General features: G+C 45.8%; 1 long non-coding RNA gene across 1 annotated transcript; it reads left to right on the top strand.

Moving 5' to 3' along the window:
- Positions 1–20,080: 20,080 nt before the first annotated feature.
- LOC122802102 lies at positions 20,081–35,732 on the top strand. Its single transcript, XR_006364889.1, has 4 exons — positions 20,081–20,166; positions 24,913–24,916; positions 32,173–32,176; positions 35,721–35,732. It is a non-coding gene; the product is annotated as an uncharacterized LOC122802102 (long non-coding RNA).
- Positions 35,733–71,900: the final 36,168 nt, after the last annotated feature.

Raw genomic sequence — 71,900 nt, forward strand, 5'->3', positions numbered from 1 at the left:
GCGCAGTAGATAAGCCAAAAGGCAGTGCAGAGAATTGGTAGTGCATTGAACCAGCTATGAATCCGAGGTATCTTCTGCAGTTTTGTCCGATAGGGACATGCAGGTATGCCTCCTTGAGGTCCAAAGTTACTAGCCAAGCTTTCTTATCCAGCATGGGAAGAAGCTGCTGTAGTGTCAACATTTTGACTTTTGGAACATCCAGATAAGTGTTTAGAGAAGAAAGATCCAGAATGGGCCTCCAGGCTTTGTCCTTTCTGGGAACCAGAAAGAGTCTGCAGTAAAATCCTTGCCCTTGCTCCTGTGTTGGTACCTTTTGAATAGCTCTCATGTCCATGAGTGCTGTAATTTGTCTTTGAGCCTCTGCCCATTGATTTGGTGGCAGATTTGGCATTCCTTTTAACCTTGGCAGAGTGTAAAAGTGGAACCTGTAACCTTGAGATACAATGCTGAGAACCCATTTGCCTTTGGTGATCATATGCCAATTGTGACAGAAAAGTGCAAGTTTTCCTCCCAAAGGGGCTGCCAAGAGCGAACTGTTTGGCAGCTGTAGTGGGAAGTCATTGGGACTTTTTTTTGTAAGGTTGAGGCCGGTTTCCCCTTCTTTCTGGGTTGATGCACCCCATTGTAGAGGCCTGTAAAGACCTTGTGGTTGACCTCTACCTCTTGGGCGTCTATCTGCCCCTTTGAGGTCTGTCTGTAACTGGAAAGGACCAATTCTTTGTTGGCCAATTTCTGTTAAATCGAGGAGGCTGAACCTGTAAGAAATCCTTCACCGTTTGCATAGATTTTGCCTTGTCCTCCACTTTCTTTAATACCTCTTCTGCCTCATCTCCAAATAAAACATCCTGCTTCAAAGGTGCATCCAATCATTTTGCTTTAACATGATCTGGTAACATCTGTTCTTTTAACCAAGCATGTCTTCTAATGACAGATCCTGTAACTGCTGCCCTACAGGAGGCCTCTAAGGAATCAAAACCACATTGCAAAGTGTGTTTTCCCACTTGTTCAACTGCATGCAATAAATCCTGCATTTCTTTATAATTAGGAGGATCTGAGTTTGGAAGCATTTTTTGTTTCAACTGAGACATCACATATTGTTGATATTTTAGCATGTGAAACTGGCAATTTAAGGCCCTCATTGCTAAAGTTGCAGATGTATATATACTTTCTTCCCCCATCTGTCTAATGCTCTGGAATCTCTGTCAGAGGGGACTGGATTCTTTGCTGAGGAGGCCTTTACCCCTTTGGGGCCCTGAGAAATAGTTTCAGGGTCAGCAGCAGGGCTTTTATAAAAACATTTGTGAGAGTCAGGGACTCTGTAGTATCCGTCAGCCTTAACTGGAGCAGGAGGTAAAGAATCAGGATTTAAACTGGATTCAGTATACACATCATCCACAATGTTTAACACTGGCGGAATAGCAAGGGGTCTGTGTTGAGGTAATAAAAGGAAATCTGAGCCTTTTCTTGAATTCTGAATAATCTTGGCCCTCCCAATGGAAATGCTCCCTCATGGTATGTAAGGTTTCCCCAAAGGAGTAGTCCTCTGGCTGAGAGGCTGAAGGAATTTATTCCTCAGCATCAGAATCCTCATAAGGGGGTAAAGAGTATCCTAGATCTGAGGATGAATCTGAAGAGATGGATACCTGATCGGATGAGTCAGTCTGCATCCTGTCCAGGCCTTTTATCAGGAGGGGGATGGGACCCCCTGATCAGAGTGATTAAGTCTTCGGCCATTTTGAGCATTTGTTTCTTAGGCATGGAGGCCTGTCCTGGTAAATGTTGAATTTGTTTCTTTGTTTTTAAAGGAATTTTAGACTTGGCAGAAGATTTAATGGTTAACAGAGTAGGTCTGAAAACACCCTCTGAAGCTACGGGTTTGTTCAGGTACTCCGGATCCCTCTGAAGGGTTAGTCTCGGTAGGCTGTAAATCTGGTGCATCCGAAGGCCCAGCCATCTCCACATGGGAGTCAGAGGCGGCTTGAGGTTCTAAAGATGCGGACGTCCGGGGCTGCGAAGGCGCCTCGTTGAGAAGAGGAGAACCGGCGACTGGCCTAGAAGAGGCTTAGTCAGTTTTGGGCCTCGGATGCCTGTCCTTGTCTTTGCCCTTTTTGTGTATTCCGGTCGTCTGTAGTTCCGACGGCATGGTATAATTGAATTTTCTGCCAAAATAATGTCGGGCAAAATCAAACAGACATTTAACAGTGCGTTTGTTAAACATAGCACAAAACAGACAACCTGTGACCTCGTGGTCTGGGCCTAGGCTTGGGATACAATAGGAATGGAAATCCTTATGAGGTATTTGCTTCCCACAAGAAATACAGTTATTAACTTTTACTGACATCAGTCTGAGGCAAGAAAAAGTTTCCCCAACGGGGTACTTCGCTTTGTAGAAGACTTCGGTTCTGGATTCGGAATGAAAATCTCAGTAGTCGGCCGACCGGCACTTGAACTGCTATTGCTTCGGGCACCGCGCGGCAAGAAAGACTGAAGAAAATGGTGTCGGCTGCATCTTATATACCCCTGTCGCACTGACATCAGGGTAGAAGCGACAGCAACCAACGCCGGACCAAGACTTTGGAACTCAGGCCGACTGCGGGACCGCCTGACGGCAGGATAACCCAAGTGTAATGACTGCAGCAGTGTAACACGAACATCCACATTGCAAAGTATGTTTACCAGCTTGTTCAGCAAAATGCATTAAATCCTGTAATTCTTTATTTTCAGCATAGTCAGGAATCAACATAATTTTCTGTTTAAGTAATCCAATAATATGCCGCTGATACTGTAACATATGAAACTGGCGGTTTAAGGCCCTAATGGCCAAAGTAGCATAAGTGTATACCTTCTTACCCCATCTGTCCAGGGCCCTGGAATCTGTCAGAGGGGGTAGGGCTTTTGGTAGTAGCCTTAACGCCTTTGGGTCCCTGTGAAATGGTCTCTGGATCCGCAGTAGGATTCTTAAAGAGGAACTTGCGAGAGTCAGGTACTCAAATACCTGTCAGGTTTCCTGGGAACCGGAGGTACTCAAATACCAGTCAGGTTTCCTGGGAGCCGGAGGTAAAGTGTCTGGGACCAGACTAAATTCCATGAAGGCATCTACAATGTCCAGTACAGGAGGGATAGCTAAAGGCCTGTGTTGAGGTAGAAGTAATAATTCCCTAAGCCACTTTTTGGAATCAGAGTAATCCTGGCTTTCCCAGAGGAAATGCTCACTAAGAGTAGGCAAAGTTTCACCAAAAGAGAAATCTGCTGGAGGGGAAGCAGAGGGAATTGAGTCCTCTGCATCAGAATCCTCACAGGTAGATAAGGTCAAATCCTGGTCATCAGAAGTAACAGAAATTTCAGAATCCTGATCTGAAGAATCAAAAGGAAAATCAGTTCTAGGTCTCTTAGAGGGAGAAGGGGGACTTCCCCCGATTAGAGTATTAAGGTCTTCAGCAATTCTTATCATTTGTTTTTTTTAGGCATAGGGGCTTGACCATGAGGTCTGGGTGTCTATTTTCTCAGCGTGGATAATTTTAGGCCTTGAAGAAGAAGATAGCATTGATTTGTTATGCAAGTCAGTAGGCCTGAATACACCCTCAACAGCGGCTCCGGACCCATCCAAGGTAGAGACATCCGCAGGTTCCATAGTCGAAGCAGCATTTCATGGCATACCGGACTCCGAATGGGTCTCAGTAGAGGCCTGCTAATCTGAAGTAGCGGGCATCAGGGGCTGTGAAAGAGCCTCACTGAGTACCGGTGAACTGGTGACTAGCTTAACGGAAGCGTCGTTGGCAGCTTTTGACCTATGCGATCTGTCTCGGTCTTTATCTTTACTTTTTTTGGAATGTCAGTCGGGTGGCTTACTGAAGCCATTTCTGGATAATTAGACAGAGTACCAAAATAGTTAGACGCAAAAATGAACAGACGACGAATAGTTCAAGGGTTGATGAAGGCACAAAACAGACAGCGACGGACGTCATGGTCTGGGCCTAAGCAAGGAATGCAGTATGAATGAAAATCTTTTAGTTATGTACTCACCATAACTTCAGATGTTTGGGATCCATCTCGCCTACATTCTGAATGATGGGTTCGGAGCCGATCCCTCGGCTCCGACTCGGCACGCTTATGCCAAAGAGCGAAGTCTCTTACTGGCTGAGCTTACCATATCCCAGGATGCACCACTACCAGTCCCCCAGATCTAGTTTGTCCGCATACATGCACACATGCATACCCTGCTTATATAACATCGTCAGATGAAACAAGATAAAGCAGTAGAACTCAAAACCGTTCAATCTCTTCTGATCTCCAAGGCAGGGGCAAGGAGGGTGGGTATTAGGAATGTAGGCGAGATGGATCCCAAACATCTGAAGTTATGGTGAGTACATAACTAAAAGATGTTATGTGATCCTATCTCGCCTACATTCTGAATGATGGGACAGCGTCCCTAGCACCTGAATCCTGGGTGGCTCACTGGAAAACACTCCTGAGTACCGTGGAACCAAATGAAGCTCGTCCTCTAGATGCCACATCCAATTTGTAGTGGGAAATGAAAGTGTGCGGATTGGACCAAGTAGCCGCAGCACAGATTTCGATATAGCGAGCTTGGAATGAAAAGCTATAGAAGTAGCCATAGCTCTGGTAGAATGAGCCTTGATAGATGTTGTAAGTTGCTTATTCGAAGAATAAGTCTGAGTTATGCAATCTCTGATCCATTTTGAGATAGTAGCTTTTGTGATGGTTTGGCCCAGTTTATTATCTGAGAAGGACACAAACAACTGGTCTGACTTACGAAGTTGCTGAGTCCTGTCTAAATAGAAGCGTAACTGCCTGTGAACATCCAATTTATGAAGAGTGTATTCTGCTTCATTGGAGAATTTTGGGAAGAAAACCGGTAGCTCTAGAGATTGTTGTAGGCAGAAACTAGAACAGACCTTTGGGACAAAGGATGGATTAGGCCTAAGTGATACTCTATCCTTGTGGAAAATCAAGCACGGTGGCTTAATAGACAGGGCTTGAAGCTCTGAAACTCTTCTTGTCAAGTAATTGCAACTAAGAAGGCAGTTTTCCAAGACAGATATTTTAACTCGCATGTAGCAGCCGGTTCGAAAGGGGGAGATGTTAATGCGTGAAGCACCAAATCAAGATCCCACGGAGGTGCAGGATGAAAAATTGGTGGTCTTAATAGGTTCGCACCTTTAATGAAAGTTTTGCATAGTCTGCTGCTCATCAAAGGAGGATCCATGGATTCGTGGAATTTAGAAATAGCCGCTAGTTGGACTTTAATAGTTGAGACGGAAGATCCCTGATTAAACAAGGATGTTAAAAATTTCAAGACCTCTGGGACAGGAGCAGTGATAGGGTCTAAGCCCTTGAGTTGAGCCCAGATAGCAAACCTCTTCCACTTACTAAGGTACAATTTGTTAGTGGTGGGTTTGTGGGCGAAGATAAAATGTGAACCACTTCCGGTCTAGAGTGTGCCTTCTAACTAAAGTCGGAAGTGGAGGAGCCAAGCTGTCAATTTCAAAGATTGAAGGGACTGATGTCAAGTCCCGACTGATGGATTAGCAAGTCCGGAATCAGGTCTAAAGTCCACGGATCGTCCACTGCATGCTTCTTCAGGTAGGGAAACCACACCTGACGAGGCCAGTACGGGCAATCAGAATCATTGAAGACCCCAGTTGAGAGGCTTTTGAATAACTCTGGGAAGAAGCGGAATGGGAGGAAAGGCATAAAGTAGCCCTGTTGGCCAAGGTTGTGCTAGAGCATCCATGGCTGGTACTCCCTGATGTGGGATCAAGGAGAAGAACCTTTGGCACTTGGTGTTTAATGGAGTTGCAAATAGGTCGCAGCACGGCATCCCCGATCTCCTGAAAACCTGAGCTGCTACGGTGTGGTTTAGAGACCACTCGTGAGGAGAGAGAATTGTCCTGCTCAATTTGTCTGCCAATATATTTGACTTTCCCGGGATGTGGGTCGCTACCAAGAAGCGGTTGGTAGCTACAGCCCATTCCCACACTCTCATGGCCTCTCTGCAAAGGGGTAAGATCTGGTCCCTCCTTGTTTGTTCAGATACCAAACCACCGACATGTTGTCTGTGTGGATGGCGATGATGCCCTGAGGAAGAAACTTGTGTAAGGCTTGTAGGGATAGAAGTACAGCCCTCATCTCCAACACATTGATGTGGAGAAGAGCTTGTCTGGAAGCCAGGAGCCCTGAACTAGCCTGCCCAGACAATGCCCCCACCCTATCTGGGAGGCATCTGTCGTCAGGGTAACCACTGGAGAGGGAAGAACAAAGGGGTTTCCTTGATCCAAATTGGATGTCTGAAGCCACCAGCGAAGGTCCCTTTGCATATATCCGTAATCATGATGTGATGATTGAGGGAAGATCCTGAAAGGACCATTGCTGACAATAGCCACTGAAGAATCCTCATGTGCAATCTTGCCAGAGGGACTAAAAGAACCGTGGCAGACATTGAGCCTAGAACTTGTAGAACCATCCTGGCTGGGGCTTTGGATCTCGAGATCAGAGCTTGAACTTGGCCCTGTAAAGTTTGGATCCTTTCGGCAGGAAGAAAGACGCGCAACAATCTTGAGTCTATCTCTGCTCCTATGAACTTTATGCGTTGAGAGGGCAGCAAGACAGACTTTGACCAATTGAATGTAATCCCCAGGGTAACACCCAGGAGATGGTGGCTTTGAGGTTGTCCATTAGTAGATGCCTGGTGGTGGCAGTCAGGAGCCAGTCGTCCAGATAGGGAAACACTTGGAATCCAAGACTTCTCAGGTGAGCCGTCACTACTGCCAAACACTTGGTGAACACCCTGGGGCTGTGGTGAGACCAAAGGGCAGAGCAAAATTGGTAATGACTGACTCCCAGGCTGAAGCAGATACCTCCTGGACGCCTGATGTATCGGTATGTGATAATAGGCGTCCTTGAGGTCTATGGAGCACATCCAAACATCCTTCTCCAACAATGGGAGAATGGATTGTAACGTGACCATTCGAATTTGGATTTCGTGACGGATTGGTTCAGTCTGCTGAGATCCAATATTGGTCTCAGGTCCCCTGTCTTTTGGCACTAAAAGAACCTGGAGTAATTTCCTGATCCGATCTGGTCTGTGGGGACCGGTTGGATGACTCCTTTTCTAGCAGCTTTAAAGCTTCTGCGGCTGCCATTTCCCTTTGACTGGGTGGTGGGTCCGGGATTCTTTTGGACGGTGGGGGCGAGTATGTGAATGGGATGGTGTAACCTCCGCAATGATCCGAAGCACCCATCTGTCCTGAGTGATTGACTCCCAGGCTTTTAGGTGCTTGGCAAACGACACCCGACTGGCTCGAGCAGCACAGCCGGGCAATCCCTCATGACGTGTGGGAGGCTGAAGAGCCACGAAAGGACTCATGGTCTCCAGAATTGCGGGGCCCTCTGCCGCCTCTGGGACGGCGTCTCCTGAAAAATTTCCGCCCTCTGCCTCTGGAAGGGATTCTTCCTGCTGTTGGGAGAAAAACTTACGGGATTTGGAACCACATTTTCCCCTCCTTTAGCCTTGGGGTAAGGCCGAAGGGAGTGGAATAACGGGCACCTACAGCAGATAAAGTTTTTCCCTCTTGCTCACAGCGGTAAGGGTGTCTTTAACCTTGGGTCCAAACAAGGAGGACCCATCAAAGGGAGCGTCGTGAAGGAAGACTTGAAGGCCTCCGCAAACTGACATTAAACGGAGCCAGGCTTGTCTCCGTGAGCCACGCCTGTGCCTGTCGCTCTACCCCCTTCGCGCATAGGAAATGAGCCTCATGGACGAGTTAGAAATTGACGTAAGGATAGCCAACTGAGAGCTAACCGACTGGGCTAGCTGCTCAGGTAGGTTACCCGAGAGGGAATCTGACAACTCCTTGACCAGATCCCTCTGAAGCCTGGTAAAATGTGCCAAATAATTCAGAGACCTTAAAGTAAAGGCCGCTGAAGTCAGGGTGCGCTTCGCACCTGTCCATACTCCTAGACTCCTTATTAGGAGGATGGATGGACGTGAAGCCTCTGCCACGTCCTGTTGTGTAGCAGATGCCACCACCATGGCATCTACAGCCACGCCTTTAGTGAGGAACTCCTTCTCGGGGAGCAGACAAAAATTTATTTTGGACGAGAAGGGACTGGTTCCACGGTATCTGGATGTTCCCACCTTGACAAACTAAATCCAGAAGCTCGTCAAGGGCGGAGACACCCAGGAGGCGGAGGGCTGAGCCCCAAAGGCCTTGAGGAGCACTGACTCGTCAGTAGAGGGGTTTGGATATCCAGCCTCGTTGTTTGAGGATCTCTAAGATGTCTGCAAAGGAGACATCATCCGAGGACGACTGGGGACCCCTCTGCATCATCCAGATCAGTGTCTGAAGTAATAGACTCGGGAGTCCACGTGCTTCCTCTTGCACGATCTCTTCCTTGGGGTTCCTCCGAAGACAGCTCAGAAGAACCCTCAGGAGGAGGAACCCCCACTGGGGTAACCTCAGGCCCGGGCTCCACTGACTACGGACAGGGGAACTGCCAAAGACCCAGTCTCCACTCCTAGGGAAGGTGCCGGTAAAGCCGGGAGATGGCGAAGAGGACTTGGCCAAGGCACTCCTCATGGCTCTGAAAGCCGGACCCCAGAATCCTGGGAGTGTCCGGTCCCCTGAGCCGTGATAGTCGACGGAAGACCCGCAGCAAGCACCGAGGGGAGGCTCGGAACCGAAAGCATAGGTCCCAAACATCACCCCGGGTCCAGCCGAAGACGTCACGTACCAAACTCGGACCAAGGCCCAGGTTGGAGTAAGGGTCGGAGCAGACCCTGAGATCTCCATCGGCTCCAACAGCACCTGCTCAGACGGAGCAAGCAGTCGGAGGAGGAATGGCAATGGGTGGGCCAAGGTCATCAGCTCCGAAGCCAACTGGGTCGAACGAAACAAATTTTTGGAAGACTGGGGACTGGAACAGTCTTTGGAGCACCCTGTCTATATCAGAATCTGACATCCTCAAGACCGAGAGGAAACAGAACGGGTCGAGACGGCCTCTCCAACGGCCCCAAAGGGCTAGGGGACCGCCCGAGGCGACTCGAGTATCGGCGCCGAGGAATACACACCAGATTCCATCGGTGCCGAGGTGGACTTCGCGCCGAGGAGGAGTGTCTGAGCGGCAACCTTTGTCGGCTCCGAGCAGTGGAGCCGAAGATGACCCGCCTCGATGCCCCAGCTATCGGCTCCGAAGCCAGAGGAGTCGATACTGGTGGCATCGAGGCAGACCGTTCGACCTCGGCTCAAGTCCTTGGAGCCAAGGAGAGGCCTGCCTTTGTTTCTTAGCGATCGGATCCGACGGACTGGTCGGAGCCGACGCCTTTCTTTGGCTGGAGAAGGAGAGGATGCCAAAGCTTCTTGAAAGAAGGTTTAATTAATCCCTTAAGAATTAATTTATTTTTCCTCTCCTGGAGGACCCTTGAGGAAAAAGCGTGACATACACTACATGATTCCTGTAAATGCTTTGCCCCTAAGCAATACACACATAGCGAGTGATCGTCCGTGATGGACATTTTGAAGCTACATTTTACACATTTCTTGAAGCCCGAAGGCCTAGGATTCTGAGACATTATAGAAATTTTCAGAAAGTAACTGTAAAGAACACTGGTGACAGACCTATAATAGGCTTACAGTTTACACTCGCAATACTCTGAGTTAGTTAAACACAGCACAAACTCTGTAAATGTAATAATTTCTCTCAGTAGTTCCTCTTTAAGGAAGAGAAATATAAGTGAAACAGAACCAAGTCACCTACAAATAAAAAGACCGGAAAGGCCTTTCCAGACAAGAGGTACTCTAGTCCACACTCACAACACAAGAATTCACCAAGTGAATTTTGTCAAACACACTCAAAACACAAGAATAGCTGTTAAAACAGCTTTTTGTAGAGAATGAAGAAAATCCTGACAGAAAAACTAGTGAAATAATCACTACTTAACTCAGCCAGCTCGAGACCACGTCTTCACTTGTTAGCGGCAAACGAGATCTGAGGGACTGGTAGTGGTGCATCCTGGGATATGGTAAGCTCAGCCAGTAAGAGACTTCGCTCTTTGGCATAAGCGTGCCGAGTCGGAGCCGAGGGATCGGCTCCGAACCCATCATTCAGAATGTAGGCGAGATAGGATCACATAACATCTTGCGGTATTTGTTTTCCACAAGAAATACCACTGTTAACTTTTACGGACATCAGTTTAGGGCAAGAAAAAAGATCCCCCATGGGGTACTTAGCTTTTTTGAAGCCTTCAGATATGAAACTCGAAAACAAAAATTTCAGGAGTCGGCCAACCGGCACTTGCAAACTGCTTCGGACACTGCACGGCAAGAAAGACTGATGTAATGGTGTCTGCTGCATGCTTTATACCCCCCGACTACCTGACGTCATGAAAGAGGAGACAGCAACTGACGCAGGACCCAAGACTTCGATTACCAGGCTGACTGAATGCTAGCTGCAAGCAGATAACCCAAAAGTAATGACTGCAACAGTGAAACACGAAGAACATCTGAGAAATCACTACCAATAATAGCAGTGTCAGGAATACTCTGAGTAAGGAAAAGTACAGTTTTGTACCTACCATAAATGTAGATGTCCGATAGATATGCAACTGCAGTCATAACATATGTGTTGTCCTGCCTCAGGCAGCCCTCGGTCGGCCGAACTCCAAAGTCTGGGTCCGGCGTCGGCTGGTGTCACCTCCTCTCCGACGTCAGAACGGCTGGAGTATAAAGGCATCAGCCGACGCCATCTTCTTCAGTGTTTCTTGCCTCAGATGCCAGGTGCCCTCCTAGGAAGGCTAAATTTGGTGAATGGATAAACAATTCCAGACATGCACAACAGTAATAAACAGATACACCAAAGGAGGAGCCCCCAGCTAATAGGAATAGGGGGAATGGACCCATAAAGAAGGTTGCAGAGGGGTAGGAGGGTGGGAAAATCCGACTGCAGTTGCATATCTATCTGACATCTACATTTATGGTAGGTACAAAACTGTACTATGTCCTTCAAGAATGCAACTGCAGTCATAACATATGGGTTGAATACCATAGCCAATCTGGGGGTGGTTGGAACCAAGTAAGTGATGGTGTAGCTAAAATGCCCTGCAGGACTGCCAAAGCAAAGCCTGCTCGGGATCTGGAGTATAAAGGCAGGTTGTAGTGCTTGGTAAATGTATGCACGGAGCTCCATGTAGCAGCCTCTAGAATGTCCTTTGTAGCCACTCCTCTTAGGAAAGCTGTAGATGTGGCTATAACTCTGGTGGAGTGTGGCCTAATATTGGCTGGCACACCTTTTCCATGAAAAGAATAGCAGAATCTGATGCAGTGTCCAATCCACTTGGAAATTGTTTGTTTGGAGATTGCTTTTCCTTGTACTCCAGCAGTATAGGCTACAAACAGTTGGTCAGACTTTCGGGTGGCCTTAGTTCTGTCCAAGTAGTAGCGTAGTTGTCTGTGTATGTCCAAAGTATGCAGCAGTGCTTCCCCCCTGTTTTGAGGATTGGGGAAGAAAGTAGGCAGGTGAATGGCTAGATTTAGAGACAACCTGGAAATTACTTTTGGCATGAATGAAGGATTGGTTCTTAGAGAGACTCTGTCCTGATGAAAAATGACAAAAGGAGGTACTGCCATGAGTGCCTGTATCTCCGAAACTCTTCTTGCTGATGTGATGGTTCCGTTTTCCATGAAAGGAATTGCATTTCTGAAGTTGCTGCTGGTTCAAAGGGAGGAAGAGTTAATTTTTCAAACACGAAATTGAGGTCCCATGCAGGTACTGGCGGTTTCCTGGGGGGGTTTGATATTCTTTATCCCTCTCAAGAAAGTACAGTTTTGTACCTACCATAAATGTAGATGTCCGATAGGTATGCATCTGCAGTCATAACATATGGGTTGTCCTGCCTCAGGCAGCCCTTCGGTCAGCCGGATTCCAAAGTCTGGGTCTGGCCTCGGCTGATGTCGCATCTTCCCCAACGTCACAGCTGCTGGGGTATAAAGGCATCAGCCAACGACATTTTCCTCAGTGTTTCTTGCCCCAGATGCCCTCTAGGACGGCTAAATTTGGATAAAATTGGTAAGCACCCTAGGAATACCACAGAGGGGAAGGCGGGTGGGTAATCCTGACTGCAGATGCATACCTATCGGACATCTACATTTATGGTAGGTACAAAACTGTACTATGTCCTTCAAGGATGCACCTGCAGTCATAACATATGGGTAGAATACCACAGCCAAACTGGGGGAAGAGGTACTAAGATAAGGATGGCGTAGTTATGATCCCCTGTAAAACTGCAGTTGCAAAACCTGCTCGGGATCTGGAGTATAAAGGTAGATTGTAGTGCTTGGCAAATGTATGCACGGAGCTCCAAGTAGCAGCTTCTAAAAAGTCTTTGGTAGCCACCCCTTGTAGGAAAGCTGTAGTGGTGGCTGTGGCTGTTGTGGAGTGAGGCCTGATATTTTCAAGAGCTGTCTTTCCATGAAAAGAGTAGCAGAAACGAATGCAATTTCCTATCCATTTAGAGATTGGATGTTTGGAAATTGCTTTTCCTTGCACTCCAGCTGCATATGCTACCAGAAGTTGGTCAGTTTTTCTGCTGGTTTTTAGTTCTGTCCAGATAGTAGCGTAGTTGTCCGTGTACATCCAAGGTGTGCAGTAGTTTTCCCCCCCTGTTCTGTGGGTTAGGGAAGAACGTAGGCAAATTAATAGCTTGGTTCAAGGATACCACCTTTGGCATGAAAGTAGGATTGGTTCTCAGAGACACACTATCCTGGTGAAAAATAAGGAAATGCTGCACTGCCATTAGCGCCTGTAACTCGGATACTCTTCTTGCTGAAGTGATTGCTAGAAGGAAAAGCAGTTTTCCAAGATAAGAACTAAGACTGCTGATGCTGCTGGTTCAAATGGAGGTAATGTTAATTTTTCCAGCACAAAATTGAGATCCCATGCAGGAAGAGGGGGTTGTCTTGGAGGTTTTACATTTTTGATCCCTCTTAAAAATTGTCTGAGGAGAGGGTGAGAGAAGATAGGAGGATCCATGTTGTATTCTGCTGAAATTGCTGAAGCATGGATCTTAATGGAAGAATATGACAGGCCATTGTGGAACAATTCTGCTAAGTATTCTAGGATGTGTGCTAGGTTTGCCAGTGTGACATTTGTACCCTTTGAAGCGCTCCAAATGAGGTATCTCTTCCATTTAGCTGAGTATGTCTTTCTTGTGGAGGGTCTACGAGCCTCCAGGAATATGTCCTTGACCCTTTGAGATAAGACAGTTTGGTTTTGGTTTAGGCAATTTTCCAGGCAGTCAGCTGCAGTGTTTTCAAGTTTGGATGCAGTGTCTTGAAGTGGTTCTGCGTTAGAAGTAGAGGCCATAGGGGTAGAGGCCATGAGTTCGTCAGAGACATGCTTCTCAGCAGCAGATACCAGTGCTGCCTTGGCCAGTCTGGAGCTATCAGTATCACATTTGGCTGTTCCTCTCTGATCTTCAGTAGTACTCTGTACATCAATGGAAGTGGTGGAAAGGCATACACTGCTAGGGCACTCCAGTTGAAAGAGAGGGAGTCCACCTTCCAGGCTTGTGGGTGGTATACTCTGGAGCAGAATTTCTTTAGCTGGTTGTTGAGTAGGGAGGCGAACAGGTCTATCTCTGGCATTCCCCATTTGTTTGTTATGATTTTGAAGATGTCTGGATGCAGCATCCATTCGTGAGCATCCGTGGTAGTTCTGCTTAAGCTGTCTGCTAGTGAATTCTCTTTTCCTGGTACGAATTTGGCCTGCAGTTGGATGTTGAGATCCAGGGCTAGGTTCCACAGATCCATTGCCATCCGGCATAAAAGGGTAGGAGTGCGTGCCTCCCTGTTTGTTTATGTACCACATGACTGTGGTATTGTCTGTCCTTATCAGCAGATGACCTTGCAGGAGGAATGATTTGAATGCCTCGATTGCATGTTTCACTGCCAGCATCTCCTTTAGGTTTATGTGCAAATTCAGCTGGTCTTGAGTCCATAGGCCTTGGATGCACTTGTCTTCCATGTGTGCTCCCCATCCTCGGTCTGAGGCGTCCGTGGTGATGGTCTACCTTGGATGTGGTTTGGTGAAAGGCAACCCTCTGTTGGACTGGCAGGCCTGAGCCCACCGCAGGAATTCCTTTTTCAGGCATGGAATGATTGGAATCATGGTTTCTAGACTGTGCCTGTGTTGAGACCATACATTCCTTAGGTACCATTGTAATTTCCTCATATGCAGCCTGGCATGTGGGATCAAGATTATGCAAGATGCCATGTAACCCAGGGCCTGCAGGACTTTCCTTGCAGTGAGCTGAGTTTGTCTTGTCAAAGCCATGAAGTAGACTGGGAGTTGCTTTTGTTTTTCTTCTGTGAGAAAAGCCATCTGAGTTATTGTGTCCAGATCCGCACCCAAAAAGGTTATCCTTTGGGATGGCACTAATCTTGACTTCTGGATGTTGACTGTGTATCCCAAGGCCTGTAACAGGTGTATGACATAGACCAAATCCTTTGCAAGTCTTGTCCTGTTCTCCGCTTGTATTAGGCAGTCGTCCAGGTATGGGTAGATTTGAATTCCCTGAAGCCTGCAATGTGCAATTACTGATGCCAGGCATTTCGTGAATACTCTGGGTGCAGTAGATAAGCCAAAGGGCAATGCTGAGAATTGATAATGCTCTGATCCTGCAAGAAATCAGAGGTGTCTTCTGCAATCTGGTCGTATAGGGACGTGCAGGTATGCCTCCTTGAGATCTAGAGTCACCAGCCAAGACTTCTTGCCCAACATGGGAAGAAGTTGCTGTAGGGTCAGCATTTTGAATTTTGGCACAATGAGACATGTGTTTAGTGCGGACAAGTCGAGAATAGGCCTCCATTGGGTTTCTTTTCTTGGTACAAGGAATAGTCTGGAGTAAAACCCTTGGCCTTGTTCCGTAGATGGTACCCTTTCTATTGCTTTCATCTGAAATAAATTGTTGATTTGTCTTAAAGCCTCTGGCTTCTGGTTTGGTGGAAGGTTTGGCATTCCGCTCCTTCTTGGTAAAGTGTGGAAATGAAACCTGTATCCTTTGTCTATTATTTGCAATGTCCATTTGTCTTTTGTAATGCAATGCCAGTTGTTTGAGAATAAAGCCAATTTTCTGCCCAAGGGTGCTTCCAGTTGTTCCCTTGTAGGCGGAGTCAGAGTCAAGTCATTGTGTTTGTCCTGTGGAAGTGGATGTAGTTGCAGCTGTGGCAGTACTCCTCTGGTTGGCAGGTTGCCATTGGCGACCCCTGTAGGCACCTTTTGATTGACCTCTGCCTCTTGGGCGTCTATTCCTGCCCCTCTGTGCTTTGGTGTTGTCTGGAAAGGACCAATTCTTTGAAGGCCAGTTTCTGCTGAACCTCGGAGGTTGGACCTGCAGAAAATCCTTAACTGTTTGCACAGATTTTGCTTTTTCTTCCACTTTCTTTAGAATCTCCTGTGCAGGGGAGCCAAATAAACTTTGTTTCTCCATTGGAGCATCTAGGAGTTTAGCCTTTACATGGTCCGGCAAGGATTGTTCTTTTAGCCAGGCATGTCTACGAATTACTGCCCCAGTCATAGCTGATCTAAATGAAGCTTCCAGTGCATCATAGCCACATTTTAAAAAATGATTACTGACCTGCTGAGAATTATGTACCAAATCCTGAAGGGCTTTACGGTCTAAAGGTTCAGGAGAAGAAAGCTTTTTATTCAGCTGGTCTAACAAATATTCCTGGTACTGTATCATATGGAATTGACAGTTTAAAGTCCTGGCAGAAAGAGTAGCAGATGTATAAAGCTTTTTTCCCCATCTCTCTAATGCTCTTGACTCCCTTTCAGAGGGTAGTGGGTTTTTGGCAGTGGCAGCTGCAACACCTTTCGGCCCTTGAGAAATAGTTTCTGGGTCTGCAGCATGGGCCTTATACAAGTGAAAGTGGGAATCCGGAACCCTGTAGTATCTGTCAGGTTTGGCAGGGGCCGGAGGAAGTGAATCAGGGGCAGAGCGGACATCATTATATGCATCATCAACTACAGTTAGCACATGTGGTATGGCTAAAGGCCTATGCTGTGGCAAGTGTAAGAAAGTCCTAAGTCTTTTTCTAGAATCAGAAAAATCCTGACCCTGCCATTGAAAGTGTTCCCTCAGAGAGTGTAAAGTTTCCCCAAAGGAAAATTCCTCTGGAGGGGAAGCAGAAGGGATAGAGTCTTCTGCATCAGAGTCCTCATAAGGCGAGTATGGCCCTTCGTGATGGTCTGACAAATCAGAGCCATCCGAGGAGTAGTCAGAGGAGAGAGGTTCAGGGGGTTCAGTCCTGGGCCTTTTGTCAGGAGGAGGTTGGGAGGCCCTGTCTGGGTGAGGTTGGGAACCCCTAATCAGAGAAATAAGGTCCTCAGCAAGACTGAGAATCTGGGTACTTGAGGAATGTCTCTGTGAGGTTGATTTTGCAGGTAAAGCTTTAGTAATTTTAGCTGCTTTCGCCCTGGAGAAAGCCTTAATAGACATAGAAGCAGGGGGCCTAGCTGCCCCACGTGCAGGAGTGGAAATGTCCAAAGGGATGGTGTCTGACAATTCTCGTGCACTTGCTTCTTCGGTAGGGATTTCTGTAGCCGACTCGGCCGGGGCCTCGCTGGCCTCGGTTGTCGGAGGTATGATTTCGGCAGAAGGAAGAACCGAGGCCTCGGTTTCAGCCGAAACAGAGACACTCGCGGTAGGCCTAACCATGGTTTCAGCCGAAACCGCGGGCCGCGAGTGTCGGTCCTTTTCCTTGCGTTTTTTGGCTAAATGCGTAGTCGGAGTCTCAGACGGCATTTTATATGCAAAAGCGGATCCAAAAAACTCTTCTGCAAACTCCGACCGACGTCTAAGAGTCGGTCGGTTGAAGGAGGCACAGGCTAAACAAGCTGATACGTCGTGGTCTGGGCCTAAGCAAGGAAGGCAGTAGGAATGGAAATCCTTATGAGGTATTTGTTTCCCACAAGTTAAACAATTATTTACTTTGTCTGACATCGGCTGAGGCAAGAAAGAGTCCCCAACGGGTACTTAGCTTTTTAGAAGTCTTCGGTAGCTGAATCTCTGGATCTGACCGACCGGCACTTGCGAACAGCTTCTGTTTCGGGCACCGCGCGGCAAGAAAGACTGGGGAAAATGGCGTCGGCTGATGCCTTTATACCCCAGCAGCTGTGACGTCGGGGAAGATGCGACATCAGCAGAGGCCAGACCCAGACTTTGGAATCCGGCCGACCGAAGGGCTGCCTGAGGCAGGACAACCCATATGTTATGACTGCAGATGCATCCTTGAAGGACATCTGTCTTAGCAAAGGATGTGAAAACACAGGTGGATCACAATTGTATTTTGCTGAGATTGCTGAGGCATGAATCTTTATGGAAGAATATGAGAGCCCAGTATGAAATATTTCTGCCAAGTATTCCAATATCTGAGGTATACTCAAGACTGTTGTATCCTGACCCCTGTTAGCATTCCAGATTATGAATCTCTTCCACTTAGCTGAATAGATTTTTTTTTCTGGTGGAAGGTCTGCGTGCTTCCAGTAAGATCTCTTGAACTTTTTCGGAAAGAGAGATATCAGAAGGAGTTATGGTAACCTCCAGGCCGTCAGATGCAATGTTTTCAGGATTTGATGAACAGTCCTGTAATTGTGCTGTGTTAGAAGCAGAGGCCATAGGGGCAGAGGCCACGGCTTGGTCCGAGTTAGGCTCAACAGCAATGGGTACCAGTGCTGCCTTGGCCAGTCTGGAGCTATTAAAATGCCTGTTGGTTGTTCCGCTTTGATCTTCAGTATCACCTTGGTCAGCAGTGGTAGAGGAGGGAATGCATAAATTGTTAGGGAGTTCCAGCTGAAGGAGAGGGCATCCGTTTTCCAGGCTAGAGGATGGTGGGTCCTTGTACAGAACTTTTCCAGGTGATGATTCATGTGAGAAGCAAAGAGATCTATGTCCGGTCCTCCCCATGTCCTTGTTATTTGTGAGAAAATGTGAGGATGCAGCGTCCATTCGTGTGGATCCCAGAAATTCCTGCTCAGCTTGTCTGCCAGAACATTGTCCTTGCCTGGCACAAACTGGGATTGCAAATGTATCTTCAGATTTAGGGATTTTTCCCATAGAATCATTGTTAGTCTGCAGAAGGGATAAGAATGAGTGCCTCCCTGCTTATTTATATACCACATCACAGTGGTGTTGTCTGTCCTTATTAGCAAATGTCCTTGTTGAAGTGATTTTTCGAAATTCTCGATTGCATGCATCACTGCCAACATCTCTTTTTGGTTTATGTGCAGATGCCTTTCCCTTGATGTCCATTGACCTTGAATGCATCTGCCTTCCATGTGCGCCCCCCATCCATGGTCTGAGGCGTCTGTTGTAATCATTTGACCTGCTTGAGGTTTGTTGAAAGACATGCCTTTGTTTAACTGACTTGCTTGAGCCCACCACAAAAATTCTCTTTGCAGACATGGAATGAGTGGGATTACGTCCTCTAGGCTTTGGCTGTGTTGGGACCATAAGCTTTTTAAGTACCATTGCAGCTTTCTCATATGAAGTCTTGCCAAAGGTATCAGAAGAATGCAAGATGCCATGAACCCCAGGGCCTGCAGGGTTTTCCTTGCAGTCAGCTGGGAGAACTTTGCTAGGCCTTTGAAGTATTCTGGTAACTGCTGTTGTTTTTCCTCTGTGAGAAAAGCCATTTGTGTGTTTGTGTCCAGCTTGGCTCCTAGGAAAATAATCTGTTGGGATGGCAGGAGTCTTGATTTCCGAATGTTGACTGTGTATCCCAAGGCCTGTAGTAATTGAATGACATAGTCCAAGTTTGCAATCAAGGTTTGTTTGTTGTCTGCTTGTATGAGGCAGTCGTCCAGGTAGGGGTATATTTGAATCCCCTGGAGTCTGCAGTGTGCCACTACTGATGCCAGGCATTTCGTGAACACTCTGGGCGCAGTAGATAAGCCAAACGGCAATGCTGAGAATTGATAATGCTCTGTCCCTGCAAGAAATCTGAGGTATCTTCTGCAACTTTGTCTGATTGGGACATGCAGGTATGCCTCCTTGAGGGCCAGAGTGACCAGCCAAGACCCCTTGCCCAGCATGGGAAGGAGTTCCTGCAACGTCAGCATTTTGAACTTTGGCACAATGAGATAAGTATTTAGAGTAGACAAGTCCAGTATAGGCCTCCATTTGTTTTCCTTTCTTGGAACAAGGAACAGTCTTGAATAAAATCCCTGGCTTTGTTCCTGTGGAGGAACCTTTTCTATTGCATTTATGTTTAACAGCTTTGAAACTTGAAGGAGTGCCTCTGCCCTTTGATGATGTGGCAGGTTTGGCATGCCTTGTCTTATTAGTAAAAGTATGGAAGTGGAATCTGTAACAGTTGTCTATTAAATCCAGAATCCAGTTGTCCTTGGTTAAGATATGCCAGTTTTTTGAGAATAAGGATAATTTTCCGCCCAAGGGTGCTTCTCTTTGAGCCTTTGTAGGCGGTATGAAAGTCTTGTCATTGTGGTTGTACTTGTGGTGCAGCTGGGCTGCCTGTGCCACTTCTTTGGTTTGGTGGTTGCCACTGGCGGCCCCTGTAGGAGCCTCGGTATTGCCCTCTACCTCGGCCACGTCTGTTTTTTCCCCTTTGAAACTTGTCAGTGTCTGGAAAGGACCAATTCTTTGAAGGCCAATTCCTGCTGAATCTGGGAGGCTGAACTTGGAGGAAATCTTTGACTGTCTGTACTGATTTAGCTTTTTCCTCAATGGAACACATCTTGTGCATTAGCACCAAAAAGCTTCTGTTTTTCTAAAGGTGCATCAAGTAACTTTACTTTAACATGGTCTGGCAGAGGCTGTTTGTGTAACCAAGCATGTCTATGTATAATAGCCCCAGTCATAGCTGCCCTACATGAAGCCTCCAATGCATCATAACCACACTGAAGAAAATGATTGTTAACCTGCTGAGTGTTATGTACTAGATCCTGCAATGCCTTAAAATCAGTAGACTCGGGAGGCTAGCTTTTTCTGTAAGTCATCCAGTAAACAATCCTGGTACTGAAACATATGAAAAAGGAAGTTAAGTGACCTCATAGCCAGGGTGGTGGAGGTATAAACTTTTTTACCCCATCTCTCCAGGGATCTAGCTTCCTTATCCGCTGGCAGTGGAAGTAGCCACTCCCTTGGGGCCCTGTGAAATTGTTTCTAGATCCACAGAATGGGCCTTAAAGAGATGCTTGTGTGTGTCAGGGACCCTATAATATCTGTCAGGCTTGACAGGAGCAGGAGGGAGAGAATCAGGGTTAGCACTGGAGTCTGAGAAAACATCATCCAGGACATCCATAACTGGAGGGATAGCTAAAGGCCTGTGCTGGGGAAGCTTGAGGAAGGTACGTAGCCTTTTCCTGGAATCAGAGAATTCCTGGCCCTGCCATTTAAAATGCTCCCTCATGGAGTGTAGGACTTCACCGAATGAAAAATCCTCTGGAGGAGAGGCAGAGGGAATCGATTCCTCAGCATCAGAGTCCTCATAGGCCTGGAAGGATTCTTCTTTGGTATCAGAATGCTCAGAATCCCCATAGGCTTCATCTGAAGAGAGGTTGTCGGCCTGCTCAGTTCTGGGTCTTTTCTCTGCAGGCGGCTGAGAACCTCTGTCTGGATGAGGCTGAGACCCCCTAATAAGAGAAATTAGATCTGCAGCAAGAGACATGATCTGTTTATCAGAAGGGGCCTGAGCAGTAGGTTTAGGATGGGCCTTGGCCTGGCTGGCGGCCTTAGCACGTGCAAAGGCCTTGATGGACATGGATACAGGAGGCCTGGCTGCCCCACGTGCTGGTGTAACCTTGTCCACAGGAATGGTGTCGGGTAGATCCAGAACCTCGGTTTCTGGAGGAAAGTCAACAACCGGCACCGGAGTTGACTCAGAGACCGAAGGACGAGTTACCGCTGTGTCATCGGCCTGGAGCGGTTGGATTACCGCTTCCGAAGGGACCGAAGCACTCACGGAGGGTTTAGGAGGAGTATCGGTGGATGACGCGGGCCGAGGATGTCGGTCCCGGTCCTTACGTTTTTTGGAAGATTGAGTTGTCGGTTGATCCGACAGCATGACATAAGCAAAACAATCACCGAAAAAGTCTTCGGCAAATTCTGCCCGGCGCCTGAGTGCGCTTATTAAAGCAAACACAGGCAGCACAGGCTGAGACGTCGTGGTCTGGGCCCAGGCAAGGCAAGCAAAGAGAATGGAAGTCCTTATGAGGTATTTGTTTACCACAAGACAAACAATTATTAACTTTCTCAATTTGTTCTGACATCGGCTGAGGCAAGAAAAAATGTTCCCCAACGGGGTACTTGGCTTTTAGATGACTTCAGTACTGAAAACACAGGAGCTGACCGACCGGCACTTGCGAACTGCTTCTGCTTCAGGCACCACGGAAAGAAAGACTGAAGAAGATGGCGTTGGCCGATGCCTTTATACTCCAGCCGTTCTGACGTCGGAGAGGAGGCGACACCAGCCGACGCCAGACTTTGGAATTCGGCCGACCGAGGGCTGCCTGAGGCAGGACAACCCATATGTTATGACTGCAGTTGCATTCTTGAAGGACATTAAGACCATACCAGCAATGGTACTAAAGAGAAGTACAAAGAAATTGGCAGCAACTGTATAGAAGAAAAATGCTAGAAAATGCCAGCAAGAAAACAATGGGGATGGAGAAAATTAATGTATAGAACTAAATTTTTTAAATAAATGCATGATTATGTTAGAACTAAAAACAACTGCTAAATGCTCGAGAGTGACAGGATCTGTCTCTGAAGCTGAATGAGAGCAAACAAGATCAGAGGTATTTTAGGTTGTCTGTGCATTATGGAGAAAGGGAGGAGCTTGAGAGTTTTGGATCAGAAGATCTGATAGAAACAGCCAAGTTGGATCAGAGACCCAACAGTTGAGGAATGAATGAAAAGGAGAACATCATATCAATTTAAATTTTACAAATATGAGGTTTTATTTTAGCAAAAAAAAAAAAAAAACCCTCCAGTCCACTCCTCTGCATTTGTTTTGAGCATGGATCTGTCCTTAAAATTTTGTGATCCCATAAAAATATTCTACTTTAAGGATGGTCAACTTTTCAAGTGCCCAAAGAGAGACAAACACCAGAAATGCAAACCAGTCTTTCGGTGTACCCAGACATCCCATTGTGATCAATCTCAATTTTCCATGTTTTGTTTTCCTTCTAGCACAGAAGATATAATGTACCACTAGGTTAATCAAAATGTCACATGACCATTCAAAAGTTGAGAGGAGCAAGTTTTTCAGAAATGACTAAACAAACTTGACAATCCACAGCTTGAAAAGACTAAAGATGCTTAAAGTACTCTGAATGTATGCCATACTACCAATAATAATTAATAAAAAAAAAAAAAAAAAAAAAGCTTCTAATCAAGCCAAACAATCCTCTCCTGTTAGCAGATGACAGCAAACCAGCCAGTGCAAATTTCGGCCACCAAAAGTGTAGCACAGTAGAGTATGCAATGTTTACTAGCTGGCTGGACATTGACAGTGGACTTATTTCTGGACAGACCCGTGGTGGCTTGCATACAAACTAGGAGAAATTTGGCCAGAGTTCCTGGTGAATTATCCCAATCTTTTCACTTAATGCCATGGAATCACTTGGGTCAAATCACAACTTAATTGCAAGACTGCTTCCACTCCAGGTCAAGCAGATTTACTCAAAAGGACTTAAATGGAACATAACAGTACTAAACAAAACTGAACAATGACTTTCTACCTGGTGGGAGTGCATCTGTGTTACCAAGAAAACATTTCACTTACACACACATAATATAAATGACCTACAATTCCTAGGCATTTTATGAAGGAAAAAAAAAAAGGATAGTAACACTGCCACAAAGCAGCTAACTACCATACCACCTCTATGAAACTGGCAGACAATGAGGCATATCAAACTTGACATCTCTCACCCTAGAACCAAGCACCATCTTCTTGGGTAACTTCAATTAACTAGAGAACCTACAATTATCCCTCCATTAACTAGAGAACCTACAACTACCACAAACTAAGGGCAGAGATTCCATAATTTCATTAATGCCAACTAATCCAAATCTCATCAAGGGGTTCAGAAATATTAAACTTGGTTCTCACGGATACAGCTTCCCATTCTCAGATCCCACAAACACCACTGAATTAAGTATCAAACAGTTAAGGCATTTCCAGCGAAGACCCTTCGGTATCCTGTTTACTTTAATGCTCTCTTTGAAATATTAATTTTCCACTTGCAGTTTTCTGATTTTTAACACTGTCTTTCAACAAGTTTAAAGACTCACGTAAAAAACACTGTACACTCGGCCTGTCATATTTAAAATGGACATTCTGTTTAATCAAATTAGATAGGTTTAAAGTTGGTTCACTGACCTGTGGTCTTAGAACTTTGGCGGTAGACTTAAATTCCTTAACTGATCTATTAGGTCCACTGACACCATTCTGGTGCAAAACACAGTTAGATGGTTGAGCAGGAGGGAAAGAATAGGTAGCAGACCCAGAGCAAGTATCTGCATTAAAGTGTGTTGCCAAGTCAGTCACTTGTGAAGTAAGTTGTTGCACCAATTGAGTTAAAAGCCCAACTTGTCCAAAAAGGGCTTCCAGTCCATCAGGTCCCGAGGTGTCCGCTCCAACTCCAGGAATAGGAACAACTGTAGACATAGCCACAAACCAAGAACCAACACAGGAACAAAAGCCAGCCACACCAAGGAGAAGATTGACCAGTTTAATGCTCACAGTTAAGCGCTTTTGTCAAAGTAGATCCAAAAGACTTCTTCAGAACAAAGTAACACAATCCTCTACATTTAAATAGCCCTCCCAAAAGTCACATGTTCAAATTAGCCAGTAAAAAACACCAAGTCATTAAATATAAAAAGACCGCAACTTTTTAAACACTTAAAATGGAAATGCTTTCATTAAGCCCAAGAAAAACACATGCACTGAGCATTTGCCACTTCAATTCATTTAGTTCTAGTAAATCATTCCAGGGACCCCCCACCCCCAATGTCTCTGGTAACATGGTCAATGGCTACAAACCCAAATTCATGGTTAGGGTTCTCAGATACATGTTTTGCCAAGGCATTGTTCAGGTTATCCTTCCTAATGTCAAGAGAGAGTGTGTTCATAAACACGTTCCTTGAACTTCCACTTTGTCTTTCCAACATAAAAACAGTTACAGTTTTTACACAGGGCAAGGTAAACAATGTCCGTGGTGTTACAATTACTTAAAAAAATGCATATGAATCGCCACTCCATTTAAATAAACTTTATCAAATTCAATCAAATACTACAAAACCCCCATTTGTGGGTACCTTTCCTCCTAACAGAGAAAGTTGTTGGAAGTGAACAGAATTGAAGTGGCAAATTAAGCTCAATGCATGTGTTTTTCCTGGGCTTAATGAAAGCATTTCCATTTTAAAGTGTTTTAAAGCTGCAATCTTTTTATATTTAATGATTGTGTTTTTTATTGGCTACTTTGAACATGTGACTTTTGGGAAGGATATTTAAATGTTGTAGAGGATTGCATTACTTTGTTCTGAAGAAGTCTTTTGGATCTACTTTCACTTATGGCAAGGACTTGGACATGTGAAACTTTTATGGCTACACAAAGGAAACGTGGTACATGAAATAAATAGTAAATGCTAAGAGCATATACTAAGTGGAAGAGTATTAAAGTAATGGACACAAAAGGTAGCATAGCTAGGGCAACCGGGGCAACTGTCCCAGATGCAAAATGTTGAGGGAGTATAAGCCAATCTGGATCCTGCATTCAATACAGAAAAGTTGTGTAAAATCTTACCATAACCATAGAGGTCCCTCTCTTCTATGCTGCAGTATTCTGCATATGGGTTTTTCCCTTCAGTCTTGTGAACGTATGGCCAGTACCCAAAAGGTCTCAGTCCCTCTGTGGTGCATCAGACGTGGACAAGATTTCGTGGGCCATAAAGGGGACACTGGCATGCACCAGCCCTCAGAACAGTAGCCCCAGTCTGAGCCAGCCCTGCAAGGACAAAGCCATATCACTGCAGTCCAGAAAGGGAAGTTATTAGCCAATGAGGGGAAGGAATACTGCAACATGGAAGAGAAGGACATCTATGGTTATGGTAAGATTTAACACAATTTTTCTATGCCCTTCTATTCCCATGTTGCAGTATTCTGCATATGGGTGACTGCCAAAGCTCACAGAGATTGGGGTGGTGGTCTAGAAACAGATTCCAGGAATCCATACAGGACAGCCCTGGCGAACACTGCCCTGGAGAGGAGGTCAAGCTTGTAGTGCTTGGTGAAGGTGTGGCCTGAGGATCAAGTAGCAGCTTCCAGGATAGAAGAGGTATCCAAACCCTTGAAGAAGGCTCCTGAAGATACCATTGCCCTTGTGGAATGAGCTTTAGCTGTCCTTTTGAAGGGTCTTACTATGGAAATGGTAGCAGAAAATAATGGCTTTTGAGATCAAAGTAGAAACAGTCTTCTTGGTAACATCCTTCCTCAGGGCTCTGGGCTGAAAGGATACAAATAGTTGGTCAGTCTGTCTGATTGGTCAGTCTGTCAGACAGACTTGGTGTTGTGCAGGTAGAATTTGATATGCCTGTGAACATCCAGGGAATGCAGCACCCTCTCACCGTCTCCTTATGGGTTTGTGAAAAAAAAAAAAAAAAAAACAGGTAGCTGAATGGCCTGATTAAGGGACAGGTCATAGACTACCTTGGGCATGATGGATGGATTTGTCCTAAGAGGTAACCCTATCTTTGTGGAAATCTAGAAAGGGTGGGGTAGCCATAAGGGCTTGAAGCTCGGACACTCTCCTGGCTGAGAGAGCCACTAAAAAGGACAGTTTTCCAGGTACAAAGCTTTAAAGAGGCTTTTCTAGCTGGCTCAAAGGGAGGTAGCACAAGCTTCTCTAGCACGTAGTTGAGGTCCCAAGGAGGGAGAATGGGTTTCCTGAGGAGCCTAAGGTACAGTATCCCTTTGAGGAAGAGTTTGCAAGGGAGTCTGGATGCTAACGGGGGTCCAAGGGTAGTCAAGCAGAAATAGCAGACAGGTGGACTTTGATGGCTGAATAAGGCAGTCCAGACAGCAGTAGCTCACAAAAATAGGACAGCACTAGTGGGGGTTCACTGAGAAGCAGATCCAGCTGTCTTATGACACCAATTAGTGAATAGTTTCCACTTGGCGAGATACGATTTTCTAGTATTAGGTTTCCTGGCCTCCTGCAGGACACTGAGCATGTCCTCACTATAAAGGTGTGTAAATGGGATCAGAATCCTATCAGCCACAGAGTAAGGTGCAACATCTGCCACTGTGGATGGATTAGTGACCCCTTGTGCTGTGTGAGAGGTCCACTCTGGGGGGAGGGGGGGTGCAACTTGTGGTGACTGTCCTTGGGCAAATGTAGGAGTAAGGGGAACCAGTGCTGTCTGGACCAGTAGGGGAGTCACCAACAAAATTTTCGGGTTGTCCTACTGAAGTTTTAGCAAGACCTTCTGAATTAGTGGGAATGGGGGAAATGTATATAGATATTTCCCCTTCCGTGAGATTGAGAAGGCATTGCCAGGGCCTGTCGTTTGGGTGTCCTGGTGCAGAAGCAAGGAAGTTGCCTGTTGATGGAGGCTAACAAATGTATTTGAGGTATACCCAACCTGTGGACCAGATACAGGAAGACATCTCTGTGCAGCATCCATTCATGGTTGTTTGTGCTGGTTCTGCTCAAATAATCTGCCTGTTTGCTATGGAGAGACAGAGACAGACAGAAGGTTGCCTGTAGGGTGGATTCCCTGTGAGGTAGCCAATTCCCATATCAAAAGGGCTAACCTGTAGAGCAGGTAGGACTTGGTCTATCTGTGTGTGTTGATATACCTCTATCCGTGTGTGTTGATATACCACAATACTGTCACGTTGTCTGTATATACCAGAAGCGTCCCATGTAGAATGAAAGGTTGAAATGCCTGGAGAGCTAGAATAATTGCCCTAATCTCTCGGGCACTGATGCGTTCTGATTTTAGGTAGTTTGGCCACAGGCCTTGCACCTGTCAGTGTCCGAGGGTGGCTCTCCATCCCAGGTCTGAGGTGTTTTTGTGCATGACCAGAGTGGACTGTGGCGATTGGAGAGGGAGGCCTGGGTTGCACTGTACCTGATCCAACCACCATAATATTTCCTTTTTTTTAGACAGGGTAGAAGAGAATGTGCTCCAGAGGCTGGTTATGTTGTTTCCAGATGGAGTGGAGATTCCACTGCAGCTTCATGTGTAGCCTTGCTAAAGGCAGCATGGGTATAGTGGCTGCCATGCAATTCAGAAGCTTGAGGTACTGCCTTGCAGTCAACTCTGTAGAGTCAAGTACCTAGAGGAGATGCTCTGACAAGCTCACTTTCAGAGGTGGTAGGTATGCCTCCATGGAGATCTGAACACACTCTGCACCCTAGGAACACAATGTCCTGAGTTGGTTGAAGATAGGATTTTGGCAGACTTATCTGGAACCCCAGAGACTGCATTAAGGTCACAACAAAGTGGATGTGCCCTTCCAGTATTTGTTGGCTGAGAGCCTGTTTCAGCATGCCATCCAGGTAGGGAATATCTTTATTCCCTTTGTCCTGCAGTGAGCCACCACAGGTGCCAAGCATTTGGCAAAGACTCTGGGTGAGGTGGAAAGACCAAAGGGCAAGGCAGAAAATTACCAGTGAGAGGAGCCCACCAAGAAACTAAGTATTTACTGTGTGAGGGTCTGATTGGGATGTGGAGATAAGCATCTTTTATGTCTAATGTACCCATGAATCCATGTGGGATAATCTGGGGGAAAAGGGCCGATAGGGTAAGCATTCTGAATGCAAGTACATTTAGGAAGAGATTGCAGTAGGAGAGGTCTAGGATGGGTCTCCATGGTCCGTCTTTCCTAGGGCCCAGGAAGAGCCTTGAATAGAAACCTTTTCCTTTTGCAGAGGAAGGAACTGACTTTATAGTGCCCTGGTCTAACAGTATCTGCAGCACTGATTGTAAGAGGTGCAGTTGCTGTGTGTGTGGGGGGGGGGGGGGTTGAGGAATGCCCCACCATATGGGAGGGGAGAGCCATGACATGAAGTATCCATTTTGGAGATGGATAGGACCCACTTGTCTTTGGTTAGGAGGGCCCAAAAGCAGCAACAGTGAGGAGAGAGGTGGAAAGACAGAGGTAAACAGTAGGAGGGGGAGGAGGCAAGACTGGCAGGTAGTCAGATGCTAGCTGCCCTCTCCTGAAAGGGAGTTCTCTGGCTAGAGGCAATGGGTGCTCTAGGCAGTGAAGGTTGTTTTCTGGTGGACTTATGAGGTCTAGAGGAAGGAGCAGGCCAGGAGTGTTTCCTAATAAATTGTTTTGGAAGGGTAATTCCTATGAAACTTGGGGATTGGTGAGACCAGTAATTGTTTAAAGTCTGCAGCTCTTTCCCTTTCTGTTGCAGGGATTTAAAGAGGTCTGCAACCTTAGAGCCAAAAAGTGCATCATTGTCCAGAGGAGCATCAGTGAGCTTTGCCTTGAAATCATCTGGCAGGTGTTGTAGGCGAAGCCAGGAGTATCTGCATAAGGCAGATGCTGATGTTGCTGACCTGGCAGAGGATTCAGCAGCATCATAGCTACACTTGGAGTGTCTGGTGACCTGGGATGTGAAAGCCAGGAGAAAGAATATTGATGCTTTGGCAGGGGAGTCTGGGATATCGGCCAAATGTCTGGCGGCAGACTGTAAAAGAGATTAAGTGTACTTGGCCATATAGGTCTGACAGTGTGGCTCTGAAAGCCAAGGTAGCGGAAGTATAAATCTTTTTGACTAATCTTTCCATTGTCTTGCTGTCCTTGTCAGCTGGGAGAATAGTGGTAGTAGGCAAGAGATTAGTGGCCACAGAAATAGTGGCAGAGGTCAGCTGGTAGGCACTTTATCAGATGTTTAGCAGTGTCAGGTACTTTGTAAAGCCTATCCGGTCTGCATGGGGCAAGAGGCCTCAGGTCAGGGTTCAGAGATGCCGAAGAAAAGGCATCTTGGAAGACAGGTAGGATGGGAGGAAATTACAGTTGTGTACACTTACCATAAATGTAGATTTTAGAGTGTATTCACTGTTGCAGTCATCACACTTTGGTATTCAGGCCGACTGAGGGCTACCTGTAGACAGATAACCAGAGTCTTAAGATTTCTGCGTAGGTTGCTATCGCTTCGTCCATGAAGTCAGGTCATCAGGGGTATATAGCAGGCAGTCGACGCCATTACATCAGTTTTTCTTGCCCCAAATGTCAGGAGCCCCCCAAAACAGGAAGCTAGTATATGGTGGGGAACTCCACCAGTAAAAAGTAAATACCAATGACATTAGGAATAGCCATAGAGAGGACAGAGAAAGCCAGGGGGCTGGAGAGAGGGAAACCAGGACTGCAACAGTGAACACACTAACATCTATATTTATAGAAAGTGTACACAACTGTACTATTCTTAGTGTTTCACTGTTGCAGTCATCACACTTGGGTTGATTCCCAAAGCTGAGGAAGGCTGGAGGCAGTCAAAAAAAAGAAGTTGTGTCTTACCATTACGTTCCATCTGTACTGTTGATCCTCGTTCAGTCATTACACATGGGTATCGGTTCAGACCTCGGAACTGAGCCGGCCATTTTCCAAGCTTGCGTCAGCTTCAAACTCTCGAGCTAAACTCATACCAACAAGCCCCCTCTCCCAGTTACCTCAGATTGAGTTTGCAAGTCAAAGAAGGTAGAGGCTACCTCTGGTCAAATAACCTAAGAGAACCGGATGGCGAGATCCACTAGAAACCACAGGAAGGAGAAGGAGGGAGAGTTGTAATGACTGAACGAGGATCAACAACACAGATGGAACATTATGGTAAGACGCAACTTCTTTATCTGATATTGTTAATCCTCGTTCATTCCTTACGCATGGGACAGAGTCCCCAGCTACCTCTATTCCTGGGAGGCTCTCATGGAAGGACATTCCTGAGCACCATAGAACCGAAAGATGCTCTTCCCCTGGAGGCCAAATTCAATTTGTAATTATTGATGAAAGTATCAGGTGTAGCCCAAGTTGCAGCTGCACAGATGTCATGTAAAGATGCTCTAGCATGGAAGGCAGCAGAAGTTGCCACCAACCTTGTTGAATGAGCTTTCATGGTAGTAGGCAACGAGACATTACATTGTGTATAAATGAAGGTCACACAGTCCTTCAACCATCTAGTTAATGTGACCTTAGCAACGGCAGATCCTAATCTAGCTCCAGAAAAGGCCAAAAATAACTGGTCAGATTTACGAAAGGGTTTAGTCCTGTTTAAGTAAAAACAGATTTGCCTGCGGATATCTAGGGTATGTAGGCAATACTCTCCTCTGTTTGAATGATTGGGAAAGAAAACTGGCAATTCAATGGCTTGATTAATGGACATTTCAGAGATCACTTTAGGCAGAAATGATGGATTAGTCCTCAGAGACACTCTCTCTATGAAAAATCAAGTATGGACTCTTGATACATAAAGCTTGAAGCACAGAAACACGTCTGGCAGAAGTAATGGCGACCGAAAACAAGGTTTTCCATGACAAATACTTGGTCGTAAGAGGCTGGCTCGAAAGGTGACATTGTCAGAGCTTGTAGAAGTAATGATAAATCCCATGGTTGAACAGGTTCTCTAAAAGGTGGCTTCAGATGACTCGCACCTTTTATGAAGGTCTTGCACAATTTATGGGACATGAGAGGAATCTTGGGACACCCTCATGAAAATTAGAAATTGCAGCCAAATGAACTCTAATGGCAGAGGCCGATAGATCCGATTGAAAAAGGTCGGGCAGCTAGTCTAGAATTAAAATAGACACTGGTGCTGAAAAGGGGTCTACTTGTTTATCTTTCAGCCAACAGGTAAATCTTTTCCACTTGCTCAGATAAGTAATTCTAGTGGAAGACTTATGAGAAGCAATGAGAATATCACGAACTGGTAAAGAAAGATCATTCTGCCTGGCAATCAAGGGAATTGGAGTAGCTAAGCAGTGAGCTTCAGGCTGTTAAAGTTGGGATGAAATCAGGTTCTGTGGATGTGAGATCAACTCCAGTGTTGGATGGAGAATCCATGGTCGATTTAGTAAGTGAGGCCAAAGGAAGGGGAACCAAATATATCGAGGCCAATATGGTGCTATGAGGGATCACCTTGCTCTTCAACCGACAGGCTTTCTTCAGAAACTGGGGAATGAGGGGGAAAGGGTGGAAATGAAGTTGAAGAATGCACCTGCTGAGTCTGTCATCACGTTGGAACTCCTGGGAATGTGCATTGCTAGAAGAAAATGGTTGGTAGCCATCGCCCATTGCCATATCCTCTCGACAAAGGGGGTAAGATTTGGTTCCACCTTGCTTGTTGATGTACCAGACCACTGCCATGTTGTCTGACTGAATCGCAACTGTCCCAGACGGCAGCAGGGGATGGAATGCTTGCAACACCAGAAGCACCGCCCTCAGCTCTAGAACATTTATATGCAGATGGGCATCCAGTTCAGACAAGTGCCTTGGACCGTCTGTCCCTGACATAGCCCCCCCCCCACCCCATCAGGGAGGCGTCCATGGTCACTGTGGCCTTGGGTTGCTGTGGAGAGAAGGGGCGAGATCATTGAGAGATTGTGCGTCATCCACCAATTTAAATCCTGTTTGCACCTGTGGGTTACTCTAATCATGGCTGAAAAAGGATACCATTGGGTGAGCAGTAGCCATTGTACAAGCCTCATGTGAAACCTGGCCAGGGGAACAATGGTGATGGAGGCTGCCATGGAACCCAACAGCTGTAGAACCGAGTGAGCCGTGGATTTTTCCCTTGAAAGGATTGGAATTAGTTGCTGCTTTATCCTTAGAATTATGTGCGCTGGAATAGCAGCTCTGCAGTTCGTGTCCAAGATAACCCCTATGAATTCTGTCGACAGATGGGGCGAGACTGGATTTTTGCCAGTTTATGGTTATGCCTAGCCTTTCAGCAGTGAGGAGAGAGTATGCCAGGGCTTTTTCCAATAGATGTCTGATGGGGGTGGAAATGAGCCAGTCGTCTAGGTATGGAAACACCTGGAATCCTTGAAGTCGCAAGTGAGCTGTGCCAGCTGCCATGCACTTTGTGAAAACTCTGGGGGCCGCAGAGAGTCCAAAGGGCAGTACTCTGAACTGGTAGTGACTGGCTCCCGCACGGAAGCGAAGAAATCTTGATGGCCTGTCCACTTTTATGTGGTAGTACGCATCTTGAAGATCTATCGACCACATCCAATAGTCTTTTTCCAAAAGCGGTAGGATAGACTGTATTGTGACCATCTGGAATTTTTGTACTCTCACAAACTTGTTCAATACACAGAGATCCAAAATTGGTCTCCAATCCCCGGTTTTCTTTGGCACCAAAAATAGTCTCTAGTAGAATCCAGATCCTATCTTATCTGGAGGGACCCATTTGGATGATTCTCTTAGCAGCTTTTCTATCTCTAGTGCTGCTTCTTCCCTTTGACTGGGTGGAACATCAGGAAGGTTTTTTGAAGGGGCAGGACAAAGATCGTAGGGGATATGATGACCTCTGGATATACTCCTTTGTACCAAAGAAATTGGTGGTGATGGTTAGCCAGGCAGAAGGGTACAAGGAGAAACGTCCCCCAACCACCTCCAGGGGAAAGGAGTTGGGCTGCTCTTCAGAAGCGCTGGTAGGATTGGCCAGGGAAAGAAATCCCTGGAACCCTGGTTACGCAGACCCCCTCTGCCCCAAAAGGAGTCTCTTCCCTGAGAGTTTCCCCCGCTGTATCTGGAGGAGAACTCTGCCTGTGTGTCACGGAAAGGACCCTGGGATTTTTTTCTTGAACCATATCTTCCCACTCGTTTGGTTTTGGGAGAAAGCATGTTGAGGGGAAGAATAACAGACACCTATAGCAGAAAGGGTCTTACCGTTCTGTTCACATCTGACCAGTGTGCTTTTAACTTTGGACCCAAACAACGAGGAGGCCTCAATGGGGGCATTAAGAAAGGAAGCCTTAAAGGGTTCCGCAAAATTGCGCATCCAGGCATGTTACCTCACACATCAGAAGGAGCAGCGGGTCCAGCTGAGGTCTTGAGACATCAGTCGCATAGAGTAGTTAGATATAGATTCAATGGTGGCCAGCTGAGAGGCCACTTTGTTACGGACCTCAGACACGGCACCAGCCAAGGTTTCAGAGAGCTCAGAAATCAGATCCCTTTGAAGCCTGGCAAAATGTGATCATATAATTCAGGGACCTGATAGTAAAGGTCGCTGAAGAAAAGGTGTGCTTCCCTATCCTGTCCAGGGCCCGGGACTCTGTTAGGCGGATGGACAGTCTGGCTTTCTTCTGCCAGATCCTTTTTTGTTGCGGCCGCCACCACTAAAAGTATCCACAGGAAGACCAATGGGGATCCGAAGCAGGGGGAACAAAATCTTATCTGGCCTCCGGGGAATAGCTTAGACAGCATCAGGAGCCTTCCAAGCACGTTGCACGATGAGCCGGACAAGTTCATCAGCAGGTGGAGTAACCCAGGAGGTAGGGGGCCGGGTGCAAAAGGCCTGCAGGAACACAGATTCCTCAGAGGTCGGATTAGAGGACTGACTGTCACCTCTCCGTTTCAGGATTTAGAGGATATCACCAAAGGATACCTCAGAGGGTGACCAAGGGGATCCTTCCCCCTCATCGAAATCTGAGTCTTCGGTGAGGGACTCCTCTGTTGAATCCATGTGCTTCCTCTTACACAAACTTTTCTGGTGGACCCACTCAGCGGGAAAAGCTGGAGAAGACAGCGGAAAAGGGTATTCTTGTGGGAATATGTCCTGTGGCCCTTGCACCCAGTGTCCGCTAGGTGCAACTTGTGAAACCAGTGTACCAGAGGAGGGCGGAGGTATAGACAGTCCAGTATTGCCAGCAGCAGCAAAAGCCTTCTCCATCAGTTGGAAGGCAGGTCCACCCGAAGAGGAGTGCACGTCTAGGACAGGGGTCACCCCTCCCCCAAGTGGCTCAGCCTGCAAACCCAGAGTCCCTGGATGGCTGTGGAACCGTAAACAATGCGCATCACAACTAAATCCAGGGTTGCAGCAAAACTTTCCTGCCACGAAGGCAACTGCGGTTCCTTAGTGAAATCCATAAAGGGGACCGCAGAAGGGGAAGACTGTGCTATATCCATGGACTTAAAAGGCAATGAAGGAGGAGAATAAAGAAGTGGTCTTGGGAGACGAGTGATCACCTACCAAGGAAGGATAGTTCCTGAGGGGTGGGATACCTCTGGCCAAGAGCACCTGATCCACAAGACGCAGCACATCATGTTCGGAGAGGCTTCTAGTGGATGTCATGGAGACTGAGGGAGAAAGAGGCCTGTCCACAGAAGAGGCAAACTGTGCCAGTCTCATCTGTCCACACTGAGGACAATGGTGCCGAGAGAGAACTACTGTTGTCTGTACCAAAGTCCGTCATCGGTGCCGAGGTCATGGTCTGCACTGACACAGGGATCGGTGACGGAGCTGGAACCGACAAAACTGGAGTCAACAATAAAGGCATTGGTTCAGAGGAAGATCTCGGAGCTGACGCGGTCAGGGTCTGCGCAGACTGAACGGTCGGTGCCGATACAGTGGCAATAGTCTGAACCGAGGAGCCCCTCGGTGCCGATATAGAGAAGGCTGCAGGAGAAGACTGAGCAGAGATCACTAATGGAGCCGAAAGTCTAGGCACCAAAAGCACTGGGGCTGACCGACTGAGTTCCGGAGCTGAAAACTTAGCCTTTTTAGGTTTTGGTTGGCAGGAGTCCCCAGCTGGGGACGAAGGCAAAGATTTAGCCTTAGTAGGAACATCCAAAATTTTCTTATGGGCTCTAGGAGGGGCTGAGGCCTCAGATCCAGAAATAGCCTCTGAAAATGGAGATTTAAGAAGTCCCTTCAGTAACTGCTAGTTTTTCCTTTCCAACAAGGTTCTATCCAAAAAGGTCTCACAAATAGTACAGGGTGGGTCAACAGATAAATGGGAAGCTCCCAAACAATAAACACACACAGAGTGTGCATCAGAAGTAGGTAGTCTGTCCACAATCAGAACACCACTTAAACCCCGGACTACCTTTCTTATCTGCCATGACAGCAAATTAATTAATAGAAAAGGTACCGGCAATGGTGCAAGAGAGTACCCGAAGGCATGAGAAAAAGGGGAAGGATTACCAATGATGGAAAAGAGAGAACACCTCATGGTTAAAGTGGTAAAGAAAGAAGCAGAAAAACCTGAAGAAATTGTGCACGCTAGATGTGATAGGGTAAGAGACTATGAAATCTAAAATTTTTCTGACAAAAAAAGTAATCTGAAAAACTATTAAGACAACAAATGACTGTACTTGGCTCAAGATAAGTAGCTTGACACGACCGAATGGCAACAGGGAAAGGGGGATTGTGGGTAAGAGTTTAGCTTGAGAGTTTGAAGCAGACACGAACTTGGCAAATGGCCAGCTTAGTTCCAAGGTCGGAACCGATACCCATGCGTAAGGAATGAACGAGGATTAACAATATCAGATCAAGTGTTAGGGCTGAATAGTAGGCCTTGCAAGACTGCTGTAGCAAATACAGCTCTGGATTTGTAAAACATTGGTAAATGGTAATGCTTGGTGAAGGTATTTACAGAACTCCAGGTTGCAGCTTCCAGGATATCTCTGGTAGGGGCTCCCCTGAGAAATGCTGTTGAGGTGGAAGTAGCCCTAGTGGAATGTGGTCTGATCCCCTGTGGGGTAGGTTTTCCATGGTGCTTGTAGCAGAAATGGATGCAATGTGCTATCCATTTGGAAATAGTTTGCCTTGAAATGGCCTTACCCTCTCTGCTCCTGTAGCAAAGCTGACTAGCAGCTGGTCAGATTTTCTGAATGGTTTAGTCCTGTCAAGGTAGAACCTGAGCTGTCTGTGCATGTCCAAGGAGTGCAGGATCCTTTCCCTTTTACTCTGAGGGTTAGGGAAAAAGGTAGGTATATGGATGGATTGGTTTAGAGCCACACTGCACACTACCTTAGACATAAAGGACTGGTTAGTCCCGACAGAAAACCTGTCAGCATGGAAAATAATGAAGGGTTAACGCAGACATTAGTGCCTGTAACTCGGAAAACAGCCTTGCTTTTTAGCCATAACTTCAGCAAGAAGAGTGTCTAAGAGAATAATTTTAACTCTGCTGAAGCTGCAGGTTCAAAAGGGGGTAGCGTGAGCTTTTCCAATACAAAGTTAAGGTCCCAGGCGGGGGTGGGCGCTCTCCTAGGGGGCCTTAAGTTGTTAGACCCTCTCAGTAACTGTTGGATGAGAGGGTGAGAAAATAGAGGTGGCTCAGTATAATGAGCCGAGATGGCAGAGGCATGAATCTTAATGGAGGAGGATAGGCCTCTGTTGGAGTAGCTCTGCTAGGTAATCCAGGATTAGAGGTGAGGGCACAGCTGTGTCCTTCCCTTGAGACAATTCCAAGAAAAATATATTTTCCACTTTTTGCATAGGATTTCCTAGTTTCATAGTTTGGTACTAGGCTATCTGCTCTGGGGCATTTATAAGCCTAGCCATAGTGATGTGGCTTTCGCCACCCCATGTAATGGTACAAAAGTGTATAGAATAGATTTAGAATAGAATACTGTGCCTCTGTCTAGTAGTGAGGCAGTGAAGACCCCCTTACATAATAGAATTAGTTTACTGTGCCTCTGTCTAGTAGGGACACAGAGATGACCCCTGGGGTAAACCTACGATCTCCCATCCACTCGTCAAGATTTCTCTTGAAGAGAGTCAGTGAGTGGCTCTGCCTAACATGAACTGGGATTCTGTTCCAGAGTATGGGAAGCCTCTGAGTTATGAATCTGTCCCTCCAGCACGTCCTATTCATATTTGTGCTGAGGTTCAAATCTTTAGCTGTCGTGGTTCTGATGGATTTGGATTTTTTTTTGAGGTGGAGCATGCCCATCAGTTCCTGATTGGACATGGCCTTGTACGTTGGGCACAGATCACCTCTGAGTAGGCGGTATGATACTGAATAAAGTTGGAGTTTCTTTAGTCTGGCAGCATGACATATGTTTTGAGACCCTTGATCTTCTTGGTGAGGTACTTTTGGGGTCTCTTTAGCTGTTGCAAGTGCCGGGTGAGGTACATACCAAGTGGGGCATTGTACTCAATCATGGGCCTGATAAGGGAGGAGTACAGGGGCACAATGATCTCCTTTGATCTGAACGTGAATCCCTTCATAAGGTGGGCAAGGTAGAAAGTCTTTCTAACCACTTTGGCAACGTGGGTGTCAAATGAGAGGTCACTATTGACTTGGGTCCCCAGGTCTCGGATTACTTTTTCCGTACTCAGTGGGTTACCGCCAATGTGAAAATTTGTGGGCACTTAGTTTTTCCCCCAAAGGGGATGACTATACATTTTTTGGCATTTAGTTTAAGGCCATGACTCCGCACCAGTTGTCCGTTTCAGTGAGGCCTTTCTGTAGGAGGTGTGTGTCAGCTGGTGTATCGACTATGGCACCTAGTTTGCAGTCATCTGCGAACTTTGTCAGCCACAACCCTCCCATGTTTGCTTTCACATCTGAGAAATAAATGCCGAACAAGAGGGGTCCCAGGACAGAGCCCTGTGGGACACCACTTGTCACTGGCTTCGAGTCTGACACGTGATTTTAACTTTATGGGTTCTATCCTTTAGCCAGTTTGCCACCCATCTTGTGACATATGGATTTACATTTAAGCTGTTGAGCTTGTCTATGATGCCAGAGTGGGGTATTGTGTCGAAAGCTTTTGCCAAGTCCAGGTAGGCTGTATGGACTGCTTTGCCCTCGTCAATGGCTCTAGTGACCGTTTCGAAAAAGTCAACCAGGTTTAAAAGGCAGGATCTGCCTTTTACAAAGCCGAACTGGGTGGGATCAAGTGTCTGCAAGTCCCCAATGTCTCCGTTTATTAGTTCCATAATGATTCTTTCCATAGATTTGCAGACCAGGCTGGTTAGGCTTATGGGGCGGTAGTTACCAAAGTCAGTAGAGGTGCCTCCTTTGTGGAGTGAGACTACTGTTGCTGTACGCCAGTTTTCAGGTACATATCCTGTAGTAAGGCTAAGGTTAAAAATAGCATTTTTATGTGCGGGTTTAGCTCCTCAGAGTTCACGTAACACGCAACCCGGGATACCGTCAGGTCCCACTGATGCTGTTTTTTTAGCTTTGCTGAGGGCGGTTCTCACCTGGACATCTGAGATGACAGGGAAATTACATTCAGCTGGGATAAGTATTTCTTCTTTTGGGGGTGAGGGAGGGGAGAAATTTGCACTGAACCTGTCTCTGCCAGAATGTTGGCAATATCTGTGGGTTCAGTGTATTTTTTGTCATTGTGAACCAACTCTGAACATATCCGAAGGTTTCCACCCAGGTTTCTAACATAGCTGAAGAAGGCCTTGTGGTTATCTTTAGTGTCCATAGCGATTTTTCTCTCAAAGTTGGCCTTGGATGTTTTTATGAGAGAAAACGTAGCTTTCTACAAGTGCTGATCAGAGATGCCTTCTCTTTATGGGATTTTGCTCTGTCGTGCAGTAGCTTCCTTCTTTTGTTATACAATTTGTTTATGGCTGGGGTCCACCAGACAGGACGCCTGCCCTTGGTGGAGAGGGTCTTGGTTTTATTTGGGATTGCATGATCCATGCATTCTTGGAGATGTCCGTAGAAAGCATTTGTGAAGGATTCTGCATTGTGGGATGTGGTTTCCACTGTCCCAGTGGGCTTAAAGGATAACATCTCAGTTTTAAGAAGTGTAAAGTCGGCTTTTGAGAAGTTTTTCACTGTAGTCTTTTGTGTTGGGGGTGGAGGTGGGATATGTATATCCAGGGTGATTAGTTTGTGGTCAGATCTCACTAGTGAAGGGTATACTTTCAATGTGGAGCACTTTGTCCCCATGTTTGTGATGATCAGGTCTAGTATATTATTCTCCCCTTGTGGGAGAGGTGACTAGCTGTTCCATTGCGTTTGAATTTATGAATTCCAGGAACCTTTGGGCTAGGGTGTTTGGGCTAGAATAATGCACCCAGTCTATGTTAGGGTAGTTGAAGTCTCCCAATATGATGGTGTTTGATGAGACATTCATATCCTCCAATATCTTCAGGAAGGCTGAGTGGGGTTCCCAAGATTGGAAGGGTGGTCTGTAACATGCTACCAGTTGTATAGCAGTTTTGCCTATGGTTAGTTGCACCTGGATGGTCTCTGATGCTTCATGTGTTGCCACTAACCTGGAGGTGTGGGTGTCCTTGATGAATATGGACACTCCCCCTCCCTTTTTGGTTGGCCTGAGTTTTGGGGCCGAAAAGCATGATACGAGGTATAGCCTGGTAGCGCTGGGGTGCTCTCAGGAGCCTTGAACCAGGTTTCAGTTACTGCACAGACATCAATGTCTTCCATACTGAGGAGTGCTTAGAGAGCCTGCATCTTGAGATTTAGACTTCTGGCGTTGAGCAGCATTACCCTTAATTTTTTCCCATTTTTGTTTTCTAAGGAGGTGGGTTGGTCTTTTGAGCCTTGCCTAAAAAAGGTACTATGGGGGAGGCAAGAGCCTTAGCCAATATCCGGAAGCCCAGTGGTGACAGATGCAAGCTGTCCCTTGCGAAGCAGCGTGGCTTGTCCAGCATGTCATCCCAAGCAGACAGACATTGGATACCCCTAGAATGACACCAGTATTTGAGCCAATTATTAAAGCTGGTCATCTTGTCTTTGTATTGTGGCATCATTCTTGGTGAGGACAAGATGCTGCTCAGGGTCAGGGTCATACCAGCCTGGGCTACATAATCAGAGAGCTCCTCTAGGTCTCTTTTCATGTAGTCCAGGGAGGTACGTCCCAGGTCATTCACACCGGCATGGACAATGACGGAGTCATATTTGTACTTGCTTTGGAGTGACTTGAGTGCATGTGTTATGTGGCGGATCCTAGCTCACGATAAGCAGCTCACCATTACCCCCCTCCTTGCTCAGCCTGGTAAGCTGAACGTCAGTGTGTCTGATTATAAAGTCACCTATTACTAGTGTATCAGGCATGGTGTTTGGCCTCAAGGGCTGTGATTGTTTGACACACTGATTTATTGAAGTATGTGATGCATGTGTTATGTTTTGAGGTGGTGGATTTTTGAGTGTCTGCTTTGGGAGCCTCTGTTGTTTTGGTAAGTTTTTTGTTAGAGCCTCCGAGTATGTCTGTGTTTTTATGCATTTGGTTTGCAGTTGTGGTAGGTCTATGTGGGACTGGGTTTGGTGTGTGTGTGTGCGGTTACCTTCTCCTCCTGTCTGATCTTGCCAGTCCTGAGTTGAGAGAGTTCAGCCTCCAGTTTGGCTATATAGTTGCATCTCTCACATGTATTTGTGTTTGTTGGGAGGAGGAGGAGGGTTGTCTGTGTACATGAGACAATTGTAGCATTGTCTCCAGATTCCCAGATTAACCAGCTGAACCGGAGAGGATGCCAGCAATCTACCACTCGACATGCCAGAATATTATAAGGGAGTGCTGTGCCTTTAAGGGAAGCGGGTACTCACAGGGAAGGTAGGTGGATGTAGTGCTTACTTTAGTTAGCGAGTGCTTACTTAGAAGAGAGGTTTTGAGAACAAGTGCTAGGCTTATAATAAAGCGATTAGACTAGATTATTATAAGAGTAGAGCTTTCTTAAGGGAAAATTTGAAGAGCAGTCTTAGCGGAGCCAGAAAAAGTTTAACGTTGTTTAACCGGCGCTGCGCTATGCGCACAACCGTGCAAAGCCGTGCAAATGCGGATTTTAAACAGGGAACTTCAAAAGAGCTAGAAATGGTCCAAAACAACCAATTACAAGCTCTTGTGCTGAGGTCACTCCTTCAGGGACAGATAGGCTGCTCAAGGCTCCCCACTCCCACTGGTGAGCAAAGAAACTTCCTTCTATCCAGGTAAGGCAATGGACACCACAGGAACTACTCCACAGCCCAGAATACAGCAAAGCCTGTATACTGGTCTAAACTAGTCGAGGAGAGGCAGGAAAACACGGATTTTTTTTTTTTTTGTTTTTGAGATAGAAAGCAGACAGAAATGCAGGAAACAGTAATAAATCAGTTATACAGGCTAGCACACTTTAGTGGGCAGCCTCAACAGTTAAAATTACCAAAACAAACAACTTTCAACCAATTTTCGACTAAATGAAACTTTAATTGCAGATAATATATAATGCAACAAACAGTTAAAAAACAGTTTAAGCTTGTTCAAGGTAAGCAAGATAAGGTATTTCAGGTAAAAAAACAGCAAAAAATACTTAAATCAGGAAAGTAGTTGCTTTTCTCAGTTCTCTGCTGCTAGGACCACTCTGCAGAACCACGAGGAGCTGTTGCCGAGTAGTATAGGCAGAAAAAAAACGCTCAGAGGCGGATTTTAAACAGGGAACTTCAAAAGAGCTAGAAATGGTCCAAAACAACCAATTACTACAAGCTCTTGTGCTGAGGTCACTAGGTCTTCTAGCTTCAAGAATGACGTCCCAGCATCTGTTTGCTAAGGGTTGCAGGTGGAGTATTCAGGAGATAAGCCAGGCTGCTAATTGTAGGGGATTGCAATTGTGGGTGCAGAATTTGTCCCTCCTGCTGTGACAGCAGGGTAGGAGTCTGGTGAAGGTGCCAGGGTGGCACTGTTGTCAGACTGTGCAAGACTGGGTACCAGTGCTGGCGTGGCCAGTCTGGGGCAATAAGAATTGCCCTTGGCCTGTCCAGTTTTATCTTGAGTAGTACTTTTGAGAGGAGGGGCAGAGGGAGAAAGGCATAGAGATTTTCCCATTGAAAGGACAGGTCAACCACCTTCCAGACCCTGCTGTAAGAGTTCTTGGTGCAGAATTTGCTCAACTGGTGGTTCTCGGGGGAGGCAAATAGGTCCACCTCCGGTGATCCCACCTCTGGATCAGAAGGTTGAAGGTGTTGGGCTCCAATTTCCACTCGTGTGGGTCTAGGAGATCTCTGCTTAATCTGCCAGTGAATTTTGTTTGCCTGGCAGGAATTGAGCTTGTAGCTGCACTAGGTTACTCAAGGCGGTGTTCCACAGGGTCATGGCTAACCTGCAGAGTGGGTTCCCCCCAGCATATGTATCACACAACTGTGGCATTGTCTGTTTTTATGAGCAGTTGTCCTGGAAGGATTAGTTATTTGAAGGCTGTCCGAGCATTCTGTACAGCTAGCATCTCTTTTTGATTGATGTGCAGGAGAATCTGGGCTGGGCTCCAGTGTCCCTGAATGCATTTTCCTGCCATGTGAGCCCCCCATGTATAGTCGGAGGAGTTTGTTGTCAGGGTTTAGGTGGCGAGGGGTTGAGTGAAAAGCAGTCCCTTGTTGTGGTTGCATGCTTCTGCCCACCAAAGGAACTCTGCCCTTAGACAAGGTATGATTGGAATGACTGTATCCAAGTCCTGGGAATGTTGGCACCAAAGACTTAAGTACCATTGAAATTTCCTCATATGCAATCTTGCATATGGAATTAGAATACAGGAGGCCATGAACCCTAGGGCTTGCAGTATTCGTCTTGCAGATTGCTGGGTTCTGGTGGCCATTTGTTTGAAGCAGTTTGTCAGATGGACCTGTTTGTCTGAGGTGAGAAATGCCATCTGGGAAGTTGTGTCCAAGCTTGACCCCAGGAATACAATCTTTTGACTCTGTAGCAGTTGAGAGTACATTTTGTTGACTGTGTACCCCAATGAAGTGAGAAGGCTTTTTACAAATACCAGGTGCTGAAGTAGCAATTCAAGACTGTCCGACTGAATCAGGCAGTCATCCAAGTATGGGAAAAGTTGGATATTTCTCTGCCTGCACTAAGCATGGGTTGGAGCCAGGCACTTTGCGAATACTCTGGGCACAGTAGATAAGCCAAAGGGAAAGTACAGTTGTGTACACTTACCATAAATGTAGATGTTAGAGTGTATTCACTGTTGCAGTCATTACACTTGGGTTATCCTGCTGGCAGGCTACCCTCAGTCGGCCTGAATTCCAAAGTCTAGGTCCGGCGTCAGTTGCCGTCGCCCCTTCCCTGATGTCAGTGCGCCAGGGGTATAAAAGATGCAGCAGATGCCATTTTCTTCATTTTTTTCTTGCCCAGATGTCAGGTGCCCCCAAAGGGTAGGCTAAAAATATGCCAATATAACATGCATGCACCAAAAAATATAATACCTTCATCTAAAAGCAAATACACCACATAGGTTGCATACATTAGAGAAGTGTAGATAAGTTCCAGCAAAGAGATGGGGAATGAAGGGTGGGTAACCTGGACTGCAACAGTGAATACACTTTAACATCTACTAAGTTTACACAACTGTACTATATATTATGCGCGTTTCACTGTTGCAGTCATTACATTTGGGTTGAATCCCAAAACTATGGTTGGGAGGCTGGAGCTAAATCGCATTAGGAGCGGCTATGAGGCCCTGCAGGACTGCAGTGGCAAAGCCTGCCCTGGATTTAGAGTAGAGTGGTAAATGATCGTGCTTTGTAAAGGTGTGCACTGAACTCCAGGTAGCAGCCTCTAAAATGTCTTTGCTTGGTACTCCCCTGTGGAAGGCTGCTGAAGTGGCTGCTGCTCTGGTTGAATGTGGCCTGATGCCCTTAGGCACTGGTTTGCCATGTTGTGAATAGCAGAAAAGTACAGTTTTGTACCTACCATAAATGTAGATGTCCGATAGGTATGCATCTGCAGTCATAACATATGGGTTGTCCTGCCTCAGGCAGCCCTTCGACGCCATTCTCCTCAGTGTCTTGCCCCAGATGCCAGGTGCCCTCTAGGAAGGCTAAATTTGGATAAAAGTTGAAAATTCCAAACAGTAGAAAAGCAACCTAGGAATACCACAGAGGGGAAGGAGGGTAGGTAATCCTGACTGCAGATGCATACCTATCGGACATCTACATTTATGGTAGGTACAAAACTGTACTATGTCCTTCAAGGATGCATCTGCAGTCATAACATATGGGTAGAATACCATAGCCAAACTGGGGGAGGAGGTACTAAGATAAGGATGGTGTAGTTAAGATCCCCTGTAAAACTGCAGTTGCAAAACCTGCTCGGGATCTGGAGTATAAAGGTAGATTGTAATGCTTGGCAAATGCATGCACGGAGCTCCAAGTAGCAGCTTCTAAAATGTCCTTGGTAGCCACCCCTCGTAGGAAAGCTGTAGTGGTGGCTGTGGCTCTTGGAGTGAGGCCTGATATTTTCAGGAGTTGTCTTTCCATGAAAAGAGTAGCAGAAACGAATGCAATTTCCTATCCATTTAGAAATTGTCTGTTTGGAAATTGCTTTTCCTTGCACTCCAGTTGCATATGCTACCAGAAGTTGGTCAGTTTTTCTGCTGGTTTTAGTTCCGTCCAGATAGTAGCGTAGTTGTCTGTGGACATCCAAGGTGTGCAGTAGTTTTCCCCCCCTGTTCTGTGGGTTAGGGAAGAACGTAGGCAAATGAATAGCTTGGTTCAAGGATACCCTGGATACCACCTTTGGCATGAAAGTAGGATTGGTTCTCAGAGACACTCTATCCTAGTGAAAAATAAGGAAAGGTTGCACTGCCATTAGTGCCTGTAACTCGGATATTCTTCTTGAAGTGATTGCTAGAAGGAAAACAGTTTTCCAAGATAAGAACTGTAAGTCTGCTGATGCTGCTGGTTCAAAAGGGGGTAGTGTTAATTTTTCCAGCACAAAATTGAGATCCCATTCAGGCAGAGGGGGTTTCCTTGGAGGTTTTACATTTTTGATCCCTCTTAAAAATTGTCTGAGGAGGGGGTGAGAGAAGATAGGAGGATCCATGTTGTATTCTGCTGAAATTGCTGAAGCATGAATCTTAATGGAGGAATAGGACAGGCCATTGTGGAACAGTTCTGCTAAGTATTCTAGAATGTGTGCTAGGTTTGCCAGTGTGCCATTTGTACCCTTTGATGCGCTCCAAATGAGGAATCTCTTCCATTTAGCTGAGTATGTCTTTCTTGTGGAGGGTCTGCGAGCCTCCAGGATAATGTCCTTGACCCTCAGTTTGGTTTTGTTTTAGGCAATTTTCCAGGCAGTCAGCTGCAGTGTTTTTAAGTTTGGATGCAGGGTCTTGAAGTTGTTCTGCGTTAGAAGTAGAGGCCGTAGGGGTAGAGGCCATGAGTTCGTCCGAGACATGCTTCTCAGTAGCGGATACCAGTGCTGCCTTGGCCAGTCTGGAGCTATCAGTATCACCTTTGGCTGTTCCTCTGATCTTCAGTAGAACTCTGTACATCAGTGGGAGTGGTGGAAAAGCATACACTGTTAGGGCATTCCAGTTGAAAGAAAGGGAGTCCACCTTCCAGGCTTGTGGGTGGTATACTCTTGAGCAGAATTTCCTCAGTTGGTGGTTGAGTGGGGAGGCGAAAAGGTCCATCTCTGGCATTCCCCATTTGTTTGTTACGATTTTGAAGATGTCTGGATGCAGCATCCATTCGTGAGCATCCGTGGTAGTGCTGCTTAAGCTGTCTGCTAGTGAATTCTCTTTTCCTGGTACGAATTTGGCCTGCAGTTGGATGTTGAGTTTCAGGGCTAGGTTCCACAGATCCATTGCCATCCGGCATAGAGGGTAGGAATGTGTGCCTCCCTGTTTGTTTATGTACCACATGACTGTGGTATTGTCTGTCCTTATCAGCAGATGTCCTTGCTGGAGGAATGATTTGAATGCCTCGATTGCATGCTTCACTGTCAGCATCTCCTTTAGGTTTATGTGCAAATTCAGCTGGTCTTGAGACCATAGGCCTTGGATGCACTTGTCTTCCATGTGTGCTCCCCATCCTAGGTCTGAGGCGTCCGTGGTGATGGTCTGCCTTGGTTGTGGTTTGTTGAAAGGCAACCCTCTGTTGGACTGGCAGGCCTGAGCCCACCACAGGAATTCCTTTTTCAGGCATGGAATGATTGGAATCATGGTTTCTAGACTGTGCCTGTGTTGAGACCATACATTCCTTAGGTACCATTGTAATTTCCTCATATGCAGCCTGGCATGTGGGATCAAGATAATGCAAGATGCCATGTAACCCAGGGCCTGCAGGACTTTCCTTGCAGTGAGCTGAGTGTCTTGTCAAAGCTATGAAGTAGACTGGGAGTTGCTTTTGTTTTTCTTCTGTGAGAAAAGCCATCCGAGTTATTGTGTCCAGATCCGCACCCAAAAATGTTATCCTTTGGGATGGCACTAGTCTTGACTTCTGGATGTTGACTGTGTATCCCAAGGCCTGTAACAGGTGTATGACATAGGCCAAATCCTTTATTAGTCTTGTCTTGTTCACGGCTTGTATTAGGCAGTCGTCCAGGTATGGGTAGATTTGAATTCCCTGAAGCCTGCAATGTGCAATTACTGATGCCAGGCATTTTGTGAATACTCTGGGCGCAGTAGATAAGCCAAAGGGCAATGCTGAGAATTGATAATGCTCTGATCCTGCAAGAAATCTGAGGTGTCTTCTGCAATCTGGTCGTATAGGGACGTGCAGGTATGCCTCCTTGAGATCTAGTCACCAGCCAAGACTCCTTGCCCAACATGGGAAGAAGTTGCTGTAGGGTCAGCATTTTGAATTTTGGCACAATGAGATATGTGTTTAGTGCGGACAAGTCGAGAATAGGCCTCCATTGGGTTTCTTTTCTTGGTACAAGGAATAGTCTGGAGTAAAATCCTTGGCCTTGTTCCATAGATGGTACCCTTTCTATTGCTTTCATCTGAAGTAAATTGTTGATTTGTCTTAAAGCCTCTGGCTTCTGGTTTGGTGGAAGGTTTGGCATTACGCTCCTTCTTGGTAAAGTGTGGAAATGAAACCTGTATCCTTTGTCTATTGTTTGCAACGTCCATTTGTCTTTTGTAATGCAATGCCAGTTTTTTGAGAATAAAGCCAACTTTCCGCCCAAAGGTGCTTCCAGTTGTTCCCTTGTAGGCGGAATGAGAGTCAAGGCATTGTGTCTGTCCTGTGGAAGTGGTTGTAGTTGCAGCTGTGGCAGTACTCCTCTGGTTGGCAGGTTGCCACTGAAGACCCCTGTAGGCACCCTTTGATTGACCTCTGCCTCTTGGGCGTCTATTCCTGCCCCTCTGTGCTTTGGGAGGTGTCTGGAAAGGACCAATTCCTTGAAGGCCAGTTTCTGCTGAACATCGGAGGTTGGACCTACAGAAAATCCTTACCTGTTTGCACAGATTTTGCTTTTTCTTCCACTTTCTTTAGAATCTCATGTGCAGAGGAGCCAAATAAACTTTGTTTCTCCATTGGAGCATCTAGGAGTTTAGCCTTGACATGGTCCGGCAAGGATTGCTCTTTTAGCCAGGCATGTCTTCGAATTACTGCCCCAGTCATAGCTGATCTAAATGAAGCTTCCAGTGCATCACAGCCACATTTTAAGAAATGATTACTGACCTGCTGAGAATTGTGTACCAAATCCTGAAGGGCCTTACGGTCTAAAGGTTCAAGAGAAAGATTTTTATTCAGCTGATCTAACAAATATTCCTGGTACTGTATCATATGGAATTGACAGTTTAAAGCCCTGGCAGAAAGAGTAGCAGATGTATAAACCTTTTTTCCCCCATCTCTCTAATGCTCTTGATTCCCTTTCAGAGGGTAGTGGGTTTTTGGCAGTGGCAGCTGCAACACCTTTTGGGCCCCGAGAAATAGTTTCCGGGTCCGCAGCATGGGCTTTATACAAGTGGAAGTGGGAATCCGGGACCCTGTAGTATCTGTCAGGTTTGGCAGGGGCCGGGGGAAGTGAATCAGGGGCATAACTGACATCATTATATGCATCAACTACAGTTAGCACAGGTGGTATGGTTAAAGGCCTATGCTGTGGCAAGTGTAAGAAAGTCCTTAGTCTTTTTCTAGAATCAGAGAAATCCTGACCCTGCCATTGAAAGTGTTCCCTCAGAGTGTAAAGCCTCCCCAAAGGAAAATTCTTCTGGAGGGGAAGCAGAAGGAATAGTCTTCTGCATCTGAATCCTCATAAGGTGAGTAAGGCCCTTCCTGATGGTCTGACAAATCAGATCCATCCTAGGAGTAATCAGAGGAGAGAGGTTCAGGGGGTTCAGTCCTAGGCCTTTTGTCAGGAGGAGGTTGGGAGGCCCTGTCTGGGTGAGGTTGGGAACCCCTAATCAGAGATATAAGGTCCTCAGCAAGACTGAGAATCTGGGAACTTGAGGAAGGTCTCTGAGAAGTAGATTTTGCAGGTAAAGCTTTTGAAATTTTAGCTGCTTTAGCCCTGGAGAAAGCCTTAATAGACATAGAAGCAGGGGGCCTAGCTGCCCCACGTGCAGGTGTAGAAATGTCCAAAGGAATGGTGTCTGACAATTCTTGTGCGCTTGTGATTTCTGTAGCCGACTCAGCTGGGGTCTCTCTGGCCTCGGTTGTCGGAGGTATGATTTCGGTAGAAGGTAGAACCGAGGCCTCGGTTTCAGCCGAAACAGAGACACTCGCGGTAGGCCTAACCGTGGCTTCAGCCGAAACCGCGGGCCGCGAGTGTCGGTCCTTTTCCTTGCGTTTTTTGGCTAAATGTGTAGGAGTCTCAGACGGCATTTTATATGCAAAAGTGGATCCAAAAAACTCTTCTGCAAACTCCGACCGACATCTAAGAGTCGGTCGGTTGAAGGAGGCACAGGCTAAACAAGCTGATACGTCGTGGTCTGGGCCTAAGCAAGGAAGGCAGTAGGAATGGAAATCCTTATGAGGTATTTGTTTCCCACAAGTTAACAATTATTTACTTTGTCTGACATCGGCTGAGGCAAGAAAGAGTCCCCAACGGGGTACTTAGTTTTTTAGAAGTCTTCGGTAGCTGAATCTCTGGATCTGACCGACCGGCACTTGCGAACAGCTTCTGCTTCGGGCACCGCGCGGCAAGAAAGACTGAGGAAAATGGCGTCGGCTGATGCCTTTATACCCCAGAAGCTCTGACGTCGGGGAAAGTGCAACATCAGCCAAGGCCAGACCCAGACTTTGGAATCCGGCCGACCAAAGGGCTGCCTGAGGCAGGACAACCCATATGTTATGACTGCAGATGCATCCTTGAAGGACATCAAATGCAGTGGCCTATCCACTTTGAAACAGTCGGCTTTGAAATGGCCTTTCCTTGTAATCCTGCAGCATATGCCACCAGTAGTTGCTCAGTCTTTCTGAAAACTTTGGTTCTGTTCAAATAGAAGCGTAGCTGTCTGTGCATGTCTAAATAAAGCAGAATGCTTTCCCCCTTATTCTGTGGGTTTGGATAAAAAAGTAGGCAGATAGATAGTTTGGTTAAGGGCCACAATGGACACTACCTTAGGCATAAATGTCAGGTTTGTCCTCAGAGAAACCCTGTCTGGATAAAAAAATGATAAAAGGTTCCACAGCCATGAGTGCCTGTAGCTCTGAGACTTCTTGCAGAGGTTATTCCTAGGAGCAGAGCTGTTTTCCAAGATAAAAACTTTATATCAGCTGTAGCGGCTGGCTCAAAAGGGGGCAGAGTGAGTTTTTCCAAAACATAACTGAGGTCCCATGCAGGTATTGGTGATCTCCTTGGAGGCCTTAAGTTTTTGGCTCCTCTGAGGTATTGCCTTAAAGGATGAGAAAAGATTGGTGGCTCTGTGCTGTAATGAGCCGAAATGGCAGAGGCATGAATTTTAATTGATGAAAAGGATAGGCCTTTGTCCAGCATCTCAGTCAAGTATTGCAAAATCTGAGGAATGTTTGGTACTGCTGTGTCAATTTCCCTGTGCCTGGTTCCAGGCACAGAATCTCTTCCATTTTCCAGCATAGGAATTTCTAGTACTAGGCCTCCTGGCCTCCAAAATGACATCCATCACCACTTTAGTGAGAGGTGTGTTTTATATGACTACATTATCCACCATGCTGCCAGATTTAAGGTCTTGAGTTGGCTGTGCAGGATCCGATTGTTTTGTTGGGACAGTAGGGGAGGTATTTGAGGTAAGTTCCAGGCTGGGCATGGAGACAAGTTCCTTAAGATTGGATACCAGTACTGGCGGGGCCAGTCCAGGGCAATCAGTATCATTTTTGGCTTCTCGTCTGACCTTTAGTAGTACCTTGGGGAAGTGAGGCAGTGGAGGAAAGGCATATACTGTTATGTTTTTCCAGCTGAAAGATAGGGCATCCACTTTCCATGCTTGTCTGTGATAAGTCCTTGTGCAGAATCTCTTTAGTTGGCAGTTGTGAGGAGAGGCAAATAGGTCTATGTCCGGGCATCCCCATTTCCTTGTTATGTTGAAGACTTGTGGATCCAATTTCCACTCGTGGGGATCCATGAGGTTTCTGCTTAGCTTGTTTGCCAGAGTATTTGTCTTTCCTGGCAGGAATTGTGCCTGCAGATGTACTTGGTAAGTCAATGCTGTGTCCCACAAAATCATGGCTAGTCTGCAGAGGGGGTAAGAACGAGCGTCTCCCTGCTTGTTTATGTACCACGACTGTGGTATTGTCCGTCTATCAGTAGTTGTCCCGGATGAAATAGGTCCTTGAGGGCTGTCAGGGCATTCTGAACAGCTAGCATCTCTTTTTGATCGATATGCAGATGCATTTGGTTGGCAAACCATGTGCCTTGAATACATCTTTCTGCCATGTGTGCCCCCCCAGGCGTAATCTGAAGCATCTGTTGTCAATGTCTGCTGGCTGGGGGGGGGGGGGTAAGGTGAATGGCGGTCCCTTGTTCTGGTGACAGACCTTTGCCCACCATCGAAACTCCTGTTGCAGGCAGGGAATGAGAGTAATAATTGTTTCCAGGCTGTGGCAATGTTGAGTCCAGAACACTTTTTAGGTACCATTGAAGTTTCCTCATATGCAGTCTTGCATATGGAATTAGTAGAATGCAGGATGCTATGAAGCTCAAAGCCTGCAGAATTTTTCTTGCAGCTGACTGGGCCTTTGTTGCCAACAGTTTGAAATAGGTAGGTCAGTTGCCTCTGTTTGTCTTGAGTGAAATAAGCCATCTGGGAAGTTGTATTTAAGCTTGCACCCAGGAATATCATCTCTTCAGAGGGTACTAGTTTTGATTTTTGTTAGTTAACTGGTGTACCCTAGACATGGTAGTAATCTCTTTACAAATGCCAGATGCTGTAGTAGAATGTCCTTGTTCTCCGCTTGTATGAGGCAGTCGTCCAAGTAAGGATATATTTGTATTCCTCATTATGCAAAATGCAATTACTGGTGCCAGGCACTTTGGAAAGACCCTGGGCGCAGTAGATAAGCCAAAGGGCAGTGCATTGAGCCTGCTTTGAATCTGAGGTATCTTCTGCATGTTTGTCCGATTGGGACATGCAGGTTTGCCTCTTTTAGGTATAAAGTCACAAGCCAAGACTTCTTGCCCAGAATGGGCAGAAGCTGCTGTAAGGTCGACATTTTGAATTTTGGTATGTCCAGATATGCGTTTAGAATAGAAATGTCCAGTATTGGTCTCCAGGCTTTGTCCTTTCTGGGTAACAAGAACAGTCGTGAATAAAACCCTTTTTTTGGCAGGTCTGGGCAACCGTTTGCCCTTGGTAGGGTATGAACGTGAAACTTTTAGCCCCGTGACACATTTCCCTGGGTTATGTGCCAATTTTGAGAAAAAAAGTGCTAGTTTGCCCCCAAAAGGTGCTGCCAGAAGTTAAGTGCTTGGCGCAGGCAGGGGGAAGTCATTGGGACCGTTTCTTGTAAGGCTGTGATTTGTCTTCTCCACTTTTGGAGGTAGAAGCACCCCATTGTTTAGACCTGTATAAAACTTGGGGCTGGGATCTGCCTCTTGGGCGTCTGTATCTGCCCCTTTGTGGTCTGACTGACACTGGAAAGGACCAATTCTTTGTAGGCCAGTGTCTGCTAAATCTTGGAGGCTGTACCTGTAAGAAATCCTTGACTGTTTGCATAGATTTAGCTTGGTCCTCCATTTTCTTTAACACCTGTTCTGCTTTAAACACCAAACAAAGTATCATGCTGTAATGCAGCATCTAATAATTTTGCTTTAACATGATCTGGTAAATTTTGTTCCTTTAACCAAGCATGCCACCTAATGACCGAACCCGTGACAGCGGCCCTGCAAGAGGCCTCCAAAGAATCAAAACCACATTGCAAAGTATGCTTTCCAACTTGCTCAGCTGCATGCAATAAATCCTGCATTTCTTTGTTTTCTGCACCTTCAGAATTTATCAACATTTTCTGTTTAAGCAGTGAAATAATAATATATTGCTGATACTTGAGCATATGAAACTGACAATTTAAAGCCCTTATAGCCAAGGTATTAGAGGTGTAAATCTTCTTTCCCCATCTGTCTAATGCCCTTGAATCCCTGTCAGATGGGGTAGGGTTTTTTGCAGTGAGATGCCTTAACCCCTTTGGGACCCGGAGAAATAAATAATTTCTGGGTCAGCAGCAGAGTTCTTGAAAAGGAATTTATGAGAGTCTGGTACCCTGTAGTACCTCTGTCCAGCTTAACAGGAGCTGGAGGAAAGGATTCAGGGGTCAGACTGGAAATACATCTACAATGTCCAACAGGCGGAATAGCTAGGGGCCTGTGTTGAGGGAGTAAAAGGAAGTCCCTCAGCCTTTTCTTAGATTCAGAATAATCTTGGCTCTCCCAGTGGAAATGTTCCCTCATGGTATGCAAAGTTTCCCCAAAAGAGTAATCCTCAGGAGGAGAGGAGGAGAGGCTGAAGGGATAGATTCTTCAGCATCAGAATCCTCATAGGGAGGGAGAGAGTATTCCTGATCAGAAGAGGAATCTGAAGAAATGGAAACCTGATCTGAAGATTCATATTCTGTCCCCTGCCTAGGCCTCTTATCAGGAGGGGGATGGGAACCCTTGATCAGAGTAATTAAGTCTTCGGCCATTTTGAGCATTTGTTTTTTGGGCATGGAGGCCTGCCCATGAGGCTGTTGTACTTGTTTCTTTGTCTTTAAAGATGCTTTAGTCTTTGCCTTTGCTGCTGGAGTCACTTTAATATACAATTGAGTCGGTCTGAAAACACCCCCAGAAGCCGAAGCCTGCTCAGTGGCTCCGGACCCATCTGAGGAAATAGTTTCCGAAGGTCCAATACCTTGAGCTTCCAGTGGCCTAGGTGACTCCACGTGGGAGTCTGTAGCGGCCTGGGGTTCCAAAGTAGCGGGAGTCAGGGGCTGCGAAAGCACCTCACAGAGCTGGCGAACCAGTGACTGGCTTGGTAGAAGCTTTGTCGGTTTTAGATCTCAGATGCCTGTCCTTTTCTTTGCGTTTCTTGTGAATTGCGGTAGTCGGTTGGCTATTCGACGGCGTTGTGTAATTAAATCTTCTGCCAAAATAGCGAAAAGCAAAATTGTACCCGCGCTTTATAGTGCACTGGTTAAATCTAGCACAAAACCAACAAGCAGCAAAGTCGTGGTCAGGGCCTAGGCAAGGAATGCAGTAAGAATGAAAATCCTTATGAGGTATTTGCTTCCCACAAGAAATACAATTAACTTTTTCTGACATCGGTCTGGAGCAAGAAAAAAGTTTTCCCCAATGGGGTACTTAGCTTTTTAAGTTGACTTCGGATCTGAAATTCGAACACAAAAATCTCAGGAGTCGGCTGACCGGCACTTGCAAACTGCTTCTGCTTCGGGCACCGCGCTGCAAGAAAGACTTAAGAAAATGGCGTCGGCTGCATCTTTTATACCCCTGGTGCACTGACGCAAGGGAAGGGGTGACAGCAACAGATGCCGGACCTAGACTTTGGAATTCAGGCCGACAGAGTAGCCTGCCAGCAGGATAACCCAAGTGTAATGACTGCAACAGTGAAACACGAAGAACATGCGCAGAGAACTGACAGTGCATAGAGCCTGCCCTGAAGCGAATATATTTTCTGCAAGACTCCCTTATGGGGATGTACAGATAAGCTTCTTTTAAGTCTAGAATGACTAACCATGCATCCTTGGCTAGCATGGGGAGAAGCTGTTGCAGGATAAGCATCTTAAATTTTGCCACCAGAAAGGTGTTGAGAGTCGATAGATACAGGATTGGGCACCAAGGGCCCTCTTTTCTGCGCACCAAGAAAACTCTGGAGTAGAAACCCTGCCCCTTTTGTTCTACTGGAACTGCCTGAATAGCTCTGATATTGAGCAGGGAAAGTACTTGCTTTTGAGCCTCTGCCCACTGGTTTGGAGGAAGGTCTGGAAACCCACTTGGGGTTGGGCACAGTATGGAAGTAGAATCTGTACCCCTGGGACACGATGTTTAGGACCCATCTGTTCCGAGTAAGGGACATCCAGATTTTTGCATGAAGGGCAAGTTTTCCTCTTAAGGGCACAAGTAATTGGGCAGGGCTGGGAAGGATAATTTAAAAGTAATTGTGAACTTCCATAAGGGGGTGGCTAACAACTCCTGTTTTTTTGAGGTTGGGACACTCTGCATACCCTGAGACTATAGTCTGGGTGGCCTGTTTCCCCTGGGTTTGGTCCGAGCAGGCTTGGAAGAGGCTTAAAAAGAAAATAGTTTTTAGAAGGCCAATGCCTACTGAATCTAGGTGGTTGCACTTGTAAGAATTCTTTAACAGTTTGCCCTTTTTCTTCCATCTTTTTAAGAACCTCTTCTGCCTTGGTGCCAAATAAACAGTCCTTATTTAAAGGAGCATCTAGTAATTTGGATTTGACATGATCTGGCAAAGTTTGTTCCTTCAGCCAAGCATGCCTTCTCAGTGCAGACACAGTGACTGCAGCCCTGCAAGATGCTTCTAGGGCATCAAAGCCACACTGCAACGTATGCTTACTAACTTGGTTTGCAGAATGCACTAGCTCTTGTAAATCTTTATTTTCTGCACAATCTGAAAGTAACACCATTTTCTTGTTTGATTAGTTCAGAATATGCTGCTGGTACTTCAACATGTAAAAAAAAGTACAGTTTTGTACCTACCATAAATGTAGATGTTAAGAGTGCATACACTGCTGCAGTCATTACACTTGGGTTATCCTGCAGTCAGGCGGTTCCCCAGTCGGCCTGAGGTCCAAAGTCTTGGTCCGGTGTCGGTTGCCGTCGCCTCTTCCCTGACATCAGTGCGGCAGGGGTATGCAAGATGCAGCCGACGCCATTTTCTTCAATATTTCTTGCCCCAGATGTCAGGTGCCCCCAAATGGATAGGCAAATCAAATTGCTAGTAAAACATAGCTAGGAAAAGCAAACAACAACTTTTAGTTACCAGCAAATACTCCCCATAGGCAGTAAAGGGTAGAAGATATAGGTACGTACCAGCATGTAAGAGGGGAAGAAGGGAGGGTAACCTGGACTGCAGCATTGTATACACTCAAACATCTACATTTATGGTAGGTACAAAACTGTACTATGTTCATCGTGGTACACTACTGCAGTCATTACACTTGGGTTGAATCCCAAAGATGAGGTAGGGTGGCTGGTTCCAGAAGGCATTAGGTGTGGCTATAAGGCCCTGCAGCACAGCAGTGGCGAAGCCAGCTCTGGATTTAGAGTATAAAGGCAGATGGTAATGCTTGGTGAAGGTATGCACAGAACTCCATGTTGCTGCTTCCAAAATGTCCTTGGTAGGCACTCCGAGGTAGGCAGTTGAAGTGGCTGTTGCCCTGGTGGAGTGAGATCTAATGCTGCTAGCTACAGATTTCCCATGGTGTGTGTAGCAGAAACGTATGCAATGTCTTATCCATTTTGAGATAGTCTGTTTTGAAATGGCTTTTCTCTGTGCTCCTGCAGCATATGCTACTAGTAATTGGACAAAACCAAAGCTTTCAGAAAATCTGAGCAAGTAGAAGCGTAACTGTGAATGTCCAAAGAATGCAGTAATCTCTCCCCTTTATTCTGTGGTTTTGGATAAAAAGCTGGCAAGTGAATAGTTTGGTTTAGAGCCACACTTGAAACCACCTTTGGCATAAATGTAGGGTTAGTTCTTAGGACACCCTGTCCTGGTGGAAAATGAGGAAAGGTTCCACTGCCATTAGTGTCTGTAATTCTGAAACTCTTTGTGCTGATGTTATTGCCATGAGCAGAGCAGTTTTCCAAGAGATGCATTTTAATTCTGCTGTTAGCTGGCTCAAAGGGAGGTAAAGTTAATTTTTCCAAAACAAAGTTGAGGTCCCAAGTTGGAGTAGGCGCTCTACAGGGCGGTCTTATGTTTTTAGCCCCTCTGAGATGCTGTTTTAGCAATGGATTAGAGAAAATTGGAGGATCCGTGTTATAATGAGCAGAGATGGCAGAGGCGTGGATCCTGACGGATGAAAAAGAGAGGCCTTTGTCCAGCATCTCAGTTAAATATTGTAGAATCTGAGGAATGTTTGGGACAAGACGGTCAAGGTTGTGAGCCTGGTTCCAGGCACAGAATTTTTTCCATTTATCCAAATAGGCTTTCCTGGTACCAGGCCTTCTGGCCTCCAGAATGACATCCATAACAGCTTTGGAGAGAGGCACTGGTTGCTTGACTAAGGAAATTTCCATACAGCTAGGTTTAAGGTCTTTAGCTGACTGAAGTATTTGACTGTTGTGCTTAGTCAGCAGATGTGGGATTTGAGGCAATATCCAGGGTGGTTCTTGTGCTAAATTCTTTAAGATGGGGTACCAGTGCTGGCGTGGCCAGTCTGGAGCAATCAGGATCATCTTTGGCTCTTCTTGCCTGGCTTTTATGAGAACCTTTGGAAGGAGAGGTAGAGAGAGGAAAAAGTGTATACTTGTAGGTTTTCCCAGCTGAATGAGAGGGCATCCACTTTCCATGCTTGTGGATGGGAACTCCATGTGCAGAATTTCTGTAGCTGGCAGTTCATTGGGGATGCAAACAGATCTATGTCCGGGCTCCACCATTTCTGTTTTATCATTCTGAAGATTTGTGGATTCAACTCCCATTCATCGGTATCCATGATGTTTCTGCTTAAGTTGTCTGCCAGTGTGTTTTTCTCTCCTGGCAGGAATTGTGCTTGCAGATGAACTTGATAGTTTAGAGCTGTGTTCCACAAGGTCATGGCTTGTCTGCAGAGGGAGTAGGAGTGAGAGTGCCCCCTTGTTTATGTACCACATAACTGTGGTGGTGTCTGTTTTTAGTAATTGTTGTCCTGGATGCAGCAGGTCCTCGAAAGCTATAAAGGCATTCTGTACAGCTAACATCTCTTTTTGATTGATGTGAAGATGCCTTTGTTCTGCGGGCCACTTGCCCTGAATACATTTTCCTGCCATGTGTGCTCCCCAGGCGTAATCTGATGCATCTGTTGTCAGTGTTTGCCTGGCTGTGGGTAGAGTAAAAGGCTGTCCCTTGTTGAGGTGACAAGCTTGAGCCCACAATCGAAACTCCTGTTAAAGGCAAGGAATTAGTGTTATAACTGTTTCCAAACTTTGACAGCGTTGACACCATACACTCTTTAGGTACCACTGTAGTTTCCTCATATGCAGTCTGGCATATGGAATTATTAGTATGCAAGATGCCATGTAACCCAAGGCCTGCAGAATTTTTCTTGCAGGGATTTGGGTCTTTGTTGCCATCCACTGAAGGTATCGAGTCAGTTGTCCTTGCTCGTCTGGCATGAGATAAGCCATCTGGGCCATTGTGTTCAAGCTGGCACCCAGGAATATTATCTTGTGAGGGCACTAGTTTTGATTTCTTTTCCTTTACTGCATACCCCAGGCAACTTAGTAACTGTTTTACAAACGCCAGATGCTCTAGAAGAATGTCCTTGCTCACTGCTTGAATCAGGCAGTCGTCTAGGTACAGATAAATTTGAATTCCTTTCTGTCTGCAAAATGCAATTATTGGTGCCGGGCACTTTGTGAAGACCCTGGGCGCAGTAGATAAGCCAAAGGGCAGTGCAGAGAATTGATAGTGCATTGAACCTGCTATGAATCTGAGGCATCTTTTGCAGTTTTGTCCGATAGGGACATGCAGGTATGCCTCCTTGAGGTCCAAAGTCACGAGATAAGCTTTCTTGCCCAGCATGGGAAGAAGCTGCTGAAGTGTCAACATTTTGAATTTCGGAACATCCAAGTAAGTGTTTAGAGAAGAAAGATCCAGAATGGGCCTCCAGGCTTTGTCCTTTCTGGGAACCAGAAAGAAAGAGTCTCAAATAAAAACCTTGTCCTTGCTCTTGTGGTGGTACCTCTTGAATAGCTCTCATTTCCATGAGTGCTGTAAATTGTTTTTGAGCCTCTACCCATAGACTTGGTGGCAGATTTGGCATTCCTTTTAACCTTGGCAGAGTGTGAAAGTGGAACCTGCAACCTTGAGATACAATGTCGAGAACCCATTTGTCTTTGGTGATCCAATGCCAATGGTGATAGAAAAGTGCTAGTGTTCCTCCCAAGGGAGCTGCCAAGAGAGATGTTTGGCAGCTGTAATGGGAAGTAATTGAGGCTGCTTTTTATATGGTTGGGGCCAGTCTTCCCCTTCTTTCTGTCCTGGTGCACCCCATTGTCGAGGCCTGTATGGACCTTGTGGTTGACCTCTACCTCTCGGACGTCTGTATCTGCCCCTTTGAGGTCTGTCTGTAGCCAGAAAGGACCAATTCTTTGTTGGCCAATTTCTGCTAAATCTTGGTGGCTGAACCTGTAAGAAATCCTTTACCGTTTGCATAGATTTTGCCTTATCCTCCATTTTCTTTAATACCTCTTCTGCCTTAACTCCAAACATATCCTGCTGCAAAGGTGCATCCAATAATTTTGCTTTGACATGATCTGTAACGTATGTTCTTTTAACCAAGCATGCCTTCTAATGACAGAGCCTGTAACTGCTGCTCTACAGGAGACCTCTAAAGAATCAAAACCACATTGCAAAGTATGCTTTCCCACTTGTTCAGCTGCATGCATTAAATCCTGCATTTCTTTAAAAGATCTGAATCTGGTAGCATTTTTTTGTTTTAACTGAGACATCAAAAATTGCTGACATTTTAGCATGGGAAACTGGCAATTTAAGGCTCTCATTGCTAAGTTTGCAGACTTATATACTTTCTTTCCCCATCTGTCTAATGCTCTGGAATCTCCGTCAGAGGGGACTGGATTTTTTGCTGATTAGGCCTTAATCCCTTTGGGTCCCTGAGAAATAGTTTCAGGGTCTGCAACAGGGCTTTTATACAGAAATTTGTGCGAGTCAGGGACTCTGTAGTATCAGTCAGGTTTAACTGGGGCTGGAGGTAAGGAGTCAGGATTTAGGCTGGATTCAGTATACACATCATCCACAATGTCTAACACTGGTGGAATAGCAAGGGGTCTGTGTTGAGGTAATAAAAGGAAGTCTGAGCCTTTTCTTGTAACCAGAGTAATCCTGGCTTTCCCAATGGAAATGCTCCTTCATGGTATGTAAGGTTTCCCCAAAGGAGTAGTCCTCAGGCGGGGAGGCTGATGGAATTGATTCCTCAGCATCAGAGTCCTAATAAGGGGGTAAAGAATATCCTAGGTCTGAGGATGAATCTGAAGAAATAGACACCTGGTCGGACGAGTCACAGTCTGCATCCTGTCTGGGCCTTTTATCAGGAGGGGGATGGGACCCCCTGATCAGAGTGATTAGGTCTTCGGCCATTTTGAGCATTTGTTTCTTAGGCATGGAGGCCTGTCCTGGAGAATGCTGTATTTGTTTCTTCGTTTTTAAAGTAGGCTTAGACTTGACAGGGGGTTTAATGGTTAACTGAGTAGGTCTGAAAACCCCTTCTGAAGCTTCGGGTTGCTCAGCTACTCCGGATCCCTCTGAAGGGTTAGCCTCGGTAGGCTGAAAGACGTGACTCACGTGCGAGTCGGAGGCGGCCTGTGGTTCTGTAGAAGCGGTAGTCAGGGGCTGCAAAGGCGCCTAGCTGAAAACCAGAGGACCGGCGTAGAAGAGGCTTCGTAGTCAGGTTTGGGCCTCTGACGCCTATCCTTGTCTTTGCGCTTATGTATTCCGGTCGGAAGTTCCGATGGCATGGTGTAATTAAATTTTCTGCCAAAATAATATCGGGCAAAGTCAAACAGACGTTTAATAGTGTGCTTGTTAAACCTAGTACAAAACCAACAACCAGTGACGTCGTGGTCTGGGCCTAGGCATGGGATACAATAGGAATGGATTTGCTTCCCACAAGAAATAGTTATTAACTTTTACTGACATCGGTCTGAGGCAAGAAAAACGTTTCCCCAACGGGGTACTTAGCTTTGTAGAAGACTTGGGTTCTGGATTCGGAATGAAAATCTCAGGAGTCAGCCGACCAGCACTTGCAAACTGCTTTTGCTTCGGGCACCGCGCGGCAACAAAGACCGAAGAAAATGGCATCGGCTGCATCTTGTATACCCCTGCCACACTGACGTCAGGGAAGAGGGGACAGCAACTGACGCCAGACCACAACTTTGGAACTCAGGCAGACTGGGGAACCGCTTGATGGCAGGATAACCCAAATGTAATGACTGCAGCAGTGTACCACGATGAACATCTGGAAATTCAATGCTCTGATGGTAAGAGTAGCAGAGATATATACCTTTTTACCATGTCTAAAGCTCTAGAATCCCTGTCTGAAGGGGTAGGATTTTTGGCTGTAGTAGCCTTAATACCTTTAGGTCCCTGGGAAATGGTCTCTGGAACAGCAGCAGGATTCTTGAACAGAAATTTGTGGGAGTCAGGTACTCTAATACCAGTCAGGTTTCCTAGGAGCCGGGGGTCAAGTATCTAGAGTAAGACTGAATTCCACAAAATCATCATCTACCACATCCAGGATAGGGGGTACAGCTAGAGGCCTGTGCTGAGGCAACTCAAAATTCTCAGAGTCTCTTTTTGGACTGAGGGTAGTCCTGGCATTCCCAGTGGAAATGCTCTCAAAGTATGCAAGGTTTCACCAAAAGAAAAGTCCTCTGGAGGGAGGCAGAGGGAAAGGATTCCTCTGCATCTGAATCCTCATAGGTTGAGAAGGGCATGTCCTGATAATCAGAAGGGTTAGAGTCATCGGACTCCTGGTCTGTAGAATCAGAAAGCAACTCAATTCTTTGTCTTAGCAGGGGACAGCTGGCTTCAACTAATTAGAGTAACAAGGTCTTCAGCCATTCTAAGCATTTGTTTTTGTGGCAAGGGAGCTTGAGCATGCACTTTGGTCGTTGGTTTTCTAGGTGTAGTGTGTACTCTGGGCCTCAAACTTGGTAGTTTTAGCTAAAAACGAGGTTGTCTATTCTGAAATCAGTAGGTTGAATACACCCTCAGAAGCCAATGCCTGCACAGCGGCTCTGGACCCATGCAAGGTAGAATCATCCGCAGGTTCCACAGTCTAAGAAGCATCTCGTGGCATACCGGACTCCGAATGGGTCTCAGCATAGGCCTGTGTATCTGTAGAAGCGGGCATCAGGGGCTGCGAAGGCACCCGAGTACCGGCAGACTGGCGACTAGCTTAATGGAAGCATCGCCGGCAGTTTTGGACCTATGCAGTCTGTCTTTACCTTTACGTTTTTTCAGAAGATCGGTAGTCAGATGACTTACGGAAGCCATTTTGGAATACGGAGAACGAGAGCGAAAATTTAGCGACAGATAGCCCGAATAGTTTGGGCATTAAACAAGGCACAAAAACAGCGAGGAACGTCATGGTCTGGGCCTAAACAGGTGACGCAGTAAGAATGAAAATCAAGGTGAGGTATTTGCTTTCTATAGGCAAGACAATTGTTAACTTTTTCTCACATCGGTTAGAGTAAGAAAAAAAAAAAAAAAAAAAAAAAAAAAAAAAAAAAGGAATCCCAGTGGAGTACTTGGCTTTAGAAGACTTCAGAATTACAAACTCGAAAAACAAAAATGTTTCAGGTAACGGCCGCCCGACACTTGCAAACTGCTTCTGCTTTGGGCTCCCGCTCAGCAAGAAAAGCTGATGTAATGGCGTCGGCTGCCTGTTTTATACCCCTGATGACGTGATGTCATGGAAGAAGCGACAGCAACTGACGCAGAAATCCTAAGACTCTAGTATTCGGGCCAACTGCCAACTGAGGGCTACCTGCAGGCATATAACCCAAGTGTGACGACTGCAAATGAAACACGAAGATCAGCAGCAGATGGACTAGGGGTTCCATTTGAATGAGGTCTTAGTACCGCTTTTGTACCTCAGACATTTCTGAGGAATCCCATTTAAAAAGTGCTCCTTCATCGTACTAATTGTCTCACTGAAGGTCAAATCTTCCACTGGAGAATCAGAGTCCAGTGACTCTTCCACAGGGGATCCGTATCCCAAGGGTGGAGAGAGTTGGGAGTTGTAGGAAAGAGATTCCTCAGAGGAATATAAAAGGACCTCTCTTCCATGGCAGCTTGATCTGTAGGCAGAGGCCTAGGGCTTAGAAGAGAAGGAAAGGTGGTGGCAGAAGTAGGTGTAGGCCTCAGTGCCATGAAGGCACTGAAAAGACTCTGGCTGAAAGCCTGCCAATCAGGCACGCTTTTTGAATAAGGGGAGATGTGTTCTCTTTTTCCTTCTTTTTAGAAGAGCAGCAGACATCTTGTCTGGAAACCAGCGACTACAAGGGGTCGAAAGGCTCAGACAACTCCCATGAAACGCTGTCCCCTGCGGCGTCGGCTAGCAGCGCTGGAATAGCGTCAGCAGATGTACTCTCACCTATGTATGGTGCAGCATCCTTAGAGGTACCCACGACCTCCGAAGTAGCGGATCCAGAACCCGATCCTGAAACCAGGCCTATGTCAATTACAGGTTGGGAGTCGGCTGGAAGAGGCTCAGCAGTAGTCTAAGACCATAACGTTCTGGCCTTCTTTTTTGGCGGTTCTACGGGGAAGTCGGAAGAGCCCTCCATCCTAAGCGTGAAGTTTCAGACGTTGGTTCTTGAGGTATAAGTTTAAAGCATGCAACAGACTATGCAAAGTTTTCAGAATGAACGCCTGGCAAATAGGGCAGGCCTTATGGTAGTGAGATTTTCTCAAACAGAAAAGGCACTTAACGTAGGCATCTTATGAGGGATCTGGCATCCACACTGAGACTTGCCCTTTCTGGATGACTTTAAAAAGCAATAATCAAAATTAGGAGGACTGAAAAAAAGGTTCCCCAATGGGGTACTTCTTATCTGAAAAAGAAATATGAAGTCAGCAGTAAAAGGAACACCTGGCATACAACTGGCAGCTAAAAAGTTCAGAGGGTTGGTGCACGCAGACTTCACCTTTATGGCCCACGAAATCTCGTCCACGTCTGACACACCACAGAGGAACTGAAACCTTTTGGATACTGGCTGCACATTTGCGAGACTGAAGGGATAAACCCATATGCAGAATACTGCAACATGGGAATAGGACAATCGCAAAAAAATTTTTGCTCACTTGAAGAGCGGAGAAGCCTGGGCACTAGTTCATGGTACTGGCACAATGCACTGGTTGAGACCGCTACACTTCTTGACTCAAAGTATGCAAAACGTGAAAACATTTTGCAGATATAGTTTATTCACCGGTTAATGCACCTGCAAGGATTCCTTGCAGTAGTACCAGCAGTATAAACTTCTCACCTATAGTAAGTCTGCTCCGATTATGCAACCAAGTTGTAGTACACTAGCCAATACTCCTAGGTAATTACCAATAAGGTTTAACTGGGTAAGTAATCACTTCATCATTCCAACTACAGATCACATCTCAAATTAAATTATGAAATTGTCATACTGTAGTAGTGCCTCAATGGCCACAAAACTGCATCACAATATGTGAATCATTCTGCCACACTGTTTTTGAATAAATAAAACAATCACTTAAAAGACCATGAAGTCCACACATGTATATGAAAGCATCAAGAAACATACATGTTACGACTGACCTTTGTTCAAGTTTTTCTTTATATGAAACATCTCTATGCTACAATTGGTGAGTGCATTTGGCTGATAACCGAAAGGTTGGTGGTTCAAGACAATAATTTTAGCAGCTGGTGCACAGGGTTAAGGCTGTGAAAGTACAGCTGTGTAAATTCTTACCATACCAGATATTCTTTTCACTGTTACAGTATTCATCACCTCTAGGTTCTCCTACCAAGGATAGTAGAACATCCGGCCAGTATACCGAAGCCTCAATTATCGGTTTACTATAATTTGTGCGAACAACATTCTGTCAGCAGTTATGCTGCCGAAAATCAGAATGTCGTTTGCAAAATGAAAAGTGCATTAGGCAGTCTTACACACTTATGTGAATGCACTGCATTCGCATAAGTGTGTTCGACTACATGGAGTTGGAATATATTAGTAGCAGGGGGAGTGGGGGGCACAGCCCCCCACAGGGAGGTGTAGGGGGGGCTTGCCCCCCTGCAAAAACATGGTATGTCGTATAGGAGTTTGATTTACATAATCTCTTCTACGGTTATCACGTCACATTTTCGGCGACAATGTTGCCTCAACTGTGTCGATCATTTGGGGCGACACTGTGTATGCTCAATGTTTGGTTTCGGACTTACTTTTCGTTATTTTGAACGGCAAATGTTTTGCCGTTCGAAATAACGATAGTAAACCTTAATTATTGGGGAGCGTCATACATCAGACACATGCTCCCCACACAAGCATATGGCATAAAAGGGATTTATGAATACTCCTAACCCAGTAATGAAGTATGCCAGGAGAACCAGGAGCCGCAGTGTGAAGGATAACATGTATATATCCAGAAGGAAGGATAGAAGGTCAGAAGGAAAACACCCATGAACATAAAATAACAGAGGTACAGAGAGGGAGTGAATACTACAACAATGAAAAGGAGGACATCCACTTTTATGATAAGACTTTACACAACTGTATTATATCCTTCCATATCACTATTGTAGTATTCATCACCTCTGGGAGAGTGCAAAAGCTACTGAGTAGGTAGGGAGGAGGAAGGCAGAAAAAGCCCTCCACAATACCATGCAGTACAGCCTGATGGAAATGACAATTTGTAATGTCTAGTGAATGTGTGAACCAACGACCAAGTAGCAGCTTCAGGTATGGAGTTGATATCCAAAACCCAAAAATGTAAGCGCCCAAGGAAGCCACTGCTCTTCACAGAAGCAAACGGTTTGCCAAAAATACAAAAAAAAAATGGCAGACTGAAGGAAAAAAGAAGAAACCTGGACAGACTGGTTAAAGAACAGCTCATTAACCCCACCTTGGGCATAAAATGATTTATGTGAAGCGACACCGTGTCTCTATGAAAAACAAACGGAAGAGGAACCACCAAAGCCTGTAGCTCAAACCAACTTCTGGCAGAGGTTAACGCAACCAGTAAAACAGTCTTCCAGATGCAATGTTGCAAACAGGAGGAAACAAGCAGGCTCAAAAAGGAGCCAGAGACAGTTTGTCAAGTACAAAATTAAGATCCCAGTAAAGTGGAATTGGGCTTCCTTGGAGGTCTAATATGAACAGCACCTTTTAAAAAATAATTTCTCAAATCTAGAGGCCAAAGAAAAAGTAAGACACGTAAACTTCCACTGAATAGGCCAAGCCAGCATGTAACAGTTCACACAGGTAGGAAAGAATCAAGGAGACCCTCACCAAAAAAGGAACCTCATGATGTTCAAGAAACCAGCCAGAAAATCTCTTCCATTTTGACATTTATGATTTTCTGGTATTGGGTATCCTGGCTTCCTGCACGACCCAAAGCACATCCTCAGAAAACTGAGGTCAGAAAGAAATTAAAAACTTAACACCCAATTTGTCCGGTGAAGAGTACACAAGCGAGTGTGAAGGACAGATCTACTGCCCTGTGCGAGACGGTACACGTGAAGAGGGGACTTGTGACTACTGACAAAGCCATATTAAACAAGGGGGAAACTAATGCTGTCGGGGCCAAAAGGGAGACACCAGTAAGACTTTTGGAATGTCCTCCTTGATCTTGGAAAGAGGAGAAAGGGACAGAAAGGCATAAAGGAACATTGCCTTCCAAGAAAAAGATATAGGTCAGCCAATTTCCAAGGCAAAGGACTTGGAACTCTAGAAAAGAACTGAGGGAGTTGTCTGTTCATAGGAGAGGCAACAAGATCCACTTGAAGAATACCTCACTGATGAACTATATCCAGAAGCACATCGCTGTGAAGCATCCATTTGTGAGACTGTCCTGGAGCTGCTAAGAGAAACTGCCACAAGACTGCACTCAGGTTTGTAGACTGCCTGCAAGGGTCCTCTGCAGATTGATGGTTATTTCCCAGGCTTGAAGGGTTAGTCTGTAAAGAAGGTAAGACCTCATGCCCTCCCCCCCCACTTGCTGATGTACCACCTAACCGTGGTGCTGTCTAGAAAAACCTTCAATGGACCTAACACCCAAACGGAGCGGAAAGCTTGAAAAGCCAAAATAAGAGCCCTCATTTCCTTGATGTTGATGTGATCTGCCCTCTGTTGAGAGCACCAAAGGCACTAAACCTTTAAAAGTGTCTGAAGCAGCTCCTCTCCCCAGCTGTGATGCACCCATGAAGAATTCCAGGAATGGCTGAGGATGTTGAAAAGAACATTCAGATTGAGAGATACCTGTTGAATCCACCTGTGAAGTTACAGTTTGAGGCAAGGGAGCAGAAACCAGATGGAGTCTAGTAGGTGGTAGGGCTGAAGCTACACGGACGCGAGTCATCAGCAATGAAACTCTCTCACATGAAGCCTGATCCAGGGTAGCATGTAGATGGTAGAAGCCATGAGCCCCAGACCCCTTAGAAACTCTTGACTGGAAGGCAGGATAGGGAAAGCAAGAAAATAAAATAATTTGGGAGAGCAAAACCCTTGGTGGCAGGGAGAGGTGCCAGTATTGGAACAGCTTTGATCCAGCAGCCTAGAAAGATGTGAATACCCTTGGGGGATTTGAAAGCCCAAACGGCAAAGCAGAGAACTGAAAATGAAAGGATAGCACTATAAGAAAGTGTTCAGAAAGGAAAATTCCAGGACAGGCCTCCAAGACTCATCTTTCCTGGGGGCCAGAAACATTCTGGAATAAAACCCTAGACCCATCTCAGTTGGAGGAACCAGTTGAATGGAACCCTGGTTTAACAGACCCTGCAATAGTCCTAGGGAAATAAGGGAGTTGTTTCCCCAAGAGGTTGGGGGATACTGAAAGATGGATGGGAGAATTTTCAAGGCCATAAAGTGTAACAGTCTATGGTGATTTTTTTTTTTTTTTTGTTAAACTAGGACAGAAAGGAATCTGAGAGGAGGAGAGGACAAAAAGCCAGATGGCTGCAGACTAGTCAAGAAATTACTACTTTTGTGGTTTAGGAGTTCGAGTAGGCTTATCAGAAAATATACACCTAGGAGCCTTTTTACCCTTGGCAAGCTACCTAGGCAGTCAACACAAAAAGGAAGTCTTACTAGAATAGTTTAACTGAAGCATGGGAATGGGAGAAGATGGTCTTTAAAACTTCAAGACCTTATCATGATTCTGCAAGGTCTTACAAAGCTCTGCCACAGCAGTGCCAAACAAGTTTTGGTTATCCAGATGGTTCATCCAGAAGTTTTGCTTTAATATAATCTGGCAAGGATTGAAGACCTCATCAGAGAGGTGGACGCAGCAGTCCTAAATAGGCATCCACTGCACCATACTTTACAATGACTAACAGTGGAATCTAGTAAAAGAGCTGAAGCCTTACCCTCAGAGTCAGGCAAGTCAGATACAGTCTTCCCTAATTTGGGAAAGAGACCATATATAATTTTGTCATATGGGTTTGGTAATTTATACCCTAAAGGCTGAAGTAGCAGAAGCATAGCCTAACAATCCACTCCATAGCTTTATTGTCCTTATCCAAGGGAAGGAGCTCAGAAGAAGGCTTATGTAGACACAGAAATCACCACTGGATCAGATGAAAAGGCATTTGGACAGGAATGTACAGGAATCTGGCACCTCACAAAACCTGTCAGACTTCATAGGGCAAGGCTGGTGCCAGGGATGCAGCAGAGAACATATCCAACAGAACAGGTAGCACAGGAGGAACAGCAGAAGGTTTAGGAGCTTCCTTACATAATAAAAAGTTATGCACTCACCATAACGTTCCATCTGTGTTGTCCATTTTCATTTATCCTTGATATATGGGTTCAGTTCCGAGCTTCGGAACAGACTTTGCCGTTACTACAGCTCGCTGTAGCCAAACCTCTTGATCTGAGGTAATTGGGAGAAGAGCATTGTGGGTAAGAGTTAGGCTCAGGTTTACAGAAATACAGAGTGAAAAACTCAAAAACTTTTGTAGAATCCATATCTGGAATCGTACATCATAATTAGCAGCATAAGTGCATTAACCATTCCACCAAATCTTCAAGGGCAGGGGGAAGGAGGGAGGGGAGTCAAGGATAAAGGAAAATGGACAACACAACATATGGAACATTATGGTGAGTACATAACTTCTTTATCTGATGTTGTCAATTTTCAATTTATCCTCAACATATGGGGTAGAGTCCCCAGCTACCTTAGACCTTGGGAGGACTCAAGGAAGGATATTCCTGAGCACCATTGAACCAAATGGCGTTCTTCCCCTGGAGAGCGAATCCAGTTTGTAATGGGTAATAAAAAGGTATGAGAAGCCGAAGTTGCTGCTCAAATATCATCCAAAGAAGCTCTAGATTGAAAAGAAATACAAAAAATAGATACATCTCTTGTAGACTGTGCCTCTACAGGCCTAGGCAATTAAAATTTTCTTATTCTAAAAATAAAAGAAATACATTCTTTGAACCATCTGGCAAGCGTCACTTTACTCACTGGTTTGCCAAGTCTTGTACATGAAAATGACAAATGGTCGGATTTCTAAATTCTTAGTTCTGTGTAGACAGAAACATAAAATTGTCTGTGGACATCTAATAAATGTAAGCAGTATTCACCTTTATTAGTAAACTTGGGAAAAAAATACTGGTAAATTAACAGCCTGGTTGACACTGGTCTCTGATACTACCTTAGGCAAAAAGGAAGAATTGGTTCTCAGTGAAACTCTATCTTTATGGAAAATCAGTTAAGGAGGTCTAAATAAGGCTTGCATTTCTGAAATCTTTCTGGTAGACGTTACTGCTACTAAAATATGGTTTTCCAAGAGAACAACTTTAGATCACATTCAGCAGATGGTTCAAAAGGTTGAACAAAGGTCTGCAACAGTAAATTTAGGTACCAAGGTGAGGTAGGATCTTTGTAGTTTTTTTTTTTTTTTTTTTTTTTTTGCAAAAGCGTTCCTTTTAAAAAGGCTTGGAGCTTATGAGAAGCCAAGGAGAATTCATCAAAACCATTATGGAAATTAGAAATAGCTGCTAATTGAATTTTTATGGTAGACTGGGAAGCACCAGATTTGAAGAGTGAAGCTAAAAATTCTAGGATTTTATCAATGTGCTCTGAGAAAGATCAATACTGCTGTCACAAGCCCAAAGGGCGAGCCTCTTCCATTTACTAGCAAAGAGTTTACAGGTAGCTGGCTTATGAGAAGCCAAGATAATATGGCACACAAGGGTAGAAAGTGAAGGTAGCCCGGCTATTAATGGAACTGGAGAAACCAAGCGGTCAGCTTGAGCTTCATAATGTTCGGATGGAATAATCCCTCTGGATGGGACAAATGGTCTGGAGCAGGGTCCAGAAACCAAGACTGTTGAATCAGATAAGGCCAAAGAAAAAAGGGAACCATATCTGTCGAGACCAATAAGGTGCAATGAGAATTACTTTGTTCTTCAGCCTGACTGCTTTCTGTAGAGATTTCAGTATTAGAGGAATCAATGGAAAGTCATACAGCAGCCCAGAAGGCCAAGTGTGTAGAAGAGCATCTCTTGGTGACTTCCCTGGGGTGTGTGTGTGTGTGTGTGTGGGGGGGGGAATTCCAGGGTAAAGTAGTTCCTACACTTGCACTTGTTGTTGGACTGAGACACCACTCATGAGGCAGGAGAATACATCGACTCACTTTGGCTGCTATCACATTGGAACCCCCCCCCAGAATACATGCTGCCAACAGAAAGCTGTTGGAAAAGATCACCCAGTACCACACTCTGATCTTCTTGACATAGGGGGTAAGACTTGGTTCCTCCCAGTTTGTTGATGTACCAAACTACTGACATTGTCTGCTTGGATTACAACGGTTCCCAAAGGAAGAGCAGTTTGAAAGGCTTGCATTGCTAAAAGCACTGCCCTTAGCTCCAGGATGTTGATATGCAAGTTGGCCTCTGTGGGGGACCAAGTGCCTTGGACAGTCTTGCTCAGATAATGCCCACCCACAACATCCAAGAGGCGTCCATGGTCACTGTAGTTTTGGGTTGTGATGGGACAAAGGTGCAGCCTAGAAGAATGTCTTTGGAGTGTATCCACCAAGCTAAATATTTTCTGCAAAGATTGGTGATCAAAATCAAGCCTGACATGGGTTGGTGCAACACAGGACCACCAAGATGCTAGCAGCTATTGCAGTATTCTCATGTGATATCTTGTAATAGAACTAGAGTCATTGTTGCTACCATGTAGCTTAATCCTTGTAGGACTAGATGAGAAGTTAACTTTCCCATTGCTGATTTCCTATTTTCTGGACCTGAATGCGTGATTTTTCTGTAATCTCACACGGGGAAGAGAGACTATGAAGTCTGAGAATTTAGAAGCGCTCCTATGAACTCTAAATTCTGAGTTGGGGGTCAAGATAACTTTTTCTTAACTTACATAAGAGCAAATTTGAAGCACCTGGTCTCTTGCATCTGTCAACTGATGCCTGGTCGGAGTGGTAATGAGCCAGGTGCCTAGATATGGAAATGCACAAATCCATGCAGTCTCAAGTGAGCTGCTACTACTGCCATAATTTGGTGAACACCCAGAGGGATGTGGTGAGACCAAAGGGCAGAACTCTGAATTGATGGTGTCTGGCTAGCTAGTCTATTGTACTAGTCATTTGTACTAACATTTTGGAATCTACTTCATGTATGCAATTTACTATTGTAAACTCTCTTGGGAGTTTCTCTCTCCAGGTCTCTTCTGAAAACGGGCTTCTTGCCCAGCCAGACACTACCCCGGTTATCAAATGCAAGTAAGTAGACATAGATAGTGTGTAGCATGCTTGTGTTTGTGTGACGTCTCTGGTGTTTAGTCAAGTTTCTGGCAAGGACCTCCGCATAGCAAACAATGTGCAAGGTGAGTTTGGGTGAAACAGAGGATTATTGTGTAGGTGCGGACAACCCACTCAGTGTCAGATGTGCAAGACAGCATGGATTCAGGGTTTTTGATTTAGTTAATGTAGTTGCAACTCTCACATGTTGAGTTTGATGTGGACTAGAAGTAGAGTGCTGTCTGGGTACATAAGTCAACTACACTGCCTCCGAATGCCCACATTAACCCAGCTGGCTGTAGAAATTGTGGAAAATTGTCCATCCAAAGTGCTAGGTAAACTTATATGGTCCAAAGCAGGAATACAGCAGGAAAAGGGGTCACACACAAGAATAACTAGTGGGCAGTGTGTGTTAGTATCTCAGAGAGACTAGTCTTAGTACTACACTAGTCAGTACAGCAGGCCTGAAGAAAATGCTCTCGAGGCAGTTAACACAATGGTGTGCTTACACGACTTCACCAGCAACACCTCTGTCCGAAAATGTGCTGCAAATGAGGACATCAATGGGATACAGCTGTTCTCTAAGGGAAAAACTGTCAAAATTATCTGTACAGCTATGGTGCACAATTGAGCAGCAGTGAGCAATGCTGCACAAAGCATAAACAAGCAGAAACTCAAAGGTGGAGCTTAAACACCAAGAGGTTTAAAAAAAAAAAAAAAAAAAAACCACACACACACTGTACCAATGAGGTGCTTGCCCCAAGCCCTAGACCAGCCTGATACCAATCAGCACAATCCTCTCACTATAGTGAGAAAGGGTCCTTTTCAATCCAAGATGGCCTGGAAAATGCACTCGGAGCAAACAGCCACTACAAACAAACAGGCCCACGTAGCAAATCCGTGTCTGGACTGTGCTATAGCTACTAGCAACATTTCGGGTTGAAAACACATGTTTTACCACAGTAGAAAACAGCAGTGATACACTAAATAAATGTTTTAAAATAGCAACAGAGAGCAAGGAGACTCAAAGAATTCTTTTAACTGCAAACAAATCAGTTTGACTACACACTCCTGGGGGGGGCAGAGCAAAAAAGTTATG

Source organism: Protopterus annectens, chromosome 5.part0 (genome assembly GCF_019279795.1).
Source record: "Protopterus annectens isolate FY-2018-M chromosome 5.part0, PAN1.0, whole genome shotgun sequence".
Taxonomy (NCBI): Eukaryota; Metazoa; Chordata; order Ceratodontiformes; family Protopteridae; genus Protopterus; species Protopterus annectens.